The following is a 72,089-nucleotide window of genomic DNA, read 5'->3' as shown; positions in this document are numbered from 1 at the left end:
GATCATTATAAACTTACTTGGTTGCCCAGCTTAGTATGTCCTGCTTCCTAATTTTCACTGGTTATGAAGCTGGCATTAGGATTTCCATCTGTCTGATTCCATATCACCGTATGTCAGTTGATTTGAACTCGGTGGCGGGGAGAGGGTGGGTGTTCTATTTGGACCAATCAAACCACAACTACAGTCTGAGTTGGAATCCTGGCTCTCCTGTTTACTATCTGTATAGTACTAATAATTTTATTTAGTCTCTTTGAGCTTTAGTTTCCTGACCACTAGGTAGGGGTAATACCTCTTTACAGTATTGTTGTGAGAATAAGAGGTATTAATGGCTGTAAAATGCTTTGTATAATAGCTGGAACATAGTAAGGACTCAATAAATTATGTTGTTTACTCTTACGACACATTTTTTCAGGGTAATCTTGTATTGTGTGTGTTGTCTTGGGAAAGAATCAACTTTTACCTTTTCTTTTGGTTATTTATGGTGACATATTGTCATAGTTTTGTTTGTACTGCTATAACAAAATACCACAGCCTAGGTAACTGATGAACAATAGATATTTATTTCTCACAGATCTGGAGGCTGGGAAGTCTAAAATCAGGCACTCCAGGTTTGGCATCAGGTTAGGTCCCTTTCCTCATAGGTGTCACTGTCTAGGTGTCCTGACATGGCCAAAGGGAGGGAAAGGACAAAATGGGACAAATACTACGTCCTCATATGGTAGAAGAGCACAAGAACAAAAAGGGCCTAGGTTAGTCTCTGTCAACCCTTTTAAAAGACACGAGTCCATTCATTGAAGCAGAGCCCTCATGACTTTATCACTCCCCAAAAGGCCCCATCTCTTAATACCAAAATGGGAATTATAGCTCAACCCTTGAATTGTGGGGGCCACTCAGACCATAGCCCATGGAATGACCAGTGCCTGTGTTATCTGCAAGTACCGGGAATTACAAATTCAGTGAGGTCAGCAGCAACAGGGTCAGAAAGGGGAGAGGGCTGGGGAAGAGTTTCCAATATTTTAAGATGCATTTGGTCTGGACAATTTTTCAACTACACCCCACCCAGCCCAATTAGATAAAACAAGTATACTCACACAGATAGTCCCCACATGGCCACTTGTTATTTTTCTTTTGCTCCCTCACTGTCTGTCCTTTCCACTTATAGGTTCCTCTGCTCTAGTCAACTCTGATCTCAATAAGGACCAAATTTATCTGGTAGACTTTGAACTCTGGGTGCTAGAAAATAGTACTTGGGGCATGATTGACTATATGTAAGTGTTGAGCTATAATGGAGGAATCTTTCTTCCTCTTATAACACTCCTGTAATTCAGAGGTCCTCAGATTTTGCTTCCCTGTCCCAAATACCTGAGAGATAAGATAAACCTCTATCCGCTCCTGGTGATTATTATGAGAGTGGATACTTTCCTAAGGGGAAGTATGTAAAAACCTGTGTCTGGAAGTGGAAGAAGGGGTGGTTTGGCAATTGAAAAAAAAACCTTTTTTTTTATGGGTACATAGATGTTTATATTTATGAGATATGTGAGATATTTTGATACAGGCATACAATGTATAATAATTATATGGTGTATTCATCACCTCAAGCATTTATCATTTTCCTGTGTAAACATTCCAATTGTACTTTTAGTTATTTTAACATGTATGATAGATTATTGCCAACTGTAGTCACCCTGTTGTACTATTAAATACTAGATCTTATTCATTCTATCTAACTGTATCCCTGTACCCATTTACCATGTCCACTTCCCCACTTCTTCCTCACTGCCCTTCCCAGCCTCTGGTAACCATCCTTCTACTCTTCACCTCCATGAGTTCAGTTATGTACATTTTTAGCTCCCACAAATTAGTGAGAGCATGCAAAGTTTGTCTTTCTGTGCCTGGCTTATTTCACTTAATTTAATGTCCTCCAGTCTTATCCATGTTGTTGCAAATGACAGAATCTCATTTTTCTTTTATAGCTGAATAGTACGCCATTGTGAGTATGTGCCACTTTTTCTTTATCCATTCATCTGTTAACAAACACTTAGTTTGCTTCTGAATCTTGGCTATTGTGAATAGTGCTGCAGCAAACATGAGAGTGCAGATCTCTTCGACATATAGATTTACTTTATTTTGGGTATGTACCTAGCAGTGGGATTGCCGAATCATGTGGTAGTTCTACTGCCAGTTTTTAAAGGAACCTCCATACTCTTCTCCATAGTGGTTATATTTAATACTAATTTACATTCCCACCAACGGTGTACAAGGGTTGCCTTTTTTTCCATATCCTTGCCTGCATTCATTATTGACTGTCTTTAGGACAAAAGACATTTTAACTGATGGGGTGAAATGAGATCTCATTGTAGTTTTGATTTGTATTTCTCTGATCAGTGATGTTGAGCACCGTTTCATAATCCTGTTTACCATTTGTATGTGTTGTTTTGGGAAATGTCTATTTAGATATTTTTCCCTTTTTTGTAATAAGATTATAATATATATTTTTTTCTGATTGAGTAGTTTGAACTCCTTACATATTCTGGTTATTAATCTTTTGTTGGAATGGAGAATTTGCAAATATTTTCCCCTGTTCCATGGGTTGTCTCTTGACTTTGTGGAGCATTTTGTTTGCGTGCAGAAGCTTTTTAACTTGACGTAATCCCATTTGTCCATCTTTGCTTTGGTTGCTTGTGCTTCTAGGGTATTATCCAGGAAATCTTTGTTCATGCCAACGTCCTGGAGAGTTTCCCCAATATTTTTATTTAGTAGTTCCATAGAGGTTTTAGATTTAAGTCTTTAATTCATTTTGATTTTATTTGTATATATGGAGAGAGAGAGAGGGATAGAGAGATAGAGGGATAAGGGAGTCTAGTTTAATTATTCTACATATGGAGATCCAGTTTTCCCACCACCATTTATTGAAGAGACTCTTTTTCCCAGTGGATATTCTTTTCACTTTTATCAAAAATGAGTTCACCGTAGATGTATGATTTTATTTCTGGATTCTCTATTCTATTCCATTGGTCTATGTGACTGCTTTTATGCCAGTACCATGCTGTTTTGATTACAATAGCTCTAGTATAATTTAAAATCAGGTAATATGGTTCTTTCAGTTCTGTTCTTTTCACTCAGCATGATTTTAGCTATCATGGGTATTTCCATATAAGTTTTAGGATTATTTTTCCTATTCTGTAAAGGATGTCATTATTATTTTGATAGAAATTGCATTGGCTCTATAGATTGCTTTGGGTAGTATGGACATTTTAATAATATTGATTCTTACAATACATGAACATGGAGTATATTTCCCTTTTTTAGTGTCTTCTCAAATGCTTGCATTATTGTTTTACAGTGTTCATTGTAGGGGTCTTTCACTTATTTGGTTAAGTTTGTTCATAGGCGTTTAATTTTATTTGTAGCTGTTGTAATGGGGTTACTTTCCTGATTTTTCTTTTTTTAATTTTTTTTCTGCTGTTGACATATAAAAGTGCTACTAATTTTTGTATGTTGATTTTGTATCCTGCCACTTAATTTGTTTATAAGTTCTAATAGTTTTTTATATCTTTAGGTGTAGCCTTTGTTTTTTTTCAAATATAAGATCCTATCATCTGTAAACAAGGATAATTTGACTTCTTCTTTTCCAAATTTTTTATTTTTTTCTCTTGTCTAATTGCTTTAGCTAGAACTTCTAGTACAACGTTGAATAACAGTGGTGAAACTAGACATCCTTGTCTTGCTCCAGATCTTAGAGGAAAGGCTTTCAGTTTTTCCCTATTCAGTGTGACACTAGCTGGGGTCTGTCATATATGGTTTTTTTTTTTGTGTGTGTGCTGAGGTGTCTTCCTTCTATTCCCAGTTTCCTGAGGGATTTATCATGAAAGAATGCTGAATTTTATCAAATACTTTTTCAGTATCAATTGAAATCATCACTCACTTTTTTTGTCCTTTCATTCTATTGATATATCACATTGATTGATTTGCATATTTTCAACCGTCCTTGCATCCCTGGTATGAATCTCATGGGGAGGTGATAATTTTAATCAAAGCTTCTTGAATGGTTCAAATTTGCTCTTCAATGTCCAGTTCAGAATTTCAGTATGTCATTTGTTCAAATGTGGGTCCCTAGAGCCAGAACATATCTGCAATATATATTTATTAAATAAATAAATTTATAATGAAATAAAATATAGTTATTAAATATTGAAGAAAAATGAAGATGCAGAGGGATCTGGTTCGTAGAGGTAAGACTAATGAGGAGTCACTTATTAATCATTGACACAGAAAGGCTATTATTGAGTCAACTTCATGCTTCTCCTTGGTACTCCCCTCACATTTTATCTAGATCCCTGACTCTAGGCATTTTTTTTAAAAGTTTTTTCTTTTGTCCATCTTTATTTCATTCTCTGCCTCTGCATGGAAATGAAACTTTAGTGCCTATGCAGCTTCTATGTGTAAGAACTAATCTTATGAGTTTAGTGGTTAATTTCAAATAATTGCTTGTATCAGATTGTACTAGGTATTGTGGTGAGAGACAAAAAAATGAATAAGATATGGGTCCTTCCTTCAGAATATTCATAATGTTGCTGGGGAGTGCATGGGTAGGTACCTCTGTGTCAGGCAGGCACAATGCTGGAGATCTGGAAAATAATAAAAAGAAAAATTAGATATGGTGCCTTCTTTAATGAAACTTTAGAGTAGGGAGAAGATGGCCAGTTAGAACATTACAACCATGGTAGGCACCTGGCGGGGTAGACGTGTGGTGGTATGAAAGTGCGTAACTCCAGAATTCAGGAGTCAATGGAAACAGTCCCCAAAGAAATGATGATTAAACTGAGATCAGGAGAATGAGTAGGTGATGATTAGGTATCAAAGTATTTGAGACAAAGGTAAAATTATTGGTAAATCCTTTATGTTGGGGCAGGGAGCCTGGCACAGTCCAGGAAGTAGAAAAAAGAGACTGAGGACAAGTTCTGAGTGGAACAAGGCTGGGAAAGTTCTGAGTGGAACAAGGCTGGGAACTTAGATAAGGGATGATATATGTAGGGCTGTGGTGTTAAGGATTGTGGTCTTTACAAAATGGGAAACATTTACAATGGAGGGAGTAGTATATGTGTCATAATTACATTTGTGGTTTATTAAGTTCATGCTACCTGACAGGTGAAAACTGGGTTGGAAGTGGTACCAGCAAGGATGCAAGTAGAATATGTGGGCTGCTTTACAAGTAGTCTTTGTGAAATTACTATTATTTATGGATAATAAAATTATATGCCTAGAAAACATGAGAATCAATGGAAAAGACAGTACAAACAGAGAAAATTCAATTAAGGATGAAATTAGTACAGAGACATCATATTTTTTAACATATAAAAAATGACCATTAGATGACTGAATAGAGGAAACAATATCATTTACAATAGGAACATGAAAGATAAAATGCCTAGAAACAAACAAGCAATTTGAAAGAGATCAGTGAAGAAAGCTAAAAACACTTCCATAGGGATATAAACAACTACTCAAGAACTAGAAAGATCTGATATGTTCTTGAACAGGAAGACTCAATATTATAAATATATCTATTCTTCCTTGTAAAAATTATGCATTTAATATTATTTCATCAACCTAAGTGTCCATCAACAGTGGACTGGATAAAGAAAATGTACATGTACACCATGGAATACTACACAGTCACAAAAGAATGAAACCATGTCCTTTGCAGCAACATAGATTTAGTTGGAGGCCATCCTAAGTGAATTAATGCAGAAAGAGAAAATTAAATACCACATGTTCTCACTTATAAGTGGGACCTTCACATGGTCACAAAGACAGAAACAACAGAAACTAGAGACACTTGAAATGGGGGAGAGGGTCAAAAAATGACTGATTGGATACTATGTTTGGGTGGTGGGTTCAACAGAAGCCCAAACTCCAGCACTATGCGATATACCCATGTGACAAACCTGCACACGTACCCTCTGAATCTAAAATGTTATTCCAATGACATTACAAAGAGTCATTTTTCTAAAGTTTTAAGCAGGCTGATTGTAAGCATCATGCAGAAAAAATACACAAGAATGCCCAGGAAAATTATAAAAAAGAATACTAAGAATCAACTACCCTTATCAGATATTAAACACATTAAAAGCCCCAATAATAAAAATGGTATGGTACTGTCACATAAATTAACATACTAGTTCAAGAGAATAAAATTAAAAGTCTAGGAATAGACCTGAAGGCACACAGAAATTTGACAATATCAGTTGAGCTTCATTTGGGAGGGAGTCTTCTCTGTTTTGTTCTACTGCTGTATTTCTACCACCTAGATCCATGCCTGGTGCACAGCAGTGTCCAAATATCTGTGGAATGAATAAGTGAAAAATTGGATTATTCATTTAATGCTGTTAGGACAACTGGATAACAATCTCAATTAAAGTGGGATCCTCACCTTCTACTTTACAAAGGATGAATTTAAAAATGATTAAAGGTTTAAAATAAATCCATTAAAATTGTATAAGAAACTATAGTATATTAATTTTATGTGGAGTTGAGGAAGCCTTTTTAACTATGACACAACTCTACAGATTTGTAGACAACTATAGCTAGGCTACGTTGGCTTGGATATTCAGTTTTTGTCTTCCTTCCTTCCTTCCCCGCTTTCTTCCCTTTCTCCTTCCCTTACCCCTTCCCTTCCTCCTCTCTTCTTTTCTCCTCTCCCCTCCCCTTGCCTCCCATTCCCCTTCCCCCTCTACTTCCCCTTCCCTTCCTCTCTTTCTTCTTCTTCTTTTTTAATATAGAGCAAGACATTGAAAATGATTTGAAAACAATGGGAATGTAAATTTCTTATAGTTTGCAAATCTACTTCTAAGCTTTTATGTTATTACATCCACATTAAATTGATTTTTTGTGTGTGACCTGCCATCACTTTTCCAAGCACTCTATTATTATTATTTCATTATAAATAATGTTCCCTGAAAGCAGGTACCTTGTCTCTCACTTCCTGGTATACTCTAGTGCCTAGTGAGGTTGATATATGGTTGGGACATGGTAATTATGGTTTAATTAATACATGGTTAAAAACAGAAAACAAGGAGGGCGTGGACATAATTAAATCTAGTCAAATACTAACTGGAGAGAACTTAGGACCTTTTCATAAATGAGATCAACTTTTCCAGTTGGATACAAGTGTCTGAGAATGAGGGAGAAGCCACAGATGGCAGAAAATTAGGCAGATAAAAAGTTTAGGCTATTAATTTCCTTATCTAAGTTGGGCTGCTAACATGCTCTACAATCTAGGCTGGTTATTTAACTTCTTTGCCACAATCTCTCCCACCTCCACACCCTACATGCCCCACTTTCCTTTTGTGAAGCCCCTGTTTCACTGAGAAGCAAAATGTATTTGATGAATTGACATTTCTTTTCTATTTCATTTATAGGGCCATAAATGCATAATGTATATTGACTTGCCTTTAATATGTCAATAGTAGAAAGAAATGTGTGCAACAAAGATTTATAATAAATTTAAGAAGTGAGAAGAGAGGACAAGGAATAAATCTGACCAGAGAAATTCCAAGAGTAAGACTGAAGGACATGTTAAAGCATTTCATAATGGATACCATAGAGACTAGAAAGTTAGCTCTAAACTTCAGCATCTAAACAGAGGGCTGCAAATTCTTTGTACTACACAAACTGATGGGTGGCATCTAATTCCTCTCTGCTTGAATTGAGGTTAGCCCTAGTGACTTGTTTGACGAATAGAAGCTTCTGGTATTCTGAGGCCAGATGACACTGGGACATGTCAATTTACATCCAGGCCTTTTGTTATGCTCACTCTGGGAAAAGAGAGCCATAGTGTAAAATGGCTAACTATGCTGAGACCACCATGCTGTGAGGAAGCCCAAGCTAGCCATGTGGAAAGAGATAGATGCCTAGGTAGCTTCCAGATATCCTAGATAACCCAGTCATAATCCTGGACATAAAGGTGAAGAAGGAGTCACTCTGGTCCCTCCAGACACAATGGGTAAAGAGCCAAGGAACCCAGTTGGAAGCAAGAATTGAGGCTCCAGACATAAGACTCGACTGAGATATTGCAGCCATCTACAGTCATTTGTTTCACCCCAGCTGAGGCCCCAGTCATTGTGGAATAGAAATAAACCATCTCTACTACATCTGTCCAAATTCCTGACCACAAAATTGTGAGCACAGTAAAATGGTAGTTGTTCTACTAAATGTTGAGATGGTTTGATACACAGTAATTGGAGCACTCCATGAGGAAGCTGTTGCTTCATTTCTTCAAAGACGTTTTCTGAGCAGCTTCGAGTGCCAAACCCTTTGAGTGATGTTTTATAATTGCTATATTTTCTAGTATTCCATATAATTCTAGACATTCTTATATCCAGCCTATACAATAAAAAACAAAGGATCAATTGGTTTTGGGGACTTATCCAAGATCACACTGATCATCCGTGCTGGGACTCAAACTCAGGTTCTGCCAAAAGAAACGAAAAGGCAAGGCAAAGTCAAGTCACTCCCTTGAAAGGTGTGAGTTTACAGTTGAGTTGAGAAAGAAAAGTGCTTGGAGATGCCAGCTATTGTGGATACCCCCCGGGACTGTGAGAGGAACAGATGAATTTCAAGTGGACTGATGATTCTGATAGGGATTAAGTGGCAGATTGTACCACAGATGCCACTCTTAAGAGGTTCTTTTGTAAGATTTGCTTTTGGACAAGCAGGAAAGAAAGAAAGTGGAAAATGATTTTCATAGAGAATGTTAGTAGTGATTACCTCTGAGGAAAAAATGTCTTTAATTCAAAATTCACTACACTCATGTCTGATTCTTGTTCTGTGAACAGGCAGTACAAGGTGAGAGTGTGCCTAGCAAACATAGCCCTTAAGCAGATGGGGTTTCCCTTCCACGGCATCATCTCAGATGTCCATGGAGTCATATTTTCTTCCGGTTGTCAAGCCCTCCTCAGGAGCCACTTGACTCCACTGTCTCCAATGTGCTATGTTTCCTGACCTGGAAGCTAACAGCTAGCACTGGATTCTTCGTCCCCATGGTCTTCCCATCTCACCAGTATCCATCCTCCTGGTACACTTAGCTTTAAATCCTCATCACAGACTGAATTTCCTGCTTTACATATAAGACCTCAGTAATTTCAAACAGCGCGAAGTTCTCTGTGCAAGCTGTGATGTTTATACTGCCATGTGATTTTCCCTGAGGAGGATGTGTGGCTCAATTTTACTAATCTTTTAAGACAGCTCAAGTGTCTTTAGGGCCCTCAGAAGTGCCAATCACATCTTTTTTCCCTAATCATTTGGGAAAAAAAGAGTAAAACCAGAATTCAGAGAGGGAGTAACACATCTGCTTCATGGTTACCATAGATTATTTTCTTCTTAGAAGTCTTAATTCTTGTCAGGTGTGAAGCAGTTGGAGCTTCTCCAGGTGTGTGGTCTTCTCTTGGGATCTGATTCTCTCTTGTTCATTCCAAGGTTCAGAGTGATTCTGGCTATAGATTCAAGCTGAGTTACATGATATATTTTTACCAAAAAAAAAAAAAAAAAAAAAAAAAAGAAAAAAGAAAAAAAAAAAGACCAACCACTTCTTTTGCTTCTATCCTAGTGTAATATCCATGTCTATTTCTCAATTAGTTAAAATTTGAAGGTAAATGTGTGTGAATCTTGCCTTGGAGGCTGCATCAAGAAATAGCCTGAACTTTAAGATGCTGTTAAGCATTTCTTTCCCAAAGTTCCATCTTTCCCCCAAAGATTCCTCTAACTTGGCACTTGCAGTCACATTGCCTCATCTGTTTTCCATGAGGCTGGGAGAGTCCTTGGAAAGCTGGGACACACATCTTTGTTTTTTTCCAGGGTCTCACACAATGCCGTTACCTAAGGCAGGTAATCAATAAGGATTTGCTTGATGGAACAGAACAGCACTGTTGATTCTTATGGCTATGCCTCTGGAGTGACTGTGATCCTTCTACCTGCATGAAGCATCTTTTGCTAAGGCTACTGCCATAGAATCTAACATGCTTTGGTTCCAAATCACTGCCTCTTTGGGCCATGCATAAACTTCTATAAGAAACTGAGTTATACCCAGGAAATGCCAGAGCAGTAACCCACTTAAGAAACATCTGCTCACTTTTTCCTGCTTCATCATTCAGTAATCAAAACTAACCTGTTCTGTGTTCTACACCTATGGTTCAATGTTCCTTGAGCCAACTCATATATACCCAAATAAGATTAAAGTATTCATAATTAATCAGTGACTTCCAGTCCTGCATTACATGTTGAATGCACACAGATTTGGAAGCCAGACAGACCTGGGTATTATACTGAATGGTGTTAAACTTTATGAGAAAAATGAGAAATCTGAAATTTAAAGTAATTACCCAAGATTTCAAGTCTTACAAGAAATAAATTTGTGTAACCACAACCACCATAATAACAGAGAATTCTTCTATCACCACAAAGATCTTCTCTATGTAACTCCTTTATAATCACATTGACTCTCACTTCCTACCATCCCTGACCCCTGGTAACCACGAATCTGTTTTCCATCTTTACATTTTGTTCTTCCAAAAAATGTTATGTACATTAAATCATACTGTATGTGACCTTTTGGGATTATATTTTTTTCTACTCAACATAATGTCTTAGAATCCATCCAAGTTGTTGTGTGTATTAATAGTTCATTGATGGGTAGAATTCCATATAATTTTTATATGTATGTACCATAGTTTGTTTAGGGTTTTACTTATTGAGGGACATTTTAGGTGTTTCCAGGTGAAGGTTTATTTATTTATTGTTTTGATTTTGCTTGTCCAAGTCTTCCAGACCATTTTTTTGAAAAGATCATCTTTCTTCCATAGAATTGTTTTTGCAGCTTTGTCAAAATCAATTGGCCGTACTTATATGTGGCTATCTCTGGGTTATCTATTCTGTTTCACTGTATATTAAAAGTAAAGCTGCTAAAAACATTTGTGTATATGTTTTTGTACAGACATAAGTTTGATGTCCAGAAGTGCATTTGCTGTGTGAAGTTCATGTTTAGTTTTTTAAGAGACTGATAAATTATTTTTCAGAGTGACTCTTTCCCAGAAATGGAGGAAAAATTCAATTCCTCTGTCCCCTTGCTTGCTTTTGGTATTGTCACTATTTTTCAAATTTTAGCTGTTCTAGTAAGTTTGTGGTAATATCTCATCATGGCCTTTGTATGCATTTCTCTGATGGCTGGTGATGTTGAACATCTTTTCAAGTGCTTATTTGCCATCTGTATCTCTTCTTTAGTGACATGTCTGGTTATGAATTTCGTTAATTTTCTAATTTCTTGTTAGATATGTAGTTTTCAAATATTTTCTCACAGTCTGAAGCCTGTTTTTTCATCTTCTGAATAGGGGTTTCAATTGGGAAATATTCTTAATTTTTCAAATTTCTCTTTTATGATCATGTTTCTGGTGTCATACTTAAGACTGCTTCACCATGCCTTAGATCTCAAAGATTTGCTCCTATATTGTCTTCTAAAAGTTTTTAGTCTTTTAAATTTGTAATACATTTAAGTAATTTTTATAGGATATTTGGTTTAGGTGAAGCTTTACTCTTTAACTTTGGTTGTCCAGCTGTTCCAGGACCATTGGCGGAAAAGACTTTCCTTCCATTGAGTTGGTTTTGCAGCTTTGTCAAACATCAATTGGATGTCCTTGTGTTGAGCTATTTCTCAGTTTTCTATTCTGTTCCAGTGACCTATGTGTCTTTTCCATGCCTATATCATGAAACTCTTCATTGCCAAAACCGTAAGTTTTGAAATTAGCCAGAGTGACTTTTTCCCCTCTATTTGTCTTTAAAAAATATCCTAGATATTCATTTTAGTTTTCTGTGACTGCTATAACAAACTGCCACAAATATAGTAGCTTAAGCAATACAAATTTATTATCTTACAGTGCTGGAGGTCAGAAATTAAAAGTGAATTTCAATGGGATAAAAACTGAGCTGTCACCAGGGCTGTGTCCTTAATAAAGCCTCTAGAGGAGAATCCACTTTACTTCCCTTTTCAGCTTTCGGAGGCTGCCCACACTCCTTGGCTCATGGCCTCCTTTCTCCATCCTCAAAGCCAGCAACATTGGACTGATTCTTTCTCATGCTGCCATCTTTCTGCCTCCCTTTTCCACTTTTAAGAATGCTTGTGATTACAATGGTTCCACTTGGACAATCCTAGATAATTTCACCTGGTTAGCAACCATGATTTCATTCATCTTAATTCCCTTTGTCATGAAAATAACATATTCAGAGGTCCTTGAGATTAGAACATGAATAATTTTTTGGAGTGGGGAAGGGCATCATTCTTTCTACCACACTATTCAAATTATTTTGCCTTTCCATATAAAGTTAAAAATAATCTTGTCTATATCTACAAATAGCTTGCTGGGATTTTTATAGAAATTGTATTAAACAGGTATACAACTTGATGGGAATTGACCCATTTCCTATGTGGAATCTTCCAATCCATGAATATGGTATGTATCTCCATTAATTTACTTCTTTTTTGATTTCTTTTATCAATGTGTGGTAGTTTTCAGCATACATATTCTGTACATGTTTTGTTAGATTGACACTAAAGAATTTTATTTTCTGAGCAATTATAAAATGGTATTGTAAATTATGGTGTCCACATGTACATTGCTTGTATATAGAAATACTATTGACTTTTGTATATTGATCTTGCACTCTATGAACTTAATGAATTCATTATTAGTTCCAGTATAGATTCCTCAGCATAATTATATTATAGAGACAATTATGCCATTTACAAATAGAAACAGTTTATTTTCTGACCTGTATGCCTTTCATTTTATTTTATTAATTTATTGCACCAACTGAAACTTTCAACACTATGTTGAATAGACTGGTATGAATCAGTGTTCTTGCATTATTTCCAATCTTAAAGGAAAGACATTTATTCTTAAGCCATTAAGTATGATGTTAGTTGTACATTTTTGTAGATTTACTTTATCATGCTGAGAAACTTTATTCTTATTTTTTGAGAATTTTTAAAATATCATTAATGGGTGTTGAATTATGTGAAAGCTTTTTCTGCAGCAATTGATATGATCATTTAATTCTTCTGTAGCCTGTTAATATGATGGATTGCATCAATTAATTTTTATATATTGGACTATCCTTGTATCCTTGAAATAAACTTCACTTAGTCATGGTATATAGTTTCTTTTATATATTGATAGATTCAAAGATTAGCATTTTATTAAGAATTTTTGTATCTATATTTATACAGTATATTGGTTTGTACTTTTCTATTTCTATGTTGTTATTTGATTTTGGTATGAATATGATAATATACTGACTTTGAAGAACAAGTTGTGACATGTTCTCTTCTCTATTTTTCTGGAAGAGACTGTGTATAATTCATGTTAACTCTTCTCATAATATCTGGTAGAATTCTCTAGTTAAACCATCTAGATCTGGAGATTTACTTTCAGTAGTTTTTAATTACAAATGAAATTTCTTTAAGAGGTATAGGACTCTTCAAATTATCTATTTCGTACCAAATAAGCTTTGTTGGCTTGTTTCCAGGGAATTGGCTCATTTCACCTAAGTTGTCAAATGTTCTTTATAGGCTTTTTCATAATATTCCCTTATTATCCTTTTGTTGTCTGCAGGGTCTACAGTGATGTCCTTGTTTTGATAAAGTGTGTCCTCTCTCTTTGTCAATCTTGCTAAAATTTTGCCAATCTTATTGATCTTAAAAAAAAAAAACATTTTTCTTAACTTTCTCTGTTTTTTATTTTTAATTATATTTTTCTCTGCTCTTTATTATTTCCTTCCTTTTGCTTACCTCGAGTTTATTTTTCTAATTTATTGGGTTGGGAGATTAGATTATAGATCTGAGACTTTCTCCCCCTAATATCATGTAGTGCTATAAGTTCCCCTCTCAGTGCTGCTCTGGGACCCATATAGTATATAGTCGAACATGTTGTATTTTGACTCTTAATCAGTTCAATGTATTATCTTATTCCCTTGAGACTTCCTCTTTGATCCATGGATCATTTAGAAGTGTGTCGTTTAGATACCAACTGTCTGAAATATTTTTTGTAATTTTTCTTTTCTTGATTTCTAGTTTGATTCTATTTTGGTTACAGAACATACTTTATGTGATTTCAATTCTTTTAAATTTGTTGAGGTTTATTTTGTGAGCATGATATCATCTATCTTGGTATATGTTCTATGGGCACATGAGAAGATAATGTATTCTGCTGTTGTTGGGTAGGAATGTTTTACAAATGTGATTATATCCTATTAGTATGGTTGACTTTTTCTGTATCTTTGATAATTTATCTAGTTGTTCTTTTGATTATAAGAGAAGTGTTGAACTCTCCAACTATGATTTTAGATTTCTGTATTTCTCTGTTCCTTTCTATCAGTTTTTGCTTTATAGTTTTTTTAACTCTATGGTTTGGTGCGTATACATTTAGGGTTGTTCTGTCTTCTTAGTTAATTGACTCTTTTATCATTGCATAAGCATGCCTCTGTCTCTGGTAATTTTCTTTCTTCTAAAGTCTACTTTGTGCAATATTAATATAGTGACTTCTGCTTTTCTGATTAACGTTTGATATTATTTGGTTCTGTGTCCTTACTCAAATCTCATTTTGAATTGCTATAATCCTCATGTGTCAAGAGCAGGACCAGGTGGAGATAATTGTATTATGGGGGTGGGTGGGTCCCCCATGCTGTTCTTGTGAGAGTGAGTTCTCATAAGATCTGATGGTTTATAAGGAGCTTTCTACCTTCACTCAGCACTCATTCTCTCTCCTGCCACACCATGAAGAAGTGCCTTCTGCCACAATTGTAAGTTTTCTGAGGCCTCCCCAGCCATGTGGAACTGTGAGTCAATTAAACCTATTTTCTTATAAATTAACCATTCTAAGGTATTTCTTTTTATAGTAGGATGAGAATGGTCTAACACAGTAAATTAGTACCGAGAGTAGGCCCCTTCTATAAAGATACCCCAAAATGTGTAAGTGACTTTGGAACTGGGTAACAGGCAGAAGTTGGAACGTCTTGGAAGGCTCAGAGGGAGACAGGAAAATGTGGGGTAATTTGGAACTTCCTAAAGACTTGTTGAATGGCGTTGACCAAAATGCTGATAGTGATATCGACAATGAAGTACAGGCTGAGGTGATCTCAGATGGAGAGGGGAAACTTTTTGGGAACTGGAGTAAAGGTTATTTTTGCTATGCAAAGGGACTGGAGCCATTTTCCTCCTGCCCAAGAGATCTGTGGAACTACTTGAGAGAGATGATTTGGGGTATCTATTGGAAGAAATTTTTAAGCAGCAAAGCATTCAAGAGGAAGCAGAGAATAAAAGTTCAGTAAATGACTGGGTTCAGTGGCTAATGCCTGTAGTCACAGCACTTTGGGAAGCTGAGGCAGGCAGATCGTGAGGTCAGGAGATTGAGACCATCCTGGCTAATATGGTGAAACCCTGTCTCTACTAAAAATACAAAAAATTAGCTGGGTGTTGCGGCACATGCCTGTAGTCTCAGCTACTCAGGAGGCTGAGGCAGGAGAATCACTTCAACCTGGGAGGCAGAGGTTGCAGTGAGCAGAGATCACACCACTGCACTCCAGCATGTGTGACAGAGTGAGACTCTTATCTCAAAAATAAAAAAGAAAGAAAAAAAGTTTAGAAAATTTCCATCCTGATGATGTGATAGAAAAGAAAATAACATTTTCTGAGAAAAAATTCAAACCTGCTGGAGAAATCTGAATAAGTAATGAGCTCAATATTAATCACCAAGACAATGGGAAAAATGTCTCCAGGGCATGTCAGAGACCTTCACAGCAGCCCCTTTTATCAAAGGCCTGGAGGTCTAGGAGGGACAAATGATTTCAATGACTGAGCCCAGGGTCCCCTTGTTCTATGCAACCTCAGGATATGGAGCCCTGCATCCCAGCTGCTTCAGCTCCAGCCTTGGCTAAAGGGGTCAAGATATACCTCAGGCCATTGCTTCAGAGGGTTCAAGCCCCAAGACTTGACATCTTCCACGTGGTGTTGGGCCTGGAGGTGTGCAGAAGAAATGAGTTTTGGGAACCTCTGCCTAGATTTCAGAGGATGTATGGCAATGCATGGATGTCCAGACAGAAGTCTGCTGTGGGGTGGAGCCCTCATGGAGAACTTCAGCTAGAGCAGTGTGGAAGGGAAATGTGGGGTTAGAGCCCCTATACAGCGTCCCCAGGGGGGCACTGCCTAGTGGATCTGTGAGAAGAGGTCCACCATTCTCCAGACTTCAGAATTGTAGATCCACTAATAGCTTGCACCATGCATCAGAAAAAGCCACATTCACTCAATGCCAGCCTGTGAAAGCAGCCAAGAGGGAGGCTGTGCCATGCAGGGCCACAGGGCTGCCCAAAACCCTGGGATCCACCTCTTGCATTGGTGTGCCCTGGTTGTGAGACACAGAGTGAAAGAAAATTATTTTGGAACTTTAAGGTTTAAATGACTACGCTATTGGATTTCAGACATGCATGGGGCCTGAAGCCCCTGTGTTTTGGCCAATTTCTCCCATTTGGAATGGGTGTATTTACCCAATGACTATACTCCCATTGTATCTAGGAAGTGGCTAACTTGCTTTTGGTTTTACAGGCTCATAGGCAGAGGGAATTGGCTTTTCTCAGATGAGATGATGGACTGTTGACTTTTGGGTTAATGATGAAATGAGTTAAGACTTTGGGGGCCTGTTGTAAGGGCATGATTGTGTCTTGAAATGTGAGTACATGAGATTTGGGAGAGTCCAGGAGTGGAATGATATGGTTTGGCTCTGTGTCCCCACCCAAATCTCACCTTGAATTGTGATGATCCCCACATGTCAAGGGCAAGACCTAGTGGAGATAACTGAATCATTGAGGGCAGTTCCCCTATGCTGTTCTCATTATAGTGAGTGAGTTCTCATGAGATCTGATGGTTTTACAAGGGAATTTCCCTTTACTCAGAACTCATTCTCTCTCCTGCTTCCTTGTAAAGAGGTGCCTTCCACCATAATTATAAGTTTTCTGAGGCCTCCCCGGCCATGTGGAACTTTGGGTCACTTAAACCTCTTTTCTTATAAATTATCCCATCTCAGGTATTTCTTCATATAAGTGTGAGAACAGACTAATACAATTTCTATACATTTTCCCATTTTTTTTTTACTCTCAACCTATGTATATCATTATATTTGAAATGATTTCTTGTAGACAGCCTAAGTTTGGTTATATTTTTTCTTATTTACTCTTCCAATTTTTATGTATTAATTGGTGTAATTCAACATTTTACATTTTATGTAATCATTAATATGTTAAGGCTTAAGTCTGCTCCCCATGCCTCATTTGTTCTGTTTTTTTTTTTGCTTGTCTGTTTTCCTTTTTATGCCTACCTGTGAGTTACTTGAACACTTCTTGTAATTCAATTTTTATCTATTTTTTTAAATGGAAATAGATTATTTATTTATTTCCAACTTTTATTTTAAGCTCAGGGGTACAAGTGCAGGTTTGTTACATAGGTAAACTTGTCTCATGGAGTTTGTTGTACACATTACTTCATCACCCAGGTATTAAACTTAGTACTAATTAGTTGTTTTTCTGATCCTCTCCTTTCTCCCACCCTCCACCCTCCAAAAGGCCTCAGTGTTGTTCCCCTCTATGTATCCATATGTTCTCATCATTTACCTTCCACTTACAAGTGAGAACATGCAGTATGTAGTTTTCTGTTCTTTTGTTAGTTTCCTTGGTATAATAGCCATCATCTCTATCCATGTCCCTGCAAAGGACAAGATCTCATTTTTATGGTTGCATAGTATTCCATGGTATGTATGTATCACATTCTCTTTATCTAGTATATCACTAATGAACATTTAGGTGGATTCCATGTCTTTGCTATTGTGAATAGCTATATCTTTTAATAACTGTTTTAGTGGTCATTCTATGTATAACACTGCATATGTACAATCTGTCACAACCTACTGGTATGAACACTTCATCAGTTTAAATGAAGTGCAGAAAGATATTACTTCCCTGTATATCTCTTTACCTTCCTTCACTTATGCTATAATCCATATACACTGATAACCACATTAGGCAGTGTTACAATTTTTGCTTAAATCATCAAACATAATTGAGAAAATTCAAGAAGAGAAAGATAGTCTATTGTATTTACTCATATTTTTACTGTTTCTTCTTTCTCCCTGATCTTCCAAGGTTCCTTCTTTTATCATTTTCTTTCTGCTTAAAGAACTTCCTTAATCCAATTATTTATTTGTCTGTTTTAACATTTCTGTTTGGTTTCTCTTTATGTCTTCTGTTTGTTTGCTGAAGCCTTTTATTATATGCTAAAGCTTTCCATTTTAACATTTGTTTCAAGTGTGTTCATAATTGCTCATTATAATGGTTCTTGTCAGATAATCCTAACATCATTGTCATCTCAGGGTTCATATCTATTTTTCTGCCCAGTTTGAGATCTTCTTCATTCTTGGTATGATGAGTCATTCTCAGTTAAAACCAGGACATTTTGGGTATTATGTTGTGATGCTTAGGAGGATGTTATTTCTTCCTTCTATTTTAGCAGGCACCTTCTGAAACTAGTCTGATGACTCAAGTGTGGAACCACCTTATTTTTTTATTTTTATTTTTTTTTTTTTGAGGCGGAGTTTCGCTCTTGATACCCAGGCTGGAGTGCAATGGCGCGATCTCGGCTCACCGCAACCTCCGCCTCCTGGGTTCAGGCAATTCTCCTGCCTCAGCCTCCTGAGTAGCTGGGATTACAGGCACGCGCCACCGTGCCCAGCTAATTTTTTGTATTAGTAGAGACGGGGTTTCACCATGTTGACCAGGATGGTCTCGATCTCTTGACCTCGTGATCCACCCGCCTCGGCCTCCCAAAGTGCTGGGATTACAGGCTTGAGCCACCGCGCCCGGCCGGAACCACCTTATTACTGCCAGGTAGGGTTGAATTACAACTTCTACATTCAGCCTCCATTGACATTTGTGGGTGGAAAGTGCTCTTTGTAACTGCTGAGTGGGTGGAGGAGTTCTGTCTCCCATCAGGGAACTTTCTTACCACTCCCCACATGACCTCTCTCGACTCTGTCAGTCGAGTGCCTGCCTCAGCACCCATGAGCTGTGTTGAAAGTGCTCCCATGTCATGAGATCTTCTCTGACACCATCATGGTAGACAGGAGGAGAAGCTTCTTGTTACTATCTAGGGAGGTGGAAGTCCAGCCTCCCTATGTGGACCCCACTGATACCTCAGAGGAAGAGAGAGGAGGTAAGGGAGAGAGGAGAGAGGCCTCTTATTGCTGAGTAGTGGTGTAAGGCTTGACTCCTGACTCAACCATCTCTGAATGTACCCAAGCAAGAGTTGGGCACTTTGTTATAGCCCTGCAGGGGTGAGGTCTATGTTCTCCACTTTACCTTTCTTTGCTGGTGGAGTTACTAGCAAAGCAGTGTTTGGCCAGAGTAGAGAAATTATTGTTTGAAAGACTTCTACCTTGCCAGGCTGCCCATTTTTGGATCACTTGTCTAGAAAGAGCAGATTTTCCTTGTGGTATGTTTTTTTGTTTGAATCAGCGGCATTTCTGAGTTGCTGGCTTTTCTAGTATACAGTCTGAGATATATGAGGCAAAATTGACCAAACAAAAAATAAAACAGAGAACTCATCATGGCATCATTCTCAGCTCCTGAGGCTCCTAGCTTGTCTGCCTTCCTCTCTCTACCCTTTAGTCTTCTTCAGTTTGTTTTATGTGCCATGTCCAGGCTTTCTGTTTGTACTCAGGGAATAATAGGATAGAATACCTTTACCTCATCTTTCTCAAAGCAGAAGTTCTGTCTTTGATATGGTTTTGCTGTGTCTTTACCCAGCTCTCACCTTGAATTGTAATAATCCCCAAATGTCAAGGGTAGGGCCAGGTGGAGATGACTGAATCATGTGGGCAGTTTCCTCTATACTGTTCTCATGATAATGATTAAGTCCCATGAGATCTGATGGTTTATAAAAGGCATTTCTCCCACACAATCTCTTGCCTGCCACCATGTAAATCAAGCCTTTTCTTCTCCTTTGTCCTCTGCCATAATTATGAGTCCTTCCCAGCCATGTACAACTGTGAGTCAATTAAACCTCTTTCCTTTATAAATTACCCAGTCTTGGGTATGTCTTTATTAACAGTGTGAGAACAAACCAATACAGTCCTCTTTTAATTTTTAAAAAGTGTGCTCCAGATGAAAACTTTAATCTGAAGTATACTTTTAAACTTCTGTTGAGTGACCTGAATGGGAAGAGATGTGTAATCATGAGATCTGCACTTTGATTGCTACTCCAGTTTGGAGGGGAGAGAGAGAGAATCATGAGATCTGCCCTTTCATTGCTCCTCCAGTTTGGAGGAAAGAGGGAGAGGAGGAAGGAAGAGGGAGAGGGAGAGGATTATGATCTGCTTTGTCCCACATCTCCTCCCTCCTCCTTTTCTTAGTCCAGCTTCTCTGGAACTAGAGGAGGCATGGATTCTATTTGCAACTGACCATGTGATAACAGTGGAGAGACATTCCTTGTCACTTTCTGGTTTGCTGTGGTTTGACCTGCTCTTGGCAATTTTTCCAAAGATGGTGGCCTCTGAGGAGTGCAGGTGGTGTCCTCTGAGAGGTGCTCAGCTTTATTCTATCTATCTGAGAGGAGACAGAGTTCACTCTTATCAGAAACACTGCTCTTTCTACTAAGGTTGCCAGATTTAGCAAATAAAAATACTGGGCAACCAGGTAAATGGAAATTTTCAACAAACAGTAAGTTTTTAGTATAATTATATCCCATGCAATATTTGGAACATACTTATATTAGAAAAGTTATTCCTGTTGATAGGAAATTTAAATTTAACTGTGTGCCTTATATTTTAGCTGGCAACCACATCTGCAAGGCCAATTATTCTTGCCTTTTCTTTCTTTTTCTCTTTTATACCATGATAAGAAGGGTGGGATGCTTGAAGGCTCTTACAGGGAAGATTCTTATACTTCTTAGTAAGCCATGGGAGAGAAGTCCAGGCCTAATTGCTAACAGCCCTCTTTAGAATGTGGGAGTAATTAGGGCTTCCTTGTTCTCGGCTCTAAGCCTTAATTCTTAGGAAATAGGAAAACTCTTATTCATCATGCCATTGTAGAGAAAGGCATTATATACTCTGTAATCAAATGCTAAACCAAATGTAATCATTTTCCAAAATATACAATTCAGGTAATGAATGTTGTGGACACTGAGAAAGGGAAACACTAGTCAGGGTTGGATTTGTTTCCTCATTGGAAGATGAGGTGATTGAACAGGGTGACATCTGGGTGAAACATGGTATCCAATGGGTTACTGCCTGCTGCTTCAGAATTTTGGCTGAGGATCCATAGCTGGGGACAATAAAAAAATAATAGCTAACATTTATAATTATGGACGAGAAACTACTGTTAGAGCTGTGCATGGATTTCCTCACTTAATCCTTAAAACATTCTCTGCAATGGGTACTATTATCATGCCCATTTCACCAACAAAGAAACTAGGAGACTGAGAGGCAAATTGGCCAAGATCCCCATGGATGGCAGGTGCCCCATACAGTCTGAGAGTTGTTTCCACAGTTTCACCATGAATGCCTATGCAGATCCAGTGAATATCAACCCTGCTTTGCAGAAAAGGCTGGAGATCCATTGCAAAGACATCTTTGAAGGCAATTATGAGAAATACAGGACATGGGAATTTGTGTGTGTGTGTGTGTGTGTGTGTGTGTGTGTGTGTGTGAAAGAGAGGAGGGAGGTGTGGTCCCACAGTCTAAGCTGATGATGAAAACCCCTAAATAAGAGTTGACTTGGTACATGGTGAACTTGCTCTGTGGTGTGAGCTGAGGATGTTCAATGCCCCACAAAGACCCTCCACAGGAGAGAGCTAGCCTTTGTATGCCTGCCATTGCAAGGCATTTGATAGCCCAGAGAGGGCTTCAAATACTTAAGCTCAGTAAAAACACTTTTTTCATTTTCTTCTTATCTTTCACTCTCTTCTTGTCTGGACACTGGAGGAGCCCAAAGGAGCAGGTGTAGTGGAAGCAGATATGGAGCAAGGAAGGAGGTGGAACCAGGCATGTCCCTCACCCCTGCTCCCTGCTGGTTCCAGAGCTGAGAAATAGGAGAGGGGGAGTTTCCAAAGAACATTGAGATGAAAGGGTTGATTTAGTAAGATTAGATTTTCTGATACCTGAACACGGAACTGTTCTTATAACTGAAAATGACTAAATGTCTTTAGTATCTGCTTGAGATGATGTTAAGGGCAAGACCAGGGAGAGGTAACAGAACAGACTGAGGTAGTGCCAAAACAGTAAAAACAACAACACACAAAGAAAACCTTGTTACTGTTCCTTATCAAATGTACCTGGTTCAATAAGCCAGCAGACGGTCCAGGTTGTTCAGTGCCTCTGGGTCTCTCTCCATTTCTTCATTGCCAAATTGAGGTGGTTGCATCTGGAGATTTCTGTGCTTCCTCCCTAGTTCATGTCTGAAAAGCAATGGAAGTCAATTCAGTGTAGCTTCAGAATCCACCTCCTAGAGGCTTACGTTATCATCTTCTGGGAATATTTTTAAGATTTAAATACAATTATCTGAGTCCCCATACCATGTAGTATGCCCCTTCCCCAAGATTTCTGAGATGTTGGAGTTGGGAGTGTTTGGGGATTCCAAGTCCATGCTCCCCTCTCACTTCATTTTTGCACAGGGTCTTCCAATACAAGAGGGAGATTTGAACCCTCCCTGCTATGTTGTTTGGGTCTCTGATTCCATGACACTTTCCACTTTTCTTTGTTTCTTTCTCATTTTTTCTTTTCTCTCCCAAATGCCTTTCATTTCCCTCCATTTCGTAATTTCTGAGGCTCCAAACTCTTTTTCTCTGTTTTGCCTTTTGTAACTCAAAATTTATTTCCCCTTAGGATTTTGAGCAAGTCCTCTCTCTCTTTGCCAACCCTTTCTCATCTGGGCTCAGCACAGGGGTCTCACTTTTCTCCTACAAAAGGACACATCAAGATAATTTGTAAACAATTGTGCCTCGTATTCCCTTGAATATGCCACTCCCTTGGAAGGAAGAAGCAGCTTCTGTCAGTTTCTGTTTTAAATAGTGTCTACCTTCCCTCTGCTCTAGCATAATAATGTGAGTCTGGTAGATGAAGATGATAATAATAACAAGGCAACAATATCCCAAAAGCCACAAAATCCATAAATGGAAACACTTAAAACTTCTGATGTCTTGTAAATTGACTCCATCAGAAGACAAGTTGTTGTGTATTTCACAACAGGACAGATGACATCAATTCCTTTGAGATTTGTGTTCTTTTGAACTAGTGTGCCCACAAAGTGGTACTTCTCATTAACCTAGTTCACCCTTAACATAATACTCTTACATGCAGAGACCTTTTTATAGTGCATTCTTGTTTTCAAAACACTTTCATGTGTATTCTCTTGCTTACTTCTCAGTGCAATGCTATGAGATGCATCTCATCATTAACACCAATTTTATATACAAACCAACTGAGGCATTAAATTATATATTCTGTGACAGGTCCAGTTTGAAAGGCTTGATCTTCTGTCTTAGAATCCCATGCCATTTCTGGAGTAAATACTCAAACAAATCTCTCTTATAGGTGGGGTAGGATGGGAGCAGACCTGGTTCTGTAGGACTTTGAGTAATCTGTAAAAGTTTGTGGAGGAGAGAACATTGGTAAGGGCCTTGAGGGAAGGGTATATAGCACATCAGTTATTTTGCATTGGGACACATGTTGTATACAATTTGAGAAACCCATTCTGTCATAGAGGATTCATAAAACATTATTGTCTGTTGGTTTGTCATAGAACAGAGTCAAAATACTCTTCTAAGTTTAACATATTTCAACAGGAATTGGGGAGGGCACTGTTTATTGAGTGCCAACCCATGTGCCCAGCAACCTATATGCATTTTCTTATTTAGGCCATACAATTATTAATTACATTTTTAAAATAAGAAAACTTAGAGAATAGAAGGTTACGTAACTTGTAGAAGTGAATCATCCATTAATAATTGCCATAGCAAACATTTATTGAGCACGTAATATGTTCCAGACACTTTACACCTTTATTATCCCAGTCATCATCGCCAAAATTGTATTTGGGAAGCACCAGTATTGTTGGAGGGTAAGGGGACCAATGAGTATATAAGGCAGTGAGACAGATGGAAGTAAAGGGATCAGCTAAGATACTGCTGAAAACTCAATTAGAGAACAAGTAATGTTGCACCTTCTAATGCTCTTGCTTGGAAAAGCCCATTCAATGGATATTGGGGTCTGCAGAACAGACATATGCATAATGATGCCCTTTCACTTATCCAGATGAGGTAGGGTCCAAAGAGCGATAGAAACTTCTACGCTTTGGACTTTGATAAATAAGCTCCACCCACACAAAAATGTGTATCAATAGCTGCCATTCACCAGCGAGGTAACTCCATCTCTGATTTGGGGAGATGATGGGGCCAAGCGGCCAGGCGTGTTTAGGGACAATCTCTTTTCTTGGAAACCAGAGGCAAAGAGAAAGGCATCTACTTTATACCCCTAACCATTTCCGCCATTTTGCGGAGTAGGAAATGGAGGGAAAGAGCAGCAAAATAAATTGCTCAGGTTACATAACTCTTCTGTGGCAGAGCCAGGGAGTCTGACTCTGGAGCTAGTCAACCACGCCTAGCTGCTGAGTTCACACCCAGATCTGAGTGGCCTGGGTTCTTCCACCATAGCATTGTTAAAACCTTAGACAAACTAAATTTAACAGGGTTTAATTGAGCAAAGAATGATTTGTGAATCATGCAGTCCCCAAACCAGAATAGGTTGAGAGAGACTCCAGTGCTACTGTGTGGTTGAAGATATATGGGCAGAAAAAGGAAAACGGCATACAGAAAATGGAAATGAGGTACAGAAACAGCCAGATTGGTTACAGCTGAATGTTTGCTTTATTTGAACCCGGTTTGAATGGTTGGCTGCCTTTGATTGGCCAAAACTCAATGATTGGTACAAAAGTAGGTTACAGTCTGTTTACACATCCAGTTAGGCTACAGTTCACTAGGTACAGAGAAATCTTTCAGCCAAACTTAAAATATGTAAGGAGGTAGCTTTAGGCTAAACTTAATTTAATAGCATACTATTTGGCATGGAGAGAGATGACCATGAAGATGGAAATACATTAGCTGCTCAGTTTCAAAAAGATTCTGGTGCAACTCTGGGTTCCGGGAAGTAGGTATGTAACTATCACTCGCCTGCTTAATTTGTACGTTCTTCTGTTTTCACTGGCTGTGACTGCAACTGTCAACAATGACCCAAGCCATACTTCTCATTTCATTACCTTCACTCACTTCCTCCATTTCAGTACTCAGGGCTTTCCAAACTTCCTGTCAGTCCAGTGTTTCATAATATCCTTCCAGGTGCCATTATCAGCTCATGTCATGTCTGTAGACAACACCCAGATAGCAAAAAGTAAAGATTTTTGGTTCAAATTCAATGTGATAAAACTCTCCATATCTAGACATAATAATAATACCAACCTGTTAAGTGCTAACTATGTCAGTGTTTTGCAGGAATCAGCTCACTAATACAATAGCCGTATGGCCATCTTATACCACTCTTTTTCTTTGCACTGGGATATTTCAATCTGTTAACTGGTGTGGTTCTTTTCTTTGGATTTTCTGCTGCACTGAAATTCTTCCTCCTTGCTACAGAGGCACCTTAACAATCTCTTACCTCAGGGAATGCGTGATTCTGGAGGAATAGCAAAAAATACACTGAGATGTCTAGTCCTAAGACTCCAAAAGATTTTTCAGGAGTTAGGGAAGATATTAAAGGGAAGAAGAGAGTAAGTGTCGGGGCTCCCTTGGATAAAGTAGTCTCTTGCTCTATACTGCTCTACTCTTCATAGACCAAGCAAGAAGGATGATGGCGGATAAACCCTCTTTGCTTTGTGAGATCCTTTCCTTGGATCTCACAAAGCAAAGAGGGTTTATCCAAGTTTTCCCACTTGTGCCTGGAGAGGTGACAATATGTCAGAGAAGGTGTGGCTTTGTGGCGGGTCTAGGAAGAGAGGGCCTTCAAGGGCCTCAGGGAATCCTCCACTCAGTGATGTGGGGCAGGACTGTGGCCATAGTGCTGTAAATGGTCTTTTGCACTCAAACAGGGATGAGTGTAGCTGAGAAAAGGTCCAGGCTCAAGAGGCCTTGATACTGGAGCTAAGGAAAAAGAGCATCATCCTTTGTGGGCTAGTAGCTAAGAACCAGGCAGGGCTGGGATCACTCTGCAGAGATTAGATGTAGAGGCAGCAACTGAGAGCACCTCCCACTGTCTCACAAAATGTGAGCCATGTATTTCAACCTGCTCTAAATGTTATATAGAACCCCAGGTAAACAGAGTGGTAAGAGCCCTGAAGATAGGCTGAGATGACACTTTTGATACTACATGCAATGGGGGTTTGAAGAAATTAGGTTAAGTTAAAAATAACAAATTAAATAATTAACCTATGATAACAGAAAACAAAATAATAATTACTTGGAGGGGTGGGAATTGGCTAGGATGTGCTTCAAACAACTTTCTGGCCATGATAAATATGTTCTGTATCTTGAAAGGGGTGTGCATTACATGGGTGCCAGTATTGATCCAAACTTATCAAACTGTACAGTTAAGGTCTGAGTATTGAACTGACTGCAAATTATGTTCCCATTAAAAAAGTAAAGAGATGGGCCGGGCGCGGTGGCTCACGCCTATAATCCCAGCACTTTGGGAGGCCGAGGCGGGTGGATCACGAGGTCAAGAGATCGAGACCATCCTGGTCAACATGGTGAAACCCCGTCTCTACTAAAAATACAAAACATTAGCTAGGCATGGTGGCGTGTGCCTGTAATCCCAGCTACTCGGGAGGCTGAGGCAGGAGAATTGCCTGAACCCAGGAGGCGGAGGTTGCGGTGAGCTGAGATCACGCCATTGCACTCCAGCCTGGGTAACAAGAGCGAAACTCTGTCTCAAAAAAAAAAAAAAAAAAAAAAAAGTAAAGAGATAAAAAAATTAAGGCTATATTTCTTGCATGCCTCGCTTTGCAACATTCTGTGAGTTAAATGACTTATGAAGGTTACGCAGACAGGATCCATTTTATCTGACTCTATTGTCCGTGTTCTCCTGATTGAGATACAGTGGAGCCTCATAATTGGAACCTTTTCCTGCCATTTGTAGCCGTGGAACCTTGAAACAGCCTTGAAAAAAGTCAAGGCCTGTTTCCCTGTCAGCCATATGTGGATACTAACAGCTCTTACTTCAGAGGGTGGCTGTGTTGTGTTGCATGTAATGTCCTGAAAACAGTGCTGACAACAGTCTGAGCAGGTAGCTGTTCCTTGATAATAAGCTAAAAACCCTCAGACTACAGCAGGTGCAGGAAAGCAGAAGCTGCAAGTTAATGTGCTCAGTCAGCCACAGGTCCCAGGCAAGCTAGGGTTAACATAAACATTTAGCCACTAAACTCAGTGGGAACTCCAACTACCAATACTTTGAAGACTGTTTACCAGGCAGGGGAATTTGCTGGGAGAATTTTCTCCCAACAAATTTGCAGTGATATTATGAAACTTCTAGAAAGATATGTGGTGCTAGTAGAAGCGTATAAGCTTTAAAAGCCTGAACAAAGCCCACAGAGGAAGTTATGAAAGTTTCTCAGGGAAAATGGAAAAGAAATGCTACAGCGATTTCAGGGTTTTCTAAGTTAACTCAGCAATTCTGAGGGGCTTTCAGTGGCCTTTTCTTTCAGCTTTTTCTCAAGAGATAAACTATGAAGATGGCAGATATGAATTCCCCTGTGGAAAATAAATGCAGGTGGCATTGAAGTAATGTAAAATTAATATTCCTTCAACACAATTGTTGGGGACTTACTGCTTCCCAGACATAGCTGTGGGAGCTGAGGAGGATGTATACAGAATAGAAATTTTCTGGAGAATTTCAAGTATAGAAGGGGAGGCAGACATGCACACATCAGTGGAACACTGGGGAATAAAATGTAGGCTGTACTGGAGGTATGAGCAAAGTGCTGTGGGAGGCTAGCTGGGAGCGGGGAATTCTGAATAGGCATTGAGTGCGGGTTCATGGGGTTGGCATTTGAGTGCGGGCTGGAAGGTTCGCACTGGAGGCAAAGGTTGAGGGTGATGGTGTTACAGACACAGGGCCCAGGAGTGACTGAATCCCACCCTGTCAATCATCCTACCCTGTCAGTCATCCCACTCTGTCAATCATCCCAGTAGTTCCCTTTGCATCTCTGAGATAGGAACGTACAAGGAATAAGAATAGAACCATTTTGTTAAGAGCTATGTGGTGGGCAATACCTTAACATGGAATTGCTCCTAAAGGTTGAATTAGAGCATGAAACTAAGGCTCAAAGCTATGCCAGAGCTTCTCATCCTGCCCTCCTCTCCATCCTTATTGCTGTTGCCACCATATTTGATTCTTGGCATGCTTAGGTTATTTGTGGAGAATGAGAAACTGATCGTATTCAAGTGGACTCTTGGATTCAATTACTCATCTAACCACATGAAAGCTGGAAGAGAAAGGAAAGAAGACAGACATCTGCCCTGGCATACTAGGGCCTGCCAAGGTCTGCTTACCACATTTAGGTAGAAATTGTAAGAGAGATAATGCATGAGTAGGCCTGACTTCAATGATTATGCATCCCAGTGAACACAGTCTAGTAAACATCTCCAGTGTTGACCAATTGGTTAAGTCCTATAATAGCTGGAAAAGACTGAGTGGAGTCTCTTTCTACCCATAAGGAGCAGGAAATAAATATTCTCTTCCCTTCAGTGAACAATAGGGAACAAAGGCATTCCAACCTAGGAGAGAAGCTGTGGTTCATCCTGGATTTGTAAAAGAGTAGATGATGTTTGAAGACAAATATATGTCCTTTTATTGAAGGATAGGAAATGCGCAGAGTTGGTGATGGGAGATGAGAATGGGAATACATGTTGAGCTGGAAAAGCAAGATCTCTCCTGCTCCATCAAAGCTTCCCTGCAGGTGAAAGTCTCCTTTAAACACATTGTCTTTGTTCACTCATATTTCACACATATTATGAGTATTGTTTTGATAAGTTTCTTTATAAGAACATTGAAGTTCAGAAAGGTTTAGGAAGTTGTCCCAAGTCATACAGCTTGTAAACAGTTGGAGCTAGCATCAGATCATCTTTCTCCTACTGCAGTACTCTTTCACTCCTACATGCTGCCTCGGAATTGGAACACAGCCGTCCATCAATTCTTAGGGACTTAAATATAAAATGTAAAAATGTAGAAAGTGTATACACACACACACTCACACATTTTTTGATTAGAGGTAATGGAGCTTAAATAGTAATCCTTTAACCTCCTGAGTCTTTCATGGATTATGTCTGTTGTCTCGATATTTCATCTAATTCATCATTTGTCCTGGATTTTTTATTTTATGAATTACTATTAATAATAGTTTCAATAAAATAATGTGGGATGGGTTTGGTAAAGTTCCATTTCATATTTCTGGTTTCTGCCTCAGTCTCATGAGTGTAGTAACCAAGTTCTTTTTTCCTTGAATTGTTTTAAATATTAATGATGTTTGATGTCCAAGTGATTTTTGGTTACATGGATGAAGTGGTGAAGTCTGAGATTCTAGTGCACCCATCGTCAAGTATGTACATTATAACAGATCTGCAGGTTTTTATCCCTTACCGGCTACCAACCTTCCCTCTTCTGTCCAGTGTCCATTACACCACTTCATATGCCTTTGGATACCCACAGTTTAGCTCCCACTTAGAAGTGAGAAGGTATGGTTTTGGTTTCCCATTCCTCAGATACTTCACATATAATAGTGACTCCAGTTCCATCCAAGTTGCTATAAAAGACATTATTTCATTCTTTTTTGTGTCTGAGTAGTATTCCATGATGTGTGTGTGCTTTATCCACTCATCACTTAGGATGAGAAGTTAGGTTGGTTTCCATACCTTTGCAGTTGTGAATTGTGCTATAATAAACATATGTGTGCAAGTGTCTTTTTGATATAATGACTTACTTTTCTTTGGGTAGATACCCAGTAGTAGGATTGCTGGATCGAAAGGTTAGATCTACTTTTAGTTCCTTGACAAATCTTCAAACTGTTTTCTGTAAAGGTTGTACTAATTTAAATTCCCACCAGCTGTTTTTAAGTGTTCCCTTTGCAACACATTCATGCCAACATCTATTGTTTTCTGACTTTTTAATAATGGTTACTCTGTAGGGGATAATGTGGTATCTCATTGTGCTGTTAACTGGCACTTCCCTGATGATTATTGATGATATTGGTGATATTGAGCATTTTTGCATATGTTTTTGGCCATTTGTATGTACATCTTCTTTTGAGAAGTGTCTATTCATGTCATTTGCCCACTTTTTGATGGAATTATTTATTTTTTCTTGCTGATTTATTTGAATTCCTTGAAGATTCTGGATATTAGCCCTTTGTTGGATACATAGTTTACAAAAATTTTCTCCCATTCTATTTAGTTTAATTAGGTCCCAGTTATGTATTTTTGTTTTTGTTGCATTTGCTTTTGGGGTCTTAGTCATAAATACTTTGCCTAGGCCAAAATCCAGAGTGTTTTTCCTAGGTTTTCTTATGGACTTTTAAGTGTTTAATTCCTCTTGAGTTTATTTTTTTATTTTTATTTATTTATTTTTTTGAGACGGAGTTTCGCTTTTTTTGCCCAGACTGGAGTGCAATGGCACGATCTCGGCTCACTGCAACCTCTGCCTCCTGGGTTCAAGCAATTCTCCTGCCTCAGCCTCCCAAGTAGCTGGGACTACAGGTACGCACCACCCTGCCCAGCTAATTTTTGTATTTTTACTAGAGACGGGGTTTCACCTTGTTGACCAGGATGGTCTTGATCTCTTGATCTCATGATCCATCTGCCTCAGCCTCCCAAAGTGCTGGGATTATAGGTGTGAGCCACTGCACCTGGCCTTGAGTTGATTTTTTTTATATGGTGAGAGGTAGGGATCCAGCTTCATTCTTCTACAAGTGGCTATCCAGTTTTCCCAGCACCATTTATTAGATAGGGTTGTCCCCTCCCCAATTGTTTTGGTATGCTTTGTCAAAAATCAGTTGGTTCTAAGTATTTGACTTTATTTCTGCATTCTCTATTCTGAGCAATTGGTCTATGTATCTACTTTTATACCGATACCATGCTGTTTTGGTTACTATAGTCCTGTAGTATAACTTGAAGAAGGGTGGTGTGATGCCTCCAGATTTCTTCTTTTTACTTAGATTGCTTTGGCTATTTAGGCCCTTTTTTGGTTCCATATATGGTAATTTAAGACTGCTTTTTCTAATTTTGTGAAAACGATGTTGGTATTTTGATAGGAATTGCATTGAATCTACAGATCACTTTGGGCAATATGGTCATTTTCACAATATTGATTCCTCCAATCCACAAGCATGGAATGTTTTTCCATTTGTTTGTGTCATCTATGATTTCTTTCAGTAGTGTTTTGTAATTGCTGTAGAGTTCTTTCATCTCCTTGGTTAAGTATATTCCTAGGTATCTTACATATGTATGTATGTATTTATGTATGTATTTGCAGCTATTGTAAAAGGGATTGCATTATTGATTTGATTCTCAGCTTGGTCTCTGTTGGTGTATAACAGTGCTACTAATTTGTGTACACTGATTTTTTAACCAGAGTCTTTAATGAATTCATTTATCAAATGTAGGAGTCTTTTGGAGAAGTCTTTAGGGTTTTCTAGTACATAATCATATCACTGGCAAACAGAGACAGTTTGACTTCCTCTTTTCTTATTTGGATGCCATTTATTTCTTTCTCTTGCCTGGTTGCTCTAGCTAGGACTTCCAGTACTATGTTGAATCTAAATGGTGAAAGTGGATATCCTTGTCTCGTTCCAATTTTTAGGGGGAATGCTTTCAACTTCTCCCCCATTAAGTATAATGTTGCCAGTGGGTTTATCACATATGGCTGTTTTATTTTGAGGTATTTTCGTTCTATGTCTAGTTTATTGAGGGTTTTTTATTACAAAGGTATGCTGGATTTTATCCAATGATTTTTCTGCTTCTATTAAGATTATCTTATGATTTTTATTTTTAATTCTATGTGGTGAATCACATATGCCTAGCATATGACTAACATATGAATAACATATGACTTGCATATGTTAAACCATCCCTGCATCCTTGGGATTAAACCCACTTGATCATATTGAATTACTCTTTTTGATGCAGTTGTACTTAGTTAGTACTTTGTTGATGATTTTTATATCTATGTTCATCAGAGGTATTGATCTATAGTTTTCTTTTTTGTTTTTTCAAGACAGGGTCTTACTATGTCACCCAGGTTGGAGTGCAGTGGTGTGATCTTGGTTCACTGCAATTTCTGCTTCTCAGACTCGAGCGATCCTCCTACCTCAGTCTCCCAAGTAGCTGGGACTGTGGCATGTGCCACCACACCTGGCTGTTCTTTTTTTTTGTTTGTTTGTAGAGATGGGATCTACCTATGGGGTCCAGGCTGGTTTGGGACTCCTGAGCTCAAGTGATCTACCTACCTCAGCCTCCCAAAGTTTTGGGATTACAGGCATGAGCCACTGCATCCAGCTGGTCTGTAATCCTCTTTTTCTGTTATGTTTTTTTTTCCTGGCTTTGATATTAGGGTGATACTAGCTTAGTGTAATAAATTAGGGAGGGTTCCCTTTTCCTTAATCTTTTAGAATAATTTCAGTAGGATTGGTATCAATTCTTCTTTGAATGTCTGTTAGAATTTGGTTGTGAATCAGTCTGGCCCTGGGTTTTTCTTCTTGGCAATTTGTTTTTATTACTGATTCAATCTCACTGCTTATTATTGGTCTGTTCAGGATTTCTATTTCTTTCCGATTCAAGGTAGGAGAATTGTATGTTTCCAGGAATTTATCCATTTTGTCTAGATTTCCATTTTTTCTAGATTTTCTAGTTTGTATGCATAAAAGTGTTCATAGTAGTCTCAAATGTTCTTTTGTATTTCTGTGGTGTCGATTGAAATATCTCTATTTTCATTTTTTTTTAAATAACAGATTTATTGAGCTATAATTCACATGCCATAAAACTCTCCCATTTAAAGAGTACACTTAAAATGTATAATTCTGTAGTTTTGAGTATATTCAGAGAATTGTGTAACCATTACAATTAATTTTAGAAAATTTTTATTACCCCAACAATTTTTTTTTATAGTGATTTTTTTTTATTGCATTTTAGGTTTTGGGGTACATGTGAAAAACATGCAAGGTTGTTGCATAGGTGCATACGTGGCAGTGTGATTTGCTGCCTTCCTCCCCTTCACCTGTATCTGGCATTTCTCCCCATGCTATCCCTCCCCGACTCCCCACCCCGCCTGCTGTCCCCCCACTCCCCCCAACAGACACCAGTGTATAGTGCTCCCCTCCCTGTGTCCATGTGTTCTCACTGTTCAACACCCTCCTATGAGTGAGAACATGCAGTGTTTGATTTTGTGTTCTTGTGTCAGTTTGCTGAGAATGATGGTTTCCAGGTTCATCCATGTCCCTACAAAGGATGCAAACTCATCGTTTTTGATGGCTGCATAATATTCCATGGTGTATATGTGCCACATTTTTCCTGTCCAGTCTATCATCGATGGGCATTTGGGTTGGTTCCAGGTCTTTGCTATTGTAAACTGTGCTGCAATGAACATTCGTGTGCATGTGTCCTTATAATAGAACGATTTGTAATCCTTTGGATATATGCCCAGTAATAGGATTGCTGGGTCAAATGGAATTTCTATTTCTAGGTCCTTGAGGAATCGCCACACTGTCTTCCACAATGGTTGAACTAGTTTACACTCCCACCAACAGTGTAAAAGTGTTCCTATTTCTCCACATCCTCTCCAGCATCTGTTGTCTCTAGACTTTTTAATGATCGCCATTCTAACTGGCGTGAGATGGTATCTCAATGTAGTTTTGATTTGCATTTCTCTAATGACCAGTGATGATGAGCATTTTTTCATATGCTTGTTGGCCTCATGTATGTCTTCTTTTGTAAAGTATCTGTTCATATCCTTCGCCCATTTTTGAATGGGCTTGTTTTTTTCTTGTAAATCTGTTTTAGCTCGTAAATTCGGGATATCAGCCCTTTGTCAGACGGGTAGGCTGCAAAAATTTTTTCCCATTCTGTTGGTTGCCGATTCACTCTATTGACTGTTTCTTTTGCCGTGCAGAAGCTGTGGAGTTTGATTAGGTCTCATTTGTCTATTTTGGCTTTTGTTGCCAATGCTTTTGGTGTTTTGGTCATAAAGTCCTTGCCTACGCCTATGTCCTGAATGGTTTTGCCTAGGTTTCCTTCTAGTGTTTTTATGGTATTAGGTCTTATGTTTAAGTCTTTAATCCATCTGGAGTCAATTTTAGTGTAAGGTGTCAGGAAGGGGTCTAGTTTCTGCTTTCTGCATATGGCTAGCCAGTTTTCCCAACACCACTTATTGAACAGGGAATCCTTTCCCCATTGCTTGTTTTTGTCAGGTTTGTCAAAGATAGGATGGTTGTAGATATATTGTGTCGCCTCCGACGCCTCTGTTCTGTTCCATTGGTCTATATCTCTGTTTTGGTACCAGTACCATGCTGTTTTGATTACTGTAGCCTTGTAGTAGAGTTTGATGTCGGTAGTGTGATGCCTCCCGCTGTGTTCTTTTTGCTTAGAATTGACTTGGCTATGCGGGCTCTCTTTTGGTTCCATATGAAGTTTAAGGTGGTTTTTTCCAGTTCTGTGAAGAAGGTCATTGGTAGCTTGATGGGGATAGCATTGAATCTGTAAATTACTTTGGGCAGTATGGCCATTTTCAAGATACTAATTCTTCCTAACCATGAACATGGAATGTTTCTCCATCTGTTTGTGTCCTCTCTTATTTCGTTGAGCAGTGGTTTGTAGTTCTCCTTGAAGAGGTCCTTTACGTTCCTTGTTAGTTGTATTCCTAGGTATTTTATTCTCTTTGTAGCAATTGTGAATGGCAGATCGTTCTTGATTTGTTTCTCTTTAAGTCCATTATTGGTGTATAGGAATGCTTGTGATTTTTGCACATTGATTTTGTATCCTGAGACTTTGCTGAAGTTGCTTATCAGTTTCAGGAGATTTTGGGCTGAGATGATGGGTTCTTCTAGATATACAATCATGTCGTCTGCAAATAGAGACAATTTGACTTCCTCCTTTCCTAGTTGAATACCCTTTATTTCTTTTTCTTGCCTGATTGCTCTGGCTAGAACTTCCAGTACTATATTGAATAGGAGTGGTGAGAGAGGTCATCCTTGTCTAGTGCCTGATTTCAAAGGGAATGCTTCCAGTTTTTGCCCATTCAGTATGATATTGGCTGTCGGTTTGTCATAAATAGCTTTTATTATTTTGAGATACGTCCCGTCTATACCTAGTTTATTGAGAGTTTTTAGCATAAAGGGCTGTTGAATTTTGTCGAAGACCTTCTCTGCATCAATTGAGATAATCATGTGGTTTTTGTCTTTGGTTCTGTTTATGTGGTGAATTACATTTATAGACTTGCATATATTGAACCAGTCTTGCATCCCCGGGATGAATCCTACTTGATCATGGTGGATAAGCTTTTTGATGTGCTGTTGCAATCGGCTTGCCAGTATTTTATTGAAGATTTTTGCATCTATGTTCATCATGGATATTGGCCTGTAGTTTTCTTTTCTTGTTGAGTCTCTGCCGGGTTTTGGTATTAGGATGATGTTGGTCTCATAAAATGATTTGGGTAGGATTCCCTCTTTTTGGATTATTTGGAATAGTTTCAGTGGGAATGGTACCAGTTCCTCTTTGTATGTCTGGTAGAATTCGGCTGTGAACCCATCTGGACCTGGGCTTTTTTTGGGTGGTAGGCTCTTAATTGCTGCCTCGACTTCAGACCTTGTTATTGGTCTAGTCAGGGTTTTGACTTCTTCCTGGTTTAGGCTTGGGAGGAGGCAACTGTCCAGGAATTTATCCATTTCTTTCAGGTTTTCTAATTTATGTGCATAGAGTTGTTTGTAATAATCTCTGATGATGGTTTGAATTTCTGTGGAATCTGTGGTGATATCCCCTGTATCATTTTTTATTGCATCTATTTGGTTATTCTCTCTTTTCTTTTGTATTAGTCTGGATAGTGGTCTGTCTATTTTGTTGATCTTTTCAAAAAACCAGCTCCTGGATTTATGGATTTTTTTGTAGGGTTTTTCGTGTCTCTATCTCCTTCAATTCTGCTTTGATCTTAGTTATTTCTTGTCTTCTGCTAGGTTTTGAGTTTTTTTGATCTTGCTCCTCTAGCTCTTTCAATTTTGACGATAGGGTGTCAATTTTAGATCTCTCCTTTCTTCTCATGTGTGCACTTATTGCTATATATTTTCCTCTAGAGACTGCTTTAAATGTGTCCCAGAGATTCTGGTATGTGGTGTCCTCGTTCTCGTTGGTTTTGAAGAACATCTTTATTTCTGCCTTCATTTCATTGTTTATCCAGTCAACATTCAGGAGAAAGTTGTTCATTTTCCATGAGGCTGTGCGGTTCTGGGTTGGCTTCTGAATTCTGAGTTCTAACTTGATTGTACTGTGGTCTGAGAGACTGTTTGTTATGGTTTCTGTTCTTTTGCATTTGCTGAGGAGTGATTTACTTCCAATTATGTGGTCAATTTTAGAGTAGGTGTGATGTGTTGCTGAGAAGAATGTGTATTCTGTGGATTTGGGCTGGAGAGTTCTGTAAATGTCTATTAGGCTTGCTTGTTCCAGGTCTGAGTTCAAATCCTGGATATCCTTGTTAATTTTCTGTCTCGTTGATCTGTCTAATATTGACAATGGTGTGTTGAAGTCTCCCACTATTATTGTGTGGGAGTCCAGGTCTCTTTGTAATTCTTTAAGAACTTGCCTTATGTATCTGGGTGCTCCTGTATTAGGTGCATATATATTTAGGATTGTTAGCTCTTCTTGTTGCATTGATCCTTTTACCATTATGTAATGTCCTTCTTTGTCTCTTTTGATCTTTGTTGCTTTAAAGTCTATTTTATCAGAGATGAGAATTGCAACTCCTGCTTTTTTTTGCTCTCCATTTGCTTGGTAAATCTTCCTCCATCCCTTTATTTTGAGCCTTTGTGTATCCTTGCATGCGAGGTTGGTTTCCAGGATACAGCTCACTGATGGGTTTTGGCTTTTTATCCAATTTTCCAGTCTGTGTCTTTTGATTGGGGCATTTATTCCGTTTACATTTAGGGTTAATGTTGTTAAGTGTGAATTCGATCCTGTTATTTTGATGCTAGCTGGCTGTTTTTCCCATTGGTTGCTGCTGATTCTTCATTATGTTGATGTTCTTTACCATTTCGTGTGTTTTTGGAGTGGCTGGTACTGGTTGTTCTTTTCTTTGTGTAGTGCCTCCTTCAGGAGCTCTTGTAAAGCTGGTCTGGTGGTGATGAAATCTCTGAGTACTTGCTTGGTCTCAAAGGATTTTATTTTTCCTTCACTTATGAAGCTTAGTTTGGCTGGATATGAAATTCTGGGTTGAAAGTTCTTTTCTTTAAGGATATTGAATATTGGCCCCCGCTCTCTTCTGGCCTGTAGGATTTCTGCTGAGAGATCTGCTGTAAGTCTGATGGGCTTCCCTTTATGGGTAACCCGACCTTTCTCTCTGGCTGCCCTTAGTATTTTCTCCTTCATTTCGACCCTGGTGAATCTGATGATTATGTGCCTTGGGGTTTCTCTTCTAGAGGAATATCTTTGTGGTGTTCTCTGTATTTCCTGGACTTGAATATTGGCCTGCCTTGCTAGGTTGGGGAAGTTTTCCTGGATAATATCCTGAAGAGTATTTTCCAGCTTGGATGCATTCTCTTCGTCACATTCAGGTACACCTATCACACGTAGATTAGGTCTTTTCACATAGTCCCATAATTCTTGTTGACTTTGTTCATTCCTTTTTACCCTGTTTTCTCTAATCTTGCCTTCTCATTTTATTTCATTGAGTTGATCTTCGACCTCTGATATCCTTTCTTCTGCTTGGTCAATTCGGCTGTTGAAACTTGTGCATGCTTCATGAAGTTCTCGTGTTGTGTTTTTCAGCTCCATCAATTCACTCATATTTCTCTCTAAGTTGTCCATTCTTGTTAGCATTTCGTTAAGTCTTTTTTCAAGGTTCTTGGTTTCTTTGCATTGGGTTAGAACATGTTCTTTTAGCTCACAAAAGTTTCTTATTATCCATTTTCTGAAAGCTGATTCTGTCATTTCATCACACTCATTCTCCATCCAGACTTGTTCCCTTGCTGGTGAGGAGTTGCGCTCCCTTGTAGAAGGAGAGGTGTTCTGGTTTTGGGTGTTTTCATCCTTTTTGCACTGGTTTCTTCCCATCTTTGTGGATTTATCCACCTATCGACTTTGTAGTTGCTGTCTTTCTGGTTTTGGTAATTTTAAGTCTGCAGCAGCTGAGCTCATAAACCCCCTTTTCTTTCCCCCAGGTGTTCTGTCCCAGGGAGTTAGGGCTTTATGATTTCCCGCTGTCTTGCTATCATTTTCCCTGCCCACAAGGTGGCAGCCTAGTCACACTCAGCCTGCAGAGGCTTCGCTGAGCTGCTGTGGGCTCCGCCCAGCTTCCGTGTGAACTTCCCTGCAGTCCTGTTTATATGGGTGTAGTTAGAACTGCTTCCGCTATGTTGACCCGCCCCTGTAGTGACGGAGTCTCTGTAGTGGCGGGTTACCTTGGTTATGGCAAATTGCCCTGGGAACTGCAGGGTGTTTCCCGGTGGGGGACGCCCCTCCCCCACTGAGCTGGCCCGTCCCGGGTTCAGCCATGCTTCCCGTGGCGCCCTCTTTGCCCAGGAATCTCTTGGCTTGATTCCCTGCCTCAGCTCCCCTTGCTGGCCCAGAGGGGACCCAGTCTTGTTCACTCTGCACAAGGAGCCGCTGTCCCCTGCCCCAGGTGTTGGCCGAGCGGCCGCTCCATTCCAACCAGCAGCGCTGGCAACCTGTGGAGCTCCTCCATCTGTGAATCTCCTGGTCCGTGGGCAGTAAAAATCTGCTGCCCTGTGAGCCACTACATCAGTCGAAGCAGCAGCTCTGAGATTCGTGGTGCGCCCTTGCCCAGGAATCTCCTGGCTTGACTTCCTGCTTCAGCTCCCCTTGCTGGCTCAGAGGGGACTCAGTCTTTCTCACTCTGCTCAACCAGCCGCTGCCCCCCGCCCCAGGGCATAGGCTGAGTGGCTACGCTGGTCAGACCAGTGGTGCTGGCGACCCGTGGGGCTCCTCCTCCTGCTCACCCTCTGTGCCTTCTCTTGGAGCTGCAATCCCGACTTCCTCCTAGTCGGCCATCTTGGATCCTCCTCTATTTTCATTTTTAATTGAGCTGATTTGAATCTTCTCTCCTCTTTTGGTTAATCTACCCAATGGCCTATCATTTTTAAAAATCTTTTTGAAGAAATAACTTTTCATCTCCTTAATCTTTGGTATTTTTTTTTTTTTGGTTCAATTTCATTTAGTTTTGCTTTGTATTTTTTTCTTCTGCTAGCTTTGGGTTTGTTTTGTTTTTATTTCTCTAGTTCTTGGAGGTGTGATGTTAGGTTGTCAATTTGTGATCCTTCATACTTTATGATGTAGACATTTAGCGCTATAAACTTTCCTCTTAGCACTACTTTTGCTATATCACAGAGGTTTTGATAACTTGTATCACTATTATAATTCATTTTGAAGGATTTTAGAATTTCCATCTTAATTTTATTAACCCAAAAGTTGTTCAGGAGCGGATTGTTTAATTTCCATGTACTTGTGTAGTTTTGAGGGTTCCCTTAGGAGTTGATTTCTAGTTTTATTCCACTGTGGTCTGAGAAGATACTTGAGATGATTATTTTAAATTTTTTAAATTTATTGAGACTTATACCATGGTCTATCTTGGAGAATATTCCATGTGCTGCTGAGAAGAATGTACATTCTGCTGTCTTTGGTAAAATGTTTTATAAATAGCTGTTAGCACCATTTGTTCTAGAAGTTTCTTTGTTGACTGACTGTCTTGATAATCTGTCTAGTGCTGTCAGTGGAGTGTTGAAGTACCCCACTATTATTGTATTGCTGTCGTCTGTCTCTTTTCTTAGGTCTAGTAGTGATTGTTTCATGAATCTGGGAGCTCCAGAGTTAGTTGAATATATATTTAGGATTATAATACCTTCCTGTTGGATCAATCCTTTTATCATTATATAATGGTCTTTTTTTTTTTAACTGTTGTTGCTTTGAAGTCTGTTTTTCTGACATGAGAATAGCTATCCAAATTTCTCTGTATCATTTTAATATTAGTATTATGCTACCAAATTGAGCACCGAAGTTCTCTCTTAACATGTGGTCAAATATGAAAGAACCAGCTATTATCTGTCCTTCCCGTCTTGACTCTTGGCACATGCAACTTAATTAACACAATCAATTAGGGTCTGGCTCCTGTGATTCCTCCTGGTCATGGGTGATAGGGAGAACAAATATTTGAACCTGTTGTACCTTCCAGCTATGTAATGTACTAGCCAGCTGTGCTATGGGCCATGGCCTGTGAAATGCACAAAGCTGTCTGTTTTCAGGGGGCAGATGAGTGGGGAGCATGAAGAAATAATGATGAGGAATACAAAAGATATTCATGTAGAGAAGAGGCTGCACAGTCCTTCCATAGAGAACATGAGGAATGAGCTGGATGCCTTTGATTCATTGATTCTGTCATTTATCATATGGTGTGCAACTACCATAATTTTTTATTTTGTAATAAACATTTAATTCCAGAAATTATTCCCCAAACTAAAGAGTACATTCAACAAAATTTAAATTTAATCCTACCTTTTTATTTCCCAAAAAGTCTTGTTGAGAAACATGTTCTTTACAAAAAAAAGTTTGTCAGTTTGCCATCCACCACAAATCTGATAAGGAAATCATTGACCACATCAATCCAGAAAATACAGATCTGCTGAAGAAACTTCAGTATGTACTTCAAAGTTAGTGATTAGACTTTAAGACCATACCTGAAAATTGGCAGCACATATAACAGACATACATGCAGCTTCAGAGAGCACCTTTACTCTGTAAAGCATGACTTTTCATTTAGATCAAATGATTTTTCTAAATTATTTATACTGATATTCGATGTCCTGTTTTCTTGTGACTGTTTGAAAAGGACAAAATGGTGGCTAATACGCTACCTCCATCAAAAGAGGAACTTTGCAAACACTTAAATGATAAAATTATATAGAAAGTCATTTAATTTTAATATCTAATATTTTTATCCAAAGATGATATCAAAGGAGAGCTTTGCAAATTCATTTCTTCAAACATATATTGTTGTGAATACCATTATAAATTCAGTGAAAATTTAATGTGGAAGATGGAAATTTTCTGATAATACTATGAATACAAGTTTTTGTGAAACAGTTCTGTGGTACAAATAATGTTATTAAATTTAAGTAAAACAACAACCATGTGGCAGACATATACTTGATCTTGGTCACAGAGCTAGATAATTAAAAATGCTATTTAAACAAGTAAGGTGGGTTATCTATCTATCTGCTTGCTTCATTGCTGCTTAAAATTGACCCAATTTAAAAACCCATGAAAATTTCTTGACTACTTTGTAAATAAACCTAAGTGTTTTAGACTACTTTAGAATTTTTATTATGTAAAATTCTAAATTGTAGTATCATTTTATTCAAAAATGACTTCGAAATCTTTATTCAAAATACTTTAAGCAAATTTCAGTTAGTTACTGAAAACAAAACTTTAAACAGAAAGATATTAAAATATATCCTTACAAAAGCAAGGGGAGAAACAAAATATTTAAGTGATAAGAGCTCAAAGTGTATATAATATTTCACTTTGAAGTGTTAAAACTGCTCAATTTAGGGAAAAATATTTTTATTTAGCTTCAACTTTTAATTTGTTGTCTTGTACTAAACTGGAGTTAGATTGAAAAAGCCTATAATTTTACAGTTTCTATATTTAGCAAAATAAACAGAATTAAAATACAAACAATTTACTTGACATATTTTGTCTTATAAAATATGTATTTTATAAAAGCACTCTGCATAGAGGCAAAATGACTGTACTGGTAAAAACATATATGCCTATGTTTTTACATATTTTGATATAAAACATAATGAAGCATATCCTTCATTTAGTAGAATCTACTCTTAGCTTACAAGAGTACATCTTCCTATAACAAGAAAGTTTTCTCAATTACTATGGTCTTTAGGTTAATTATTAGGTACTAACCATTGCAAATGTATTATCCATAGAATATATACTTAGAAAAGGGTTCAGTCACTTTTATGAAAAAAACAGTGACTGCTAAAAACGGATTTGTCAGAAAATATCAGTGGTACTGTATTAAAATTAGATATGGCTATGTGTTTCATTAAAGTTGTGAATATGCACTGAGATATTCTGCTAGTGTTATTTTAATGTTTAGATAAAAATATAAAAATGTTTGTAATATTTCTGTTGAAATGTATGAATGTATGCTATTTAAAATTGCTAGAAAAAAGTTTTAGAAAATAGCTTTGGTATAGAACTCTTTCATAGGTCTACCAATATGTTTCTTTTTCATATGTATATTTAGATGTGTGCATACATATATGTTATATATATATACACACACACGTGAGCTTATCCAACATGGATATACACACACACACACACACACACACACTTTTAAAAGTGTTGTGGTTTGGATGGTAAAGTATATGAATCTTAAAATATTCTAAAAATATGTGTCCTTTGAAAATACTTCCAAGACTAAAACATATGAAGCATAATCTCTCCAGGTCACCTTGCATTATCATTAAAAAAAAAAAAAAAGGGAAGTCTGAAGTCAGGCAAACTTGAGTTTAAACGAAGGCTCCACCAATAAGTAATAGTGTCTTGAGATAAGTTCCCGTTTGCCAGAGACAATTCTTCCATGTTAAGTACTCATCTTCAGAATATTTCACATTTTGGGGTATTGATTATATAACAAAGTTTATTGTAAGAGTATTAGTTCAAAGGTAACCAGCAGAACAAAATTCAATTTTTTCTAAATAACAGAAAATATAAGAGCAAGAGAGAGAAAACAAATAAGATAGTCTACATGATTAATTACTATGGCTAGATATCCAGAAAATGAATCACACATATTTGTAGTATGTTGTTGATATTACTCTAAGACTGTTGTCTGCATCTTATATGATGAAACAAGTAATGACATTCCAGTACCATATTTTCCAATGTCATTGAATAGCTAGATTTTCAGTATGTAAGGAAAGAGATAATTATATATGTTAAGAAGCTCAAGTAAAAACCCTGAAGCTTAGCATTTGAAATGAAACCATCAGTGTGTATTTATAATGTGTTTTGTTTTCAGAATTATTTCCTACCTCTGTCCTTTGAAAAGCATTGAAGCACTCACCTCTCCAGTGGCAGTGTGCACATCCTTAGTTCCCAGATTGCGGTTTGCAAATATCCTTCCTTCCTAAAAGGAAAGAAATTTTTGGAAATGTTTAAGATGAATCTTGAACAAATTTCAAACAAGAGAACAAGGAAGTAATCCAATTACCAGGGTGATGTCTAAAAGACATAGGACCCATTTGTAGTGGCTCCCACTGGCCAAAGATGGCACGATTTGAGCAACAGTAAGAAACATCAGTGGAAGGAGATATGCAATATGTTTAAATCCTTTCATTTACAATGACACAAAACAAAAAACTAAATTGACTACATGGTGATAGATGCTAGTGAATCAATTTATCACTTGAAAATGATAAAGAAGCAATTATTCTGCCTTTCCTCCATGACTGTAAATCAAGTACCAAATAGTTGATGAGATCAAGTTTCTCTGTATAAAACTATGCCAGCTAATATGTGAAGGACAAATGATAGAAGAGGATTATCACAATTTTTCAAATACTAGTGGATCTAGGCACTGAGCATTGGTAGCTGCAAATATCATAAAGGAGGCCACCAGGAATTATGTGCCCAGTGATAGCAGGACACAATGGCACCTGTGACGTAGTCTTGCCAAAACCATGAAATTTGAAACTGATCAAGCTTTCAGATTCAGCAGTTTACAGAAAATACAGAAAACAGATGACGTCAGTGAACATCGGGGTGTAGTCATCAAAATCCAGACTATGAGAACCTTGGGAGCATAAACGATCTGGTTCCTTCAATTGCCAGGAGCAATGGTGGAGATGGGGGCAAACCTGGAAGACTTGAGAGCTATATCAACCACCTGAAATGTGTGGATATTATTTATATCCTGATATAAATTAGGACGTGTGTGTGTATATATATGCATATATCCCTACATGTATGTATGTATACATTAGGTTGGTGCAAAAGTTATTGTTTTCTTTTTTGCCATTAAAAGTTTGGTCAATATGGTGAAACCCCGTCTCTACTAAAAATACAAAAAATTAGCTGGGCACAGTGGTGCGTGCCTGTAATTCCAGCTACTCAGGAGGCTAAGGCAGGAGAATTGCCTGAACCCAGGAGGCAGAGGTTGCAGTGAGCCGAGATCACACCATTGCAAGAGCGAAACTCTGTCTCAAAAAAAAAAAAAAGTAATTGCAAAAAATTATTTGCATGTACAGTGACTTCCATTTATAAGGTGTCTAATCACATTATTACTTTTGCACCAAACTAATATATATAAAATTAAAAATAACTCTTCGATGGCATTAAGGAATGCTGTTAATGTTTTTAAAATGGAAAAAAATACATCTAGTCATATACTTATGCCATCATTTTTGAAAATAACAAAAATTAGCCTTGGAATAATCAAGATTCTGAATTTCTCAGGTAGGTTAGTATTTGGATTTCTGACAAATTCTGGCACTTAATTGTTTCTTGATACTGGGTCAGCCCCTTACAGAAAAGATAAGGTATGTGAGACTTCTGAGTGATAGGTAATTCAATAAAAATCACTTGAACTGAATTTTTGAGCCTCAATTTATCTGATTAACTCTAAATGACTTCCTATATTGACTTTTCCTGGCTCTAGGTCAGAGTTGTCAACCAATGGATGTTAGTTATGAAATATCAGTGTGTTCAGTTTTCTCAAGCAAAACATAACAAAACATACTTGTCAATTATCTTGATTCTCAAGAATTGCATGTATAACTGGTTTCTTTTCATGGTTGCAGAAGCTGGGCATATGGTTCAGACTTGCCCCAAAATACATAACTGGGCTCCACTCTTTTGTACCTCTGTCTGGCGAATTACTCTGATGTTGAAGTCTGTGATGAGCCATCGCAGACACTGCTAATCTCCTTTCTCACCTTTGATTTCTAACTGTACATCTAATAGAGAAGGCAGTGGCTGATTCCAATCTTGCTTTTGCCCTAAAAGGATCACCAAAGAAGGCTATTGGTATGGTTTGGATGAGTCCTCACCCAAATAGCATCTTGAATTGTAACTCCCACAATTTCCATGTGTCATGGGAGGAACCCAGTGGGAGGTGACTAAATTATGAAGGCAGGTCTTTCCTGCACTGTTCTTGTGGTAGTGAGTAAGTCTCATAAGATCTGATGGTTTGAGAGGAGAAACCCATTTCACTTGCCTCTCATTCTCTCTTGCTGCCACCATGTGAGATGGGCCTTTCACCCTCCACTATGATTGTGAAGCCTCCCTAGCCTCATGGAACTGTAATAATTCCAATCAACCCCTTTCTTTTGTATATTGCCCAGTCTTGCGTATGTCTTTATTAGCAGCATGAAAAGGGACAAATACAGATAAAGTCTAAGAAGGAACAAGATCGGAAGAAAGGAAGGAGGAAGGGAAGGAAGGAAGAAAGAAAAAAAGAAAAAAAGAAGGGAGGGAGGAGGAAACATGTTCCAGGTATTGAGAAAGACACACTTGTAAATATTGCACTTTTTCGAATATTGGCAAAGACCTGTGACTTGGGTATTATTTTCTCAATTTGATAGATGGGAGAATTGAAGCTCGTGAATAAACAAGTTGTCCTTGCCAAGATTCCACCCAGGTCACAGAAAGCAAGTCAGGATTTGAATCCAAACCTTCCTTCAAATTGAGGTCTCTTCTTCTACCACTGTTTTCTCCGGAACTCCCAAATCAGCCTGTCCTCAATCCCTGCAGCTGGCACACCAGAAGATCTTCTGAGTGCAATCTCCACACCCCTCTGGAATTGGTATTCTTCTTCTAGTGTCCCTTCTACTGCTCCTTGGAAACAGCAAGTTCTGTTTTTAGAAAAAGATCTGTCAAAGGCATCATGTTGCTGAGCTGTCAGCAGAGAGAACTTCTGTTGGCTTCCATCTGGGAACCAACAGTTACAGATGGGAAGACTTACTGCAACCTTGAAGATTAAAATAAGAAGGCTTCTGCTTACAAGGTTAATGAATTAAAAGAAAGTGAAAAAGCCAGGGCTGCAAGGCAGAGCCATACATCATGGCTTTTTAAGATGTGGGCTGAGCTCAGTTAATGGGCTCCACACCTGCTCCCACATCACTGCTCCCACTTTTCCCTTTCCACGTCCATGAGATACAGTGACTTCCATTTATAAGGCATCTAGTCACATTATTAAAGCAGCAGATTTCAGGAGAACACAGCTGACCTGCATTATAACAAGCCATCCCTTTCACAAAGAGAGAGGTCTTATAGGGCTATAAAAACTATTTAGGCACAATATAATAATATTTTAAAGTTTGTTAAAAGTTTTAAGTATTTTACAGATGCAAAAGCTGAGATCCAAAGAACTCAGATGACTTGCCTACTGTCACACAACAGGTAGATGCTAAGCAGCTAGTTTCAGTACAAAGGACCCTAAAATGTAAGCCAAAAACTCGACTTTCCATTCTATCTTGGATAACAATTATCAGTGTTACTATTGATGAGCAAGTTATTCTCTCTCAACTCAGTTTTCAAATTTATAAATAGAATATAATGCAAGCATCTTTCCTTGACTTGCAGAGTTGTTTAAATTATAAACAAGTAAGACTATGTAAACTTTTGATTCCCAGTCCAGCATGGAAGGAACTTGGAAATCATCTCTTGGGTTCACATATTAAGATGCAATCAAACAAATTGAACATCAACAACTCTTCTTAGATCCATCAGAAAACCAAGGTGATAGGGCAACCCACTGCCTCTAAAATTGAAGAGGCTGACAGTTAGATACAAAGAATGCCAACTTACCAGAGCAGAATCCCAGGGGCAGAAAAGTCGATGGGAACCAATTAGGAAAACCTAATCTGTAATTGAGGAATTATTGGAGGCTCAGTTTGAACATGTCGGAGAATTAAAACCTCCAGAGTGGGTCCAGAAGATAAGATAAACCACATACTGGGAGAAAATATTTGCAAAAGGCATATGTGATGAACTGTTATCTAAAATATACAAAGAACTCTTAAAACTCCACAATACAAAACTGAACAACCTGATTAAAACATGACCAATATGAACAGGCGCTTCACCAAAGAAGATATACAGATGGCAAATAAATATATGCTCAACAGTATATATCATAAAAGAAATGCAAATTAAAATGATGAGATACCACTATACACCTATTGGAATATCCAGAACACTGAGACAAAATGCTAGTGAGAACTGGAAGCAATAGGAACTCTCACGCACTGCTGGTGAAGATGCAAATGATACAGGCACTTTGGGAGATAGTTGTGCAGTTTCTTGTAAAACTAAACAGACTCGTACCATAGGATCCTACAGTCTATCCTTCTCACCTCCCTAACCCCTGATAACCATGGATCCTTCTACTGTCACCACAGTTTTCCCTTTACCAGGATGTCATATAATGGGAATCATACAGCCTGTTCAGATTCCTTCTTTTGCCTGCACATGAATGTTTATAGCAGCTTTATCCACATTTTCCAAAACTTGGGGGAAACCACTAAGATACTCTTCAGTAGGTGAATGAATACATGAACTATGGGATATCCAAGCAGTGGAATGTTATTCAGTGCTAAAAAGAGATGGTCTGCCTAGCAATAAAAATACATGGAGGAATCTGAAATTCATTTTACTAGGTGAAAGAGGGAATCTGAAAAGGCTGTATGATTCCCATTATATGACATCCTGAAAAAGGTAAAACTATGATGGCAGTAGAAGGACCAGTGGTTAGTAGAAGGATTGGGGGTTAGAGAGGTGAGAGGGATGAACTGATGGAACACGGAATATTTTTAGGTCAGTGAAATTACTTCATATGATACTGTAATGGTGGATACATTTGTCAATACCCATACAATGCATAACAGCAAGAGTGAACCATAATGTACACTATGGACTTTAGGTAATAATGATACATCAATCCAGGTTCATTGATTGTAACCGATGTTACACTCTGGTGGGGGAGGTTTATAGTGGGGGCAGTCTGCACCTGTGTGGGGCAGGTGTGTGTGAGAGTTCTCTGCTTTCTGCTCAATTTTGCTGTAAACACAAAACTGCTCTACAAAATAAAGCATATTTAGAAAAAACCTTCATGGGGGCCCAATCTTAGGGTGCCCCCACACTTTTATGAATTTTACCTCTTGGGGCCTAATAGGTTCTCACAGTGAAGAATGGAGAAAAATTCCCTTGTGCTTCTGGCAGAAGAGGGAAAAAGCAGTCATTTCGAAATGCATTCAGAGTCTCTGATCTTAACAGGCCTGCCCGCAAGAAAAACTAAAATTTCAGAGCCTAACCTGCTTGGGTTTTATCAGAGCCTGACTAACCTGGAGGAAGACAAATACCAAACTCTAAGGACAGGATGTTACGTGAATAAACCCTAAGCTCACAATGCACTCTGCACAAAGAATCCATTCCTATTCTGTTTCCATCTCAAAATATGCCAGGTACATTGAATGACAGGGATGGCCGGTAGATGTGGAATGGAAACAATGGTGGCAAAATATTCCAAATAATACAATGACAGCAAAATAAAATATGCCCAATGTAAGCTATATGAGCTTCTATTATTGCATTTTTTAATGAAGAATTAAAACTCCCCAAATTAAATTTTCTTCCATTTAAAGTTTAATAAAACGAAAAGGCCCAAATTATTCCCTTCTTAATTTCATATTTTCCTTTGTCTCTAACTGAATATGCAAGGTAAAGACAATTATTGTACTTATATCATAGGGGCTATTGTGAGAAAATTTAGCTGAGCTTGTGAAATGTTTAGCTGTGTCTCTTGAGAGCATGCTCAGTGAATGGCAGGAATCATGACAGCTCTATGTTCAGGAGAAAGTTGGACTTGTATGAGGGTGGTCTCCTGACAGGTAGGGGACTCAGTGAACTAAGGTCTGGTTCAGTGATGGGACTCTAGATCCCAGAAGTGGAATCCTAGACACCAAGCATCAAACACTGCTCTGATGTTGTTACTCGAATAGGGATTGAGACCAAAATAGTAAAATTTAGGTTCAGACACCAGAGCCAGGCATGAAATCGCAACAGTGAGCGATGCCGAGTGCTGGCATTAAGAACCAGTATCTTAAATGCATTCTGTCTCCAGTTGTAGGACTGGCCTAGAGGACAGTCTAGAGCTGACCTGACCATGTGCAAGTCACGTCTCCAGCCCTGAGGAAAGGAGGCAACAGGAAGCAGGAATCAGGTAGGCCCTTACTCTTGTTTTCCCTCTGGAGAATGAGGCACTTGTTTCTCATTGCAAAGTGGCAAAGCTTTGCTATGAAACTCTCTCAGACTTCAGGGAGTCTGTGTGTCTTAACCTTCCATGAACAAATAACATTCGTACAGTTCAGTTTATAGCCCCTAAGGATGTAGAATCTCCACATCACAGGAGGAGTGGCCAAAGAGACCTGCTGAGCTGTAAAATCAGGTCATAGCTGCAGGAGATGATGACTGTCCAGGGATCATTTGAGCTCTGAAGATAGAATTGGCTGAGCTGCTGAAGGTTTCACATTTCCATGGGATCTGGCCTTTTCCAGAGAAAAAGTAGAAAGGTGGCAAAGTGTGATTTTGGTGCCCTCAAACTCTTTTTGCCTTTTTAGATACTGCCTGCTCTTTCTCATTTCATGCTTACAACATGCCTCAAACCTGGGGTGCTTTTCTCCTTATGCCAAAGTATTAACTGTTTGTTTATTTGCTTATGTATTTACTTACTTACGCACCTCAGGCCAGATGTCAGATTCTCCATGTAAACTTTCCTTTCTGAGTCATCTATTAGAAAATAATTTCTTCCATTTTTGAACCCCAAATGGTAATATTTACCTCTCATTTAAACACACAATCATAGTCATAGACAGTGCAGTTTTAGCGATATAATCTCCTTGCATATCAACCTGCCTCATTGACCAGCCCACCCAAACCCATTTATATAAAAACTCTGTTAAGACCACCTTGGGGTCGAGTGCCATTTACACTGGAGAAATGTGGGTGACTTTGTTTCTACAACAGGTAGGACAGCCAGGCAGTGGGGAACATCCAGCTGGAGATGAGGATCTTTAAGTCATTTCTCAATCCCTTCCTCCCCAGCCACATCACACCCTGTGTGATAGGAAAAGAAAAGAAAGACTAACATATGAGTTACCTTTGAGGGGAGAGAGATGCCCCATTCTACATAATGTTATGTGCCTGACATAGTATGTGCTTCACTACATGTGCTTAGAGAATTAATCAATGGATAGCTGTCCATGCTTCAAATTCTCAGAGCATATATGCAGCTTAGGATAACCTAGCAGCCAATATTAAGCTGAAAAACTTGCATTTACCTTCAGGCAGATCCAAATAGATCTTTTCCTTCTTTCCTATGTCTCTTTAAAAACATGTCCATCACAGTTTTTCTTGGAGGAAATAAAGAAAGAGGAAAGAGAAGAACATAAGAAGCAAACAAGATGAGAGGGCTACCCAGAGAAGGAGAGGAGCATGCCTTTCCTGGGGCATTTATTTATTAAAATTCTGTCTTGCCTCAGGCACCCTGCTGATCTTCCAACTAATAGCTGTGTACTTGGGCAACTTCTTTTACTTGTCATGACTTTCTGGAGTCAGTTTCCTCCCCTGAACAAATATAAGTAGAAATGGCTACCTACTAGTTGTAATAGTGAACTGAGACCATCTTAGTAAAATGATAAGGAAATTGCACTAGTTCAGTCAATGGTAGCCGTGAGAATGCTAAAAATGATGTGATGGTGATGCCACCTTCAGAACGTCCATGAGAAACCATCATTGTCATCCTCCTGCAAATACAACATATTAGGTTGGTGCAAATTAATTGTGATTTTTGCACTGCTGAAATTTCCCATTTGACATTGAAATATGTTTTAAAATAAATGTGGTTATGTTATACATCATTTTAATATGCATTTCTTGCTTTATGGGTTTTTTTTGCCAATGACTTATTACTTGCAATTTATTTTATATTTATTTTAGACTATGGAAATAATGTTAGATAAAAAGCAAATTCAAATGATTTTCTAATTCAAGTTCAAAATGGGTCATAAAGTAGCAAAGACAATGTGCAGGATCAACAACATGTTTGGCCCAGGAACTGCTAAGAAACAAACAGTGCAGTGCTGGTTCAAGAAGTTTTGCAAAGGAGACAAGAGCCTTGAAGATGAGCGTAGTAACCAGCCATCAGAAGTTGACAATGACCAATTGAGAGGAACCATCGAAGCTGATCCTCTTACAACACAGATGTTGCCAAAGAACTTGACGTCGACCATTCTGTGCTCATTAGGCATTGGAAGCAAATTGGAAAGGTGAAAAAGCTCAATAAGTGGGTTCTTCATGAGCTGAGCGAAAATTTTTAAAAATTGTTGAAGTGTTGTCTTCTCTTATTCTATACAACAGTGAACCACTTCTCGCTCAAATTGTGACTTGCAATGAAAAGTGGATTTTATATAACAACTGACAATGACTGGCTCAGTGGTTGGACCCAGAAGAAGCTGCAAAAGACTTCTCAAAGCCAAACTTGCACCTAAAAAAGGTCATGGTCACTGTTTAGTAGTCTGCTGCCATTATGATCATCTATAGCTTTCTGAATCTTGGCAAAACCATTCCATCTGAGAAGTGTGCTCAGCAAATTGATGAGCTTCACTGAAAACTGCAATGCGTGCAGCCGACATTGGTCATCAGAGAGGGCCTAGTTCTTCGCTGCAATGCCCAACTGCAAGTCACACAACCAAAACTTTAAAGTTGAACAAATTGGACTATGAAGTTTTGCCTTGTCCACCATATTCACCTGACCTCTCGCTAAATGGACTACCAATTCTTCAAGCATCTCAACAATTTTTTTGCAGGGAAAATGCTTCCACAACCAGCAGGAGGCAGAAAATGCTTTCACAGGGTTCATCAGATCCAGAAGCATGGATTTTTATGCTACAGGAATCAACAAACTTATTTCTCATTGGCAAAAATGTGTTGGTTGATTGTAATGGTTCCGATTTTGATTAATAAAGTTGTGTCTGAGCCTAGTTAAAATGATTTAAAAGTCACAGTCCAAAACTGCAATTACTTTTGCACCAACCTAATACATTTTTTACTTTCCTTTCTCTTCTTCCCCCTTTCTCTTCAAGTGTCAGTTAAGTCCCTTGAAACATTTAAAAAATATATCTTTTTTTTCTTTTATTCTTGGTCCAGACTCTACTGATTCACTCACTGCCTTTCTGGAAACAATCCACACTCTCACCTTCGTTTGCTCCCTCTCTTCTGTAGAAGTGGTGTTAAATTATGTCCAAGGAGCCCTCATCTTAAAAGGGACATTCTATTCAAATAAAATGATTCTGATTGAGTTTCCTTTTTTGCAGTGAACTTCATGTAAAATCTAATTTTGGGGATAAAATCAGAAAAGATACAAAAATCAGGTTTCTATTTATAGCCATAACACATTATTTTATCCTAAACAACTATGCGAGTGATGTTACTCAAAAATAAACAGGGCAGTATTCTTGGGACAAAAGACCCTTGAGAGAAGTCCAGTATTCATGCTGGTTTTTCTGCCTGGGCTACCCTTATTACCACACAGCAAGAGGCTGGAGCTCAAATGGAAAGAGGAAATTGTGCTGACCCAATGAGGCAGAGATTCAAGATTCCAAGCTCCCAGGTGGGAGTTGTGGGGCCCAGTACCCACGCACAAGGCCACAGTCAGTTCAGAACCTTGCCATTTCTAGTGGATACAGAAAAACCTCTGACTATGCTCTCTGTGGACTTTCCCATTCTATAAATGGCCATCAGAGTAATATGTCCCAAACTAAAAATGGTTATAGGAGAAAAGACACAAGACTTGACCTCATTACCTAGGTGGTGGATTGACAGGCATAGCAAACTACCATGGCACACATTTACCTATGTAACAAACATGCACATCCTGCACATGTACCCCAGAGCTTAAAAAAATATTAAAAATGAGAAAAAAAATAACAAAACAATATACATTTTCTTTGGCATAACAGGAAGTTGATTAGAATGTTTGTTATACAAAAAAGTTAATAATCATGTGGTAGAAAACCCACAGATCAATAAAATGAGAAAGAGCTCAACGGGAAAATGAGCATAGGGAATGCAGAACTATGCACTTAATACTAGATACGATTTCCCAAGAAATTAGAAAAAAATGCATAACCTTGCTAATCCATTAATAACCAAACCTGAGCAAAACCAGACATACTGATATAAGCCAATTCTGGCATGGGCGAGCAAAATAGGCATTGCTGGTGAGAATATAAAACTTCCTCCCCACCTCAAGATGGAGTTTTGCTCTGTTTCCCAGGCTGGAGTACAGTGGCATGATCTTAGGTCACTGCAACCTCACCCTTCTGGGTTTAAGCGATTCTCCTGTCTCAGCCTCCAGAGTAGCTGGGATTATAGGCATGCACCATCATGCCCAGCTAATTTTTGTATTTTTAGTAGAGACAGGGTTTCATCATGTTGGCCAGGCTGGTCTTGAACTTTTGACCTCATGACCTTTCCATCTCGGCCTCTCAAAGTGCTGGGATTATAGGTGTGAGTCACTGCATCCAGCCCAAGAATATAAACCTTTTGAAGGAGCAACATGCCAATATCTGTTAACATTAAAATATTGATTGACCCAATAAATCTACCCAGCTCATAAATTCATTCTTTTGTTTAGTCAAAAATTATTTTTTGACTGCTATGTGCCAAGAGCATATTAGATGTTGGAGGCACAGATGTGAATAAAATAAAGTCCCTGCCTCTGTTTAGCCTTCTGCACTAGTCAGGAAGACATTCAGTAAACAAGAAAATATATAATGCAATGTTAGTAAGAAGTGCTCTGGTTAAAACACAGCAGGTCATCTCCCATCCAAGTACTAACCAGGCCCAACCTTACTTAGCTTCTGAGATCAGACAAGATCAGGCATGTTCAGGGTGGCATGGTCTGCATTCCTGTACACCAATAACAGGCAGAAAGCCAAATCATGAGTGAACTCCCATTCACAACTGCTACAAAGAGAATTAAATACCTAGGAATACAACTAACAAGGGATATGAAGTACGTGTTTAAGGAGAACTACTGCTCAAGGAAATAAGAGAGGATACAAACAAATGGAAAAATATTCCATGCTCATGGTTAGGAAGAATCAGTATCATGAAAATGACCATACTTCCCAAAGTAATTTATAGATTCAATGCTATCCCCATCAAGCTACCATTGACTTTCTTCACAGAATTGGAAAAAAACGCTTTAGATTTCATATGGAACCAAAAAAGAGCCCACATAGCCAAGACAATACCAAACAAAAAGAAAAAAACAAAGCTGGAGGCATCACACTACCTGACTTCAAACTATACTACAAGGCTACAGTAATCAAAGCAGCATGGTACAGATACCAAAACAGAGATATAGACCAATGGAACAGTACAGAGCCCTCAGAAATAACTCCACACATCTACAACCATCTGATCTTTGACAAACCTGATAAAACAAGCAATGGTGAAAGAATTCTCTATTTAATACATGTTGCTGGGAAAACTGGCTAGCCAAATGCAGAAAGCTGAAACTGGATCCCTTTCTTACAACTTATACACAAATTAACTCCAGATGGATTAAATATTTAAATATAAGACCTAACACCATAAAAACCCTAGAAGAAAACCTAGGCTATATCATTAAGGACATAGGCATGAACAAGGACTTCATGACTGAAACATCAAAAGCAATGGCAACTAAAGCCAAAATAGACAAGTGGGATCTAATTAAAGAGCTTCTGCACAGCAAAAGAAACTATCATTAGAGTGAACAGGCAACCTACAGAATGGGAGAAAATTTTTACAATCTACCCATTTCACAAGAGCTAATATTCTGAATCTACAAAGAACTTAAAATCTATAGGAAGGAAACAAACAACCCAATCAAAAAGTAGGCAAAGGATATGAACAGATACTCCTTAAAAGGAGACATTTATGCAGCCAAGAAACATGAAAAAAAAAGCTCATCATTACTGGTAGTTAGAGAAATGTAAATCAAAACCACAATGAGATACCATCTCACGTCAGTTAGAATGCCAATCATTAAAAAGTCAGGAGACAACAGATGCTGGAGAAGATGTGGAGAAATAGGAATGCTTTTACACTGTTGGTGGGACTGTAAATTAGTTCAACCATTGTGGAAGACAGTGTGGTGATTCTCAATGATTTAGAACTAGAAATACCATTTGACCCAGCAATCCCATTACTGAGTATATACCCAAAGGATTATAAATCATTCTTTTGTAAAGACACATACACACATATGTTTACTGTGGCACTGCTCACAATAGCAAAGACTTGGAACCACCCAAATGCCCATCAATGATAGACAAGATAAAGAAAATGTGGCACATATATACCATGGAATACTATGTAGCCATAAAAAGGGATGAGTTCATGTTCTTTGCAGGGACATGAATGAAGCTGGAAATCACCATTCTCAGCGAACTAACACAGTAGCAGAAAACTAAACACTGCATGTTCTCACTCATAAGTCAGAGTTGAACAATAATAACACATGGACATAGGGAGGGGACCATCACACACTGGGGCCTGTTGGGAGGTGAGGGATTAGGGGTGGGATAGCACTAGGAGAAATACCTAATGTAGATGACTGGGTGATGGATGCAACAAACCACCATGGCACATGTATAATTATGTAAACAACCTGCATGTTCTGTACATGTACCCCAGAACTTAAAGTACAAACAGACAAAAAGAAACAGCACACGAAGTGGTAGATAGAGAGGAAGGCATATTACTGTAGATAATGAGGCCAGGAGAGATTTGTTTGCGGTCTTGGTGAGGGTGAGTCACATAATTTTCTGGGATAACTTTCCAAAAATAGGGAAGAGCAACTGGAAAGGTCAAAATGGAAATGCAATTGATATGTTTGTGAAATAGCACTAGGTCTGTGGAGCCAGAGTATAGTGGTATTTATATAAATATTTGCATAAGCATGAAAATATATGTTATGGAAATTTTCATTTGGTTGTAATTTCAAATTGTAAATGCCCATCCAGTAAAAAGTGGAAGGCTGCTGGTCATGGTGACTCATGCCTGCAATCCCAACATGTTGGGAGGCTGAGGTGGGCAGATCACCTGAGGTCAGGAGTTCGAGACCAGCCTCACCAACATGGAGAAACCCCATCTCTACTAAAACTACGAAATTATCCTGGGGTGGTGGCACATGCCTGTAGCCCCAGCTACTTGGGAGGCTGAGGCAGGAGAATTGCTTAAGCCCAGGAGGTGGAGGTTACAGTAAGCTAAGATCTTGTCATTGCACTCCAGCCTGGGCAACAAGAGCAAAACTCCATCTCAAAAAAAAGAAAAAAAGGTGGAAGGAAATGGGTTAAAGTACTGTGTATGCATCAGTGAAAGACCATGTGGCTTTTTAAAAGAATGAGGTAGAACAATGAGCATTAACATACAAAGGCTCATGATGCATCACCAAATGGGGAAAAGAAAGAGGCTACAGGATCATATCTAAACAATGAGGCCATTTATATTAAAAGATAAATGTACATAATAATTAAATGTATTTCTACATCATAGAAATAAAAATTATAAACTTAAACTAACAACAAACTTAGTCCTCAGTTATAATTAAGATGAGCTGAATATTCCAAACCACTTAATTAAAAAACTATCAGTGTGCTGTATTCAGGAAACCCATCTCACATGCAAGGATACACATAGGCTCAAAATAAAGGGATGGAGGAAGGTTTACCAAGCAAATGGAGAGCCAAAAAAAAAAAAAAAAAAAAAAAAAAGCAGGAGTTGCAATCCTAGTCTCTGATAAAATAGACTTTAAACCAACAAATATCAGAAGAGACAAAGAAGGGCATTACATAATGGTAAAAGGATCAATGCAACAAGAAGAGCTAACGATCCTAAATATATATGCACCCAATACAGGAGCACTCAGATACACAAAGTAAGTTCTTAATGACCTACAAAGAGACTTAGACTCCCACACAATAATAGTGGGAGACTTTAACACTCCACTGTCAATATTAGACAGATCAATGAGACAGTAAATTAACAAGGATATCCAGGACTTGAACTCACACCTGGAACAAGCAAACCTAATAGACATTTCCAGAACTCTCCACTCCAAATCCACAGAATATACATTCTTCTCAGCACCACATCACACATACTCTAAAATTGACCACATAATTGGAAGTAAATCATTCCTCAGCAAATGCAAAAGAATAGAAATCATAACAAACGGTATCTCAGACCACAATACAATCAAATCAGAACTCAGAATTCAGAAACTAACTCAGAACTGCACAACTTCATGGAAACTGAACAACAGGCTCTTGAATGTTGACTGGATAAACAATGAAATGAAGGCAGAAATAAAGATGTTCTTCTAAACCAATGAGAACAAAGATACAACATACCAGAATCTCTGGGACACATTTAAAGCAGTGTCTAGGGGAAAATTTATAGTGATAAATGCCCACATGAGAAACAAGGAAAGATCTAAAATTGACACTCTATCAACAAAATTGAAAGAGCTAGAGGAGCAAGATCAAAAAAACTCAAAAGGTAGCAGAAGACAAGAAATAACTAAGATCAGAGCAGAACTGAAGGAGATAGAGACACAAAAAACCCTTCAAAAAAATCAATAAATCCAGGAGCTGGTTTTCTGAAAAGATCAACAAAATAGACCACTAACAGATTAATAAAAAAGAAAAGAGAGAATAATCAAATAGATGCAATAAAAAATGATAAAGGGGATATCACCACAGATTCCACAGAAATACCACCATCAGAGATTACTACAAAGAAATCTATGCACAAAAACCAGTAAGCCTGGAAGAAATGGATAAATTCCTGGACACTTGCACCCTCCAAGTCTAAACCAGGAAGAAGGTGAAATTCTGAATAGACCAATAACAAGGGCTGAAGTTGAGGCAGCAATTAATAGCCTACCAACCAAAAAAAGCCCAGGTCCAGATGGGTTCATGGCCAAATTCTACCAGATGTACAAATAGGAGCTGGTACCACTCCTTCTGAAACTATTCCAAACAATCCAAAAAGAGGAAATACTTTCCAAATCGTTTTATGAGACCAACATCATCCTGATACCAAAACCCGGCAGAGACTCAACAAGAAAAGAAAACTTCAGGCCAATAACCAGATAAATGTAGATGCAAAAATCTTCAATAAAATACTGGCAAACCGATTGCAACAGCACATCAAAAAGTTTATCCATCACGATCAAGTGGGCTTAATCCCAGGGAGGCAAGGCTAGTTCAACATACACAAGTCTATAAACGTAATTCACCACATAAACAGAACCAAAGACAAAAACCACATGATTATCTCAACAGATGCAGAGAAGGCCTTCAACAAAATTCAACAGACCTTTATGCTAAAAACTTTGAATAAACTAGATATTAACAGAACGTAACTCAAAATTAATAGAAGCTATTTACGACAAACCCACAGCCAATATCATACTGAATGGGCAAAAACTGGAAGCATTCCCTTTGAAATCTGGCACTAGACAAGGGTGCCCTCTCTCACCACTCCTATTCAATATAGTATTGGAAGTTCTAGCCAGAGCAATCAGGCAAGAAAAAGAGATAAAGGGTATTCACTTAGGAAAGGAGGAAGTCAAATTGTCTCTATTTGCAGACATCATGATTGTATATTTAGAAGACCCCATTGTCTCAGCCCAAAATCTCCTGAAACTGATAAGCAACTTCAGCAAAGTCTGAGGATACAAAATCAGTGTGCAAAAATCACAAGCATTCCTATACACTAATAACAGACTTAAAGAGAGCCAAATCAAGAACAAACTGCCATTCACAATTGCTACAAAGAGAATAAAATACCTAGAATACAACTAACAAAGGATGTAAAGGACTTCTTCAAGAACTTCAAACCACTGCTCAACAAAATAAGACAGGACACAAACAGATGGAGAAACATTCCATGCTCATGGTTAGGAAGAATCAATATTGTGAAAATGGCCATACTGCCCAAAGTAATTTATAGATTCAACGCTATCCCCATCAAACTACCAGTGACCTTCAACACAGAACTGGAAAAAACCACCTTAAACTTCATATGGAACCAAAAGAGAGCCCACATAGCCAAGTCAATCTAAGCAAAAAGAACAAAGCTGGAGGCATCACACTACCGGACTTCAAACTATACTACAAGGCTACAGTAATCAAAACAGGATGGTACTGGTACCAAAACAGAGATATAGACCAATGGAACAGAACAGAAGCCTCGGAGGCAATGCCACACATCTACAACCATCTGATCTTTGACAAACCTGACAAAAACAAGCAATGGGGAAAGGATTCCCTGTTTAATAAATGGTGTTGGGAAAACTGGCTAGCCATGTGCAGAAAGCAGAAACTGGATCGCTTCCTGACACTTTACACTGAAATAAACTCCAGAAGGATTAAGGACTTAAACATAAGACCTAACACCATAAAAACCCTAGAAGAAAACCTAGGCAAAACCATTCAGGACATAGGCATAGGCAAGGACTTCATGACTAAAACACCAAAAGCATTAGCAACAAAAGCCAAAATAGACAAATGGGATCTAATTAAACTAAAGAGCTTCTGCACAGCAAAAGAAAGAAATCATCAGAGTGAACCAGCAACAAACAGAATGGGAAAAAATTTTTTCAATCTACCCATCTGACAAAGGACTTATATCCAGAATCTACAAAGAACTAAAACAGATTTACAAGAAAAAAACAAACCATTCAAAAGTGGGAGAAGGATATGAACAGACACTTTTCAAAAGAAGACATATATGAGTCCAACAAACATATGAAAAAATGCTTATCATCACTGGTCATTAGAGAAATGCAAATCAAAACCACATTGAGATACCATCTCATGCCGGTTAGAATGGTGAACATTAAAAAATCTGGAGACAACATGCTGGAGAGGATGTGGAGAAACAGGAACACTTTTACACTGTTGGTGGAAGTGTAAATTAGTTTAACCCTTGTGGAAGACAGTGTGGAGATTCCTCAAGGACCTAGAAATAGAATTTCAATTTGACCCAGCAATCCCATTATTGGATATATATCCAAAGGATTATAAATCCTTCTGTTATGAAGACATATACACACATATGTTCATTGCAGCACTGTTTACCATGGCAAAGACTTGGAACCAAACCAAATGCCCATCAATGACAGACTGGATAGGGAAAATGTGGAACATATACACCATGGAATATTATGCAGCCATAAAATATGATGAGTTAGTGTCCTTTGTAGGGACATCAATGAACCTGTAAACCATCATTCTCAGCAAAGTGACACAAGAACAGAAAATTAAACACTGCATGTTCTCACTCATAGGCGGGTGTTGAACAATGAGAACACATGGACACAGGGATGGGTTCATCACACAGTGAAGTCTGTGGGAGGGGAACTAAGGGAGGGACAGCAGGGGGTGGAGAGTTGGGAAGGGATAACATGGGGAGTAATGCCAGATATAGGTGATGGGGATGGAAGCAGCAAACCACATTGCCATGTATGTACCTATGCAACAATCCTGCATGTTCTTCACATGTACCTCAGAACCTAAAGTGCAATAAAATATATATAGAGAGAAAGGGGAGTGGTCTGATTGACATTACTCCTATAAGAATGCAAAGTGCTGGGTTAGTCAAGATCATTTGAATTTCTTTGCTTCTACCTTCAAATCCATCCTCCGCTTTCCCTTCCTGGTGAGCTTCTTATCCTACACATCATGCTTTTAAAATCGCTTCCAAACATTTAAGGCTGACTTCTCTTTTCTGACCATCCCCTTTCTCTGTCTATTCTTCACCATTCTCTCCTTGCATGATTTTCATGGTATTTTATAAGCCTGTTTTTCCCGTTAGACTAAGAGCTCCTGCGGACTTTGCAAGTCTTTGAGCCATGACATGTAGCACAGGTACCGATTGCCTTGTCACAGGATTTCAAGATGATGTAATGAATGCATAAATGAATAAGAACATGGATACTGAGGTGAGTCCTGGAGTTGGCACTTAGGTAATGGTCATACAACAATTCTCTGAATGAGATGACACATAGTTCTTCCTATTTCACAGGTAAAAAAACTGAGGCTTGTGGCAATTCCATGACTTTAATCTGACCATCTTCTGAGATGTGTTCTGGAAAAGCTCTGCTTTCATAACATTTCTGTTCATGTTTAGATCCTTGAGAACAAGTTCAACTTTCAGAATCACCCTCTAATTTAATGAACCTTTTTGTTACAATATTTAACTTTAAGTGTTATGAAAATAAAATAAGCCAATGGATAAGAAATGTTCTGTAATATAAAAAGTATAGTTAGTTGAAGGTTTTGCTAAAAATATTTATTTCATCAGCCTTGGAAGGCCATCAATTGTGGCAGAAAGAACACTGGATTTGGAATTCAGTGACTTTGGTAGAATTCTTATTTTGAGATTCATCAGCTATAGGACTTACCCTTTCATTTTATCAGTCCTCGTCTCAGAGTTTGATTCTGGTGGGAATTCAAGTAAGATTTTGTCCAAACAATTTATGCCAATATTCATTTCCACCCCCAGATCAGAGTTCCTGTTTAGCTTCACCATTGTTGATTGTTGCTATCCAAGCTTTTTGAGTATTGACAAGATGCTGGGTATAAAATCATATCTCACTCTATATTCATTTCCATTTTTCTCATTGCTATTGCAGTACAGTTCTAACACTAACTACCTGGAGAGTTAGGTCAGACATCACAGGTGAGGAGCACAGTCCTCACCATAATTGCCCTCATTCACACACTAGCTGCACACTCAAGGACCTCAGGATAAACATGCTTCTGACTGACTAGAAATTTTGGGGTTCCCCTTACTCCTTCAGGTTCAATAATTCATTAGAATGGCTTATAGCACTCAATTAAGTACTATATGTATGGTTACAGTTTTATTATAGCAAAAAAAGGGTACAAATCAAGACCAGTAAAAAGGTACATAGGTCAAGACCTGGGAGAGTCTCGAATGAAAAGCTTACATGTCTTCTCACCATGGAGTCAGGATGTGATACTTAATGTGTAAGAACACGCTTAGGGTTAGTTTAACCAGGGAAGCGCATACGTGCTTCAGTGTTGAGAGTTTTTATTAGGGTTTCATTATGTAGGCACGATTGATTGAATCACTGGATGAAACATTGAACTCAAATCTCTATCCTTCCATCATTTTAGGCTAGATGTAGGCTGATATCACATAGCTCAAAGCCTTAACTCTCTAATTGCAAATTTTATTGCAGTAATTTCTTCCTTTTAAATTTTTTTGTCTCAAGTCTAAAAAATGATTTCCATTTTAAGATCACAAATATCTTTTTCTGTACCATCTAATATTTCTGAGGTCTTACACTTTAGTTGTTGATTCAGTTGAAACTAATTTTTCCCATTGCTTTTCTGGGCCTCAACATTCTGTGAAATTAGTGGGCTGGATTAGTTTAAGATGATTAGTTTAAGATTCTATTCAGCTTTAAATTCAGTGATAAAAATATCTACCATCTAATCTTACTTTCTGCATGCTAGGAGTTGTTCTAACAACTTTATACTTATTGCCTTATTGAAGCCCATTTATCACTGTTTTTTTTTACAGCCACATCACAGTAGAGCAACTGGGGTGATGTTAAACTATTAATACATGATGGAGGTGGATTTGAAGCCAGAAGGTCTATCTCCAAGATTTGTTCTTAAGTGCTTCATTATATGCCTCTCTAAACAATAGTACTATACACTACAGCCATCATCATCATTTTTATTCTCCTTCAATTCTCAAGGGCTTAGCATATATACTCAGAGCATAGAAGACTAATACAGCTTTGTTGAATTTAATTGAAATTAAATTTGCCAGCTATTCTTCATGTTTATATTCTTTTATGGGTAATCTTCAGCTGTTGAATCTAGTAGCAGATATCTTCAGTTCAGAATAAACATTAGGGTTTTGCAGCTGGAGACTATACATCCAAGATCCCATAGCCAGCAGGTGATGTAGCTTTTCTTATGTCTTAGTTCATTTCGCAGAGGGATAAGGACTCCACGTGTGTCTGCCTGGCATCTGCTTGGCTAACTTGTAGATGATGAATGTTCTTATTATCACCCTCCCTTTAGACCATGTGTCCTATCTGAGAAACTGAGAGGCAATGCATTTGTCAGAAGCCCCAGGTACTAGGAAGATGAGCAATGCCTATCTAGGGGGTGATTTAGAGTTTCCTTCAGTAATCTCTAATTTTCCACCCACAACTACGAAATGACTAGTACATGCAGCACCAGAGATTTGTCTCCTTTTCTTGCATTACATTTTCCCACCCTGGGCACATGTGTTGTATCATGAGCTTCCTCTGTCTCTCCCTGAGAAGGTCTGCACCAGGGGACAGCTTGTGAGAAAGTTGGATGGTGTGAGAGTGGCAATCAACAATCATAATGACCTTGCTCACCTACCAAGTGTTTTCAGGGTGCTCAGCGTGGTGCTCTGAGTTCACATTCACGATTTCATTTCATCCCTCAACTCCCTGAGCCAGGATGATCATTCCCATTTCAGTGGTAACACTGAGGCTGAAACAATTGTAACCGGCCCAGAGATGATCAGTTGCAGCTGCTTAGTAGTCAAGCTGGGATTTCTTTATAGTCATGTCTATCTGACTTCAGAATGTCTCTTTCTTTCTTAGTAATGCTGACTCATCGTCAGCTATTTGTTGAAGGTGTATATGACTCAAGCCAGAAAACAAAACAAAACAAAATGCTGTGTGTAGTTCAGGGTCAGTGGTAGATAACATTTAGGGATGAGATGCAATTTCTTGGTTGCCATTGCCTTCTCTTATCAGCACTTCATTACTCTCTGCTAAGGAAACAACTCAGGCTTGGGGAGAGACAAACAGTCCAAACCTGAGCCTCAGTTTTCTCATCATATAAGAAAGAATAGTGGTACACTGTTCACAGTGTCTGTGGGGACTGTAAATGGAGACTTAGGTACAGAGACTAATTGATTAAAAAGGAGGCAAGAGAGTGGCAAAGCATGGGTAATCCTGCACTAGATGATCTGGGACTGAGTTCCAGATGTGCTGTCTAACAGCTGTGTGAGGACCCTGGGTAATTACTTAAGCTCTTGATGTCTCAGTCTCTTGTTCCGTAAATTGGGGGAAATTACAGCACTAACTTCAAAGGGTCCTTAGGGATAGAGAACAGTGTCAGGCAGAGAGGAAGTACTAAACAAGTGTGTGCCACTATTACAGTCAACGTTCAGAAATGGTGGCTGTCCTTCTTTCTCCCTTATGGAGGTCCCAGAAGGAGGTAGAGTTGAACCTCCACTTGTCCTCATGATACTCTTAGCATAAGGGAAATCCTTCCTAGTCTCAGCAGTTGCTCGCACTGTGCTAGAGTTGGCTCCAACCCCATCTCCTTCTGGGGCTCCCCTCCTCCTACGGTCTTAAAAGTCTGCACAATTAACTCTTCCCTGCCTGTTTTTTTTTTTTTTTTTTTTTTAGACAGAGTTTTGCTCTTGTTGCCCAGGCTAGAGTGCAATGGCGCGATCTGGGCTCAGTGCAACCTCCACCTCCAAGGTTCAAGCGATTTTCCTATCTCAGCCTCCTGAGTAGCTGGGATGACAGGCACCCACCACCACATCTGGCTAATTTTCTTATTTTTAGTAGAGATAGGGTTTCACCACGTTGGCCAGGCTAGTCTCAAACTCCTAACCTTAGGCAATCTGCCCACCTTGGCCTCCCCACTGCCTGGTTTTAATGTGAGCTTAAACCAGCTTGTACATGGTCATTAACCATTTAATGTGTTCATAGGACTGTCTCTTAACCTTACATCTCATTAGAACGAATGATTTCGTAAGGCAATAAACCAGCTGTGTCTCTAATGGTACCAGATTTTAGCAACATTTTTTTTTGAGACTTACAAAGAAAGCGATTACAGGTTTGGGGATTGATTTTATTTAAAATCGAGTATGTATGAAAGCAGGCATAGTGGTTTTGACATAAATTACTTTGATATATTGAGTGCAAAGGCAAATGCAATTTCTTTTCCCCTTTTAGCTTTCTGTGTTCAGCAGAGAGGTGGTGATTTATCTTTTTATCCATTTCAATCTGACGTAGCTTGCTTTTAACTCTAGGGAAGAAGGGACAGATGGCCTGTGTTGGAGGGACTTGTAGGGGAAGGAAAGAAAAGAAAAAAGGAAAAAAGGAAGAAAAAAAGACAAAGACCTCTCCTCTAATCTCTGAGTCCTCAACTGACACTCCCCAGCCTGTTCACTACTCCCTAACCCAGCCTGGCCTACTGTGGAAGAAAAAAAGCAGCAAATGGAAGAAACATCTCAAATGGAAATCAGCAAGCGGTTTACTTGGTAGTTATCTTCAGTTCAGTTTTATATAATAAACTGTGATTATATATAATATCAAATCTTCCTCATTTAGAAACAGATAAAGGGTGTATTTTATTCTAATCTAATTTTCATTTCTCTTTTTCAGGTTCTCTGTATCCTCTTTTGGATGCTTCCAGTTCCACAAAATAGGCACTAAAAAATTCATTTTCTTAGAGTCCCAGTTACCATTGTTACGGTTTTGAGAAAGCTGTGAACCTTTGCTTATATAAATACGGAACATTTTTCTTGAGGTTCTGCCTCTAGCACCACGTTGCAGAAGAGGCTTTGCCCTGGCTGGTAATACCCTGCAAACTTCTGACTTTCTAGTTTGACCCCCTAAAAATGAAAACTTGAAATTCTGAATTTAAAAAAGCTGAGAAGATTTTACATTGTAGGACCTCTCAGAGCTTATACTATGCTACTGTGCTTCGAAGATCTCTAAGAGAGTTAAAAGATGCCCCACTTTCCAAGATTTTGACAAGGAACAATATATCTATAGAGCATCTAGCAGCAGTCATGTTGAGTGGAGATTCTTGGGGAGATGCTCATCTCCTTTACACGGTTTTACAAGGCCTTTCTCAACCCAACCTCCTCTCACCCGTCTAACCACATCTCTCTGTTCCACACTCTATTCTAAGTTACAACCACACAGAATTCCTTGTCATCCTTGAACATAATCTGCTTTTTTTTTTCTTTTTATCATGCTCTCCCACATAGTCTTCTTTGAAGACCATTTCTCCCGGCAAATTCTGACATCTTCCAGAACCTAGTTTTATAGCCACTTGATCCAGAGGTATGATGGCTTCATAAGATGCCAAGAGCACCCTCAGGGCCAGATTAATACAGGCACAAGGTGTGACAGTCTAGGTGGGGATTAAATATTACTGCAGTAGTAGAGCACTACTAAGGTATTAAAACTGACAGAATAGTATACTTAAAAACAAAACAACATACAAAAAACTATCAGTGAGAATGCTTTCTAAGTTTGGGGAATATTTTGGAATGTCACTGATGAAACAGACATTTTTGATATAATAATTCATGGCCAGTAAGTTTTCTACAAAGGAGTTTGAGTGTATTTCTTTGCTATGGGACTTCCTTGGGCAGGTTTGGGATAAGAGCTGGATTGCTGAAGGCAGGAGAAGCTTCCAAATCAACCTCCCTAGTGACCAGTGATTCCTCCAAATAAAAGTTAAACTCTACCAGTATATGACAATATTGAATTATTTAACTACTATATGCAACTTTCAGGGAATCAGTCAGATACATCAAACTCCCTAAAACCTCCCATTTGCTGAAGCCAACCAGAAACCAACAGGCAAAGAAGTCTACAGAGATTTAGCCTTTTAGGACACAGAGCAGCACACACACCCACACACACACACACACACACACACACACACACACACACAAAGAATGTGTAAGGGAGGGTGGATAGAAAAATGGACAAGGATCAACCTGCCTTCCCTAGAGATTGTATCAATTTACATTCCTACAACAATGTAGAAACATGTTTATTAGTCCATTTTCTCTTTGACACAGGACATTATCAAACTATTGAATCTTTGCCTAGCTGGTACCTGAAAAATGCTATGCCACTATACTTTCAATTGCTTTTCTCTTTTTATAGGCAGAGTTAATAATAGATTTTTCAATGTTTTAAGAGCTATTTATATTTTTATCATTTGAACAGTAATTTTATATTCTTTGCCTATATTTTACAGTAGAGGGCACTTTTTCCTTATTGATTTACCATGGTTTTTATATATTAAGGAAACTGACCTTCTGTCTCTGCTTTTGATTTTACAGATTTTTAATTAATCTCTTTATTTTTGCATTCTTTATATTTTTCCTTGGGCAGATTTGTTTTTGTGTTGCTAAATTCATCAAACTTACAGAGAGTCTGGATTTTATGCCACAACTATGCCTTATACACATTGTGATTTTATATTTTTTCTCTAGTAATTGTATGCTTTTTTAAAAAAAACTGTCTTTGAACCATTTGAAATTTATTTTGATGTAAGGTTCAAGATAGATATTCTACTCCAAATCATTGCCACTTTTCTTAACATAATTTACTAAATAATTTTTCCTCCACTGATTTATAATTTCATTCTTATCAAATGTCAAATATATATTTGGTTTAATTCTGGATGTTTTACTCTATCTTCTGTCCTGCTTATCTTTTTTTTTTTTTTTTTTTTTTATGTACTCTTTTATTAAAAACATACTCCCTCTCAAAGTACTCTTTTATATTGAATATAATCACACTGGAACTACTCTTTTATTTTTTTTTTTTATTTATTTTTTTTTATTATTGCATTTTAGTTTTTGGGGTACATGTGAAGAACATGCAAGGTTGTTGCACAGGTGCACACCTGGCAGTATGATTTGCTGCCTCCCTCCCCTTCACCTATATCTGGCATTTCTCCCCATGCTATCCCTCCCCAACTCCCCACCCCCCCCACTATCCCCCCTCCCCCCAACAGACCCCCGTGTATAGTGCTTCCCTCCCTGTGTCCATGTGTTCTCCTTGTTCAACACCCACCTATGAGTGAGAACATGTGGTGTTTGATTTTGTGTTCTTGTGTCAGTTTGCTGAGAATGATGTTTTCCAGGTTCATCCATGTCCCTACGAAGGATGTGAACTCCTCCTTTTTAATGGCTGCATAATATTCCATGGTGTATATGTGCCACATTTTTCCTGTCCAGTCTATCATCGATGGGCATTTGGGCTGGTTCCAGGTCTTTGCTATTGTAAACTGTGCTGCAATGAACATTCGTGTGCATGTGTCCTTATAGTAGAACGATTTATAATCCTTTGGATATATGCCCAGTAATGGGATTGCTGGGTCAAATGGAATTTCTATTTCTAGGTCCTTGAGGAATCGCCACACTGTTTTCCACAGTGGTTGAACTAATTTACACTCCCACCAACAGTGTAAAAGTGTTCCTATTTCTCCACATCCTCTCCAGCATCTGTTGTCTCCAGATTTTTTAATGATCGCCATTCTAACTGGCGTGAGATGGTATCTCAATGTAGTTTTGATTTGCATTTCTCTAATGACCAGTGATGATGAGCATTTTTTCATATGTTTGTTGGCCTCATGTATGTCTTCTTTTGTAAAGTATCTGTTCATATCCTTCGCCCATTTTTGAATGGGCTTGTTTGTTTTTTTCTTGTAAATCTTTTTTAGTTCATTGTAAATTCTGGATATCAGCCCTTTGTCAGACGGGTAGGCTGCAAAAATTTTTTCCCATTCTGTTGGTTGCCGATTCCTGCTTATCTTTTTTTAAATTTATGCATTATACTTTAAGTCTGGGGTACATGTGCAGATTTTTTTCATTTATCTATTATACTTTAAGTTTTGGGGTACATGTGCAGGTTTGTTACGTAGTTATACACGTGCCATGGTGGTTATTGGGTGCATCCATCACCCCGTCATCTATATTAGATATTTCTCCTAATGCTATCCCTCCCCAATCCCTTAACCCCCTGCTATTCCTCCCCTAGCCCCCCATCCCCCAGGCTCTGGTGTGTGATGTTCCCCTCCCTGTGTCCATGTGTTCTCATTGTTCAACTCTGACTTATCAGTGAGAACATGCAGTGTTTGGTTTTCTGTTACTGTGTTAGTTTGCTGAGAATGATGGTTTCCAGTTTCATCCATGTCCCTGCAAAGGACATGAACTCATCCTTTTTTATGGCTGCATAGTACTCCATGGTGTATATGTGCCACATTTTCTTTATCTTGTCTATCATTGATGGGCATTTGGGTTGGTTCCAAGTCTTTGCTATTGTGAACAGTGCCTCTATTTCTAGATCCTTGAGGAATTGCCACACTGTCTTCCACAATGGTTGAAATAATTTACATTCCCACCAACAGTGTAAAAGCATTCCTATTTCTCTCCAGCACATTGTCTCCTGATTTTTTGATATTGCCATTCTAACTGGCATGAGGTGGTATGAACTAGTACTACTCTGCTTTAAGGATTCACTCAACTATGAGGTAGGATGGGTCCTACTTGACCCGTAATTTATGTTTATTTATTTTTCTGCCATTATATTACATAAACTTGCAAGCTGTAATTCAAATTAAATGTGAAATTGGTAGGTTATTTTTCAGTTCATTAAAAAAATATCACACAGAGGCCAAGCACAGTGGCTCATGCCTGTAATCTTAGCACTTTGAGACACCCAGATGGGTGGATTGCTTGAGCTCAGGAGTTTGAGGCCAGCCTGGGCAACATGGCAAAACCCCATCTCTACGAAAATACAAAAATTAGCTGGGCATGGTGGTGTGTACCTATAAGTCCCGGCTACTTGAGAGGCTGAGGTAGGAGGATCGCTTAAGACCTGGTGGTATAGGTTGTAGTGAGCCAAGATTGTGCCACTACAGTCCAGCCTGCATGACAGAGTGAGAGCCTGACTAAAAAAAAAAAAAATCACAAAGAAGAGGAAGGGAAATATTCAGCTTTTCTGTTCAGTGACATGATTTTTAATATTTGAAACCTACTTCTTAAACATATTTTTCCAGACTCAGATTTCTATAGTCTAATTTTATCAATTATCACCTTGTATAATTATGAAAAAAATGAGATTTTTGTTAACAATTGCTACTTGTGTAACAATTGTTGGTATATGCATTCACTTAGGGACTTGAGAGTGATCTACACTTAGAAATTCAGGACTCAGAACCCTGGTCCAAGAATAAGATCTTATTCTACATCCTGAATATTACACATGATTCCATAAGCTTTTAGTTGTTACATGTTGTTCAGAAGCAATTGTGCACAATCATTTCTTCTTTAGTCTCAGATAGATTTGGGATTCAAATACTAGTTTTGTGCTTAGTAGTTGACTAATCTTGGGTAGGATTTTTTTTTCTCCCTTTATGTCCTTTGTTATAAGGTGGAGATAATAATAAATAATCAAGACGATTACTATGTGTTATAATATTAGGTTTAAGTCTCAGTTTAGCCTTTAGTTGTTTGCAATCTTGACCAAGTCCCTTAAACTCTCTCAATCAATAAAATTGTAGATAATAATTTATAATAATTTCCCTCATAAATTGGCACTAGGGGATTTATATGTATAGGTGTTCTTTCTGATAAACCATACAAAATATAATTTAGGAAAGTATTAATAGAGCTGGTTACTGAAAAAGAAAGAAGAAAGGAGGGAGGGAAAAGAGGCAGGGCAAGTATTAGTTTTTGCATCCAACAAATAAAGCAAAGTTTTTGAATGCTGCCCTGAATGCTTGCTCTCTTCCATCCAGCCACCTAACACTGCAGACCAATTTTGCCCTGATACACAATATCCTGCTTGATTTGACCCAGTCACATCTTTAATCTTGTTAAACTACATAACACAACAAATCCAACTCCAAGAAAGGTTAACCGAGGCCTTTGGATTGATTGAAGGTGCTTGTCAATGGTGTTGTCTGTCACCATGTACAATGGATTTTCATTAGAATTTTCTTGTTTGCCTTGGAGTGGTTGAAAACATTCACATGATGGATTAATCAATTTCCAAGCTAATGCATTCACATGTGGTAATGACTTGCTCAAACACTGCTCTGGCTGTCTGAATATGCTTTAAGGAATTAAGTAGGACCATGGAGAAACCAGACTTTCAATTAAGAAAGAAAGTTGAAAAGTACCCTTTTCTAACCTAGAAAATGAACCAACGCTGATAATTTCCTTTTTTTTACCCCATGACATATCCAAGGTTAGGTGAAGAAAAAAAAGTTAAACCCATTAATATATCACATCATTTACATCTTCCAAATTATAGTGCTATTGGATGCATCATTAAGTATAAATGGATTGCAATAAAACACAGATTAATTAGTATAAAAACAGCAAAAAAGCAAGATTTCCAGTTCATTGTGGCTGTCCTCAGAAGGCTCAAAAGAAATATATTTTTATATTTACATATAACTAGGAATAGCTAAATCATTTTTCTCTGAGGGTTGCAAAAGAAGGGTATAGAGAGAGAACCAACCAAACTGTCATTTCCATAAACTGCATCTCAGTCACAGGCCATCCTTCTCCTGGTTATTATACTCATAAAATGCCTATAAAAATGATTTCATGCGGGTCCATATTTATTGACTGTCAATGTTCTACGGATCAAATTGGTTGAGATTACAAGGCAAGAGAGGCTATTTCCCCCATTTTAACCACTATCCTTTTCTGTGTCCTCTGGACTATGAACACTGATTTGCTCTTCAGGCAT

At 38.3% G+C, this 72,089-nt stretch overlaps 1 long non-coding RNA gene across 1 annotated transcript; it reads left to right on the top strand.

Annotated features, from left to right (window-relative positions):
* The first annotated feature begins 49,545 nt into the window (after window positions 1-49,545).
* LOC135277990 (uncharacterized) lies at window positions 49,546-67,217 on the top strand. Its single transcript, XR_010345517.1, has 3 exons — window positions 49,546-49,634; window positions 65,603-65,833; window positions 65,958-67,217. It is a non-coding gene; the product is annotated as an uncharacterized LOC135277990 (long non-coding RNA).
* Window positions 67,218-72,089: the final 4,872 nt, after the last annotated feature.

Source organism: Aotus nancymaae, unplaced genomic scaffold, assembly GCF_030222135.1.
Source record: "Aotus nancymaae isolate 86718 unplaced genomic scaffold, 86718_ANA_hifiasm-v0.15.2.pri h1tg000036l, whole genome shotgun sequence".
Lineage (NCBI taxonomy): Eukaryota > Metazoa > Chordata > Mammalia > Primates > Aotidae > Aotus > Aotus nancymaae.
Note: the sequence above shows the minus strand (reverse complement) of the source record. Positions and strands in the feature narration are given on the sequence as shown.